This window comes from Aedes albopictus, chromosome 1 (genome assembly GCF_035046485.1).
Source record: "Aedes albopictus strain Foshan chromosome 1, AalbF5, whole genome shotgun sequence".
Classification (NCBI taxonomy): Eukaryota; Metazoa; Arthropoda; class Insecta; order Diptera; family Culicidae; genus Aedes; species Aedes albopictus.
The window spans coordinates 335,634,552-335,697,654 of NC_085136.1; the positions used below are offsets into that span (position 1 = coordinate 335,634,552).

At 43.1% G+C, this 63,103-nt stretch overlaps 5 protein-coding genes and 1 long non-coding RNA gene across 7 annotated transcripts; 3 read left to right on the forward strand and 3 right to left on the reverse strand.

Moving 5' to 3' along the window:
- Positions 1-14,701: 14,701 nt before the first annotated feature.
- On the reverse strand, positions 14,702-15,323 carry LOC134287904 (uncharacterized). The gene is made up of 2 exons (XM_062851088.1): positions 15,124-15,323; positions 14,702-15,054 (listed from the first exon to the last, which is right to left on the reverse strand). Exons 1-2 carry the CDS (start codon positions 15,225-15,227, stop codon positions 14,847-14,849), a joined length of 312 nt encoding a protein of 103 aa, XP_062707072.1. The 5' UTR covers positions 15,228-15,323; the 3' UTR covers positions 14,702-14,846.
- A 14,445-nt stretch (positions 15,324-29,768) lies between these two features.
- Positions 29,769-31,257, reverse strand: LOC109412791 (large ribosomal subunit protein mL37). The gene is made up of 2 exons (XM_019686402.3): positions 30,604-31,257; positions 29,769-30,544 (listed from the first exon to the last, which is right to left on the reverse strand). Exons 1-2 carry the CDS (start codon positions 31,134-31,136, stop codon positions 29,815-29,817), a joined length of 1,263 nt encoding a protein of 420 aa, XP_019541947.3. The 5' UTR covers positions 31,137-31,257; the 3' UTR covers positions 29,769-29,814.
- Positions 31,258-31,401: 144 nt separating this feature from the next.
- On the forward strand, positions 31,402-57,975 carry LOC134287908 (uncharacterized). The gene is made up of 3 exons (XM_062851105.1): positions 31,402-31,543; positions 31,606-31,701; positions 57,740-57,975. Exons 1-3 carry the CDS (start codon positions 31,490-31,492, stop codon positions 57,893-57,895), a joined length of 306 nt encoding a protein of 101 aa, XP_062707089.1. The 5' UTR covers positions 31,402-31,489; the 3' UTR covers positions 57,896-57,975.
- Positions 32,545-33,738, forward strand: LOC134285825 (uncharacterized). The gene is made up of 2 exons (XR_009996778.1): positions 32,545-32,871; positions 32,942-33,738. It is a non-coding gene; the product is annotated as an uncharacterized LOC134285825 (long non-coding RNA).
- On the reverse strand, positions 33,974-39,478 carry LOC115255635 (uncharacterized). 2 transcript variants are annotated; one of them, XM_029853729.2, is made up of 3 exons: positions 36,751-39,478; positions 36,425-36,692; positions 33,974-35,293 (listed from the first exon to the last, which is right to left on the reverse strand). In XM_029853729.2, the coding sequence occupies exons 1-3, from the start codon at positions 37,574-37,576 to the stop codon at positions 34,078-34,080; spliced, it is 2,310 nt and encodes a 769-aa protein (XP_029709589.2). In that variant the 5' UTR covers positions 37,577-39,478; the 3' UTR covers positions 33,974-34,077. The 2 variants fall into 2 exon arrangements, with proteins under 2 accessions (XP_029709589.2, XP_062703416.1); XM_062847432.1 differs by lacking the exon at positions 33,974-35,293 and having other exon boundaries at positions 35,663-36,692.
- Positions 57,976-58,126: 151 nt separating the features above from the next.
- On the forward strand, positions 58,127-60,024 carry LOC115264231 (uncharacterized). Its single transcript, XM_062851112.1, has 2 exons — positions 58,127-58,419; positions 58,584-60,024. The coding sequence occupies exons 1-2, from the start codon at positions 58,255-58,257 to the stop codon at positions 59,856-59,858; spliced, it is 1,440 nt and encodes a 479-aa protein (XP_062707096.1). The 5' UTR covers positions 58,127-58,254; the 3' UTR covers positions 59,859-60,024.
- The last annotated feature ends 3,079 nt before the right edge of the window (positions 60,025-63,103 follow it).

The following is a 63,103-nucleotide window of genomic DNA, read 5'->3' on the forward strand; positions in this document are numbered from 1 at the left end:
AATACTTTACTTTTGCAAAAGAAAATAAAAAATGAATAACTCTTTTAAAGAAAAACTAGAAAGGACGAGCAAATTCCTTTTAATTCTACTACTGTGCTTATCTTCGGACAGATAGGCCTATTTCGTCTGTGACTTACAGACTTCTTCAGTGTCAAGTGCTCGACTGAAGAAAACCTCGCATTCGTTGTGGTATTTATACTAGGAGTGTATGTGTAGGTACGTGTGTGGGTAAAAGTGTAGGTATAAAAATGTAGGTACAAAATTGTAGGTACATATTTGTAAAAAAGGGGGTGTATCTGCCTGTTAGAAAACAGGGTGTCAATAAGATACCTAAAGCTAGGAAAATTCCTACCGATTTGGTAGGTAGTCAATTGGTGTTTGTTGTGTTATTTTTTCCTGCCGATTTGGTAGGTAGTCAATTTGTGTTTTGTGTATTGTGTAATGTTTTGTGTGTGTTAGGTAAAAATTTAAACAGCCACGTGTACCCATTGCCCTGATCCTTGTTAAGTAGTTTTTTATTGTTTTGTTTGTAAATTTCTAAACTTTCTGCAACATCAAGTTTCCATGGGTTTGTAATGTGTCGTTTGTAATGGAAACTTGATGTTGCAGAAAGTTTAGAAATTTACAAACAAAACAATAAAAAACTACTTAACAAGGATCAGGGCAATGGGTACACGTGGCTGTTTAAATTTTTACCTAACACACACAAAACATTACACAATACACAAAACACAAATTGACTACCTACCAAATCGGCAGGAAAAAATAACACAACAAACACCAATTGACTACCTACCAAATCGGTAGGAATTTTCCTAGCTTTAGGTATCTTATTGACACCCTGTTTTCTAACAGGCAGATACACCCCCTTTTTTACAAATATGTACCTACAATTTTGTACCTACATTTTTATACCTACACTTTTACCCACACACGTACCTACACATACACTCCTAGTATAAATACCACAACGAATGCGAGGTTTTCTTCAGTCGAGCACTTGACACTGAAGAAGTCTGTAAGTCACAGACGAAATAGGCCTATCTGTCCGAAGATAAGCACAGTAGTAGAATTAAAAGGAATTTGCTCGTCCTTTCTAGTTTTTCTTTAAAAGAGTTATTCATTTTTTATTTTCTTTTGCAAAAGTAAAGTATTAGTGAAGTGTTTTTAAATTAAACTAGAGTCTGAAGTAACAAGTTCTACTAAAAGCTCTAAAGTAATAGTAAAGTGAATTTCCTCATGATAAAACTGATACAAATCATCACGTGTACTCAAGTCACCTAATTGAAGCTCATTGCAGCCCGCTTTAATGTTTATTGCTAAATCAGTGAACCAATTTATCAAACAATGCCCAATGCTATGGTACAGTACATGTTTAAACTATTCAGTATGCATACTATGTAGAAATTGAGGGACACCTTTTTTGTGCCTCAACAGCAGAAAAGATGAGTATTGGGTCATAACCTTTGGAGATATACTGTGAGTCTGTGCGACTTCCAATATGATATCGCAAGGCACGTTGTCAAAGCACCCTCATTACAACGTAAACAAGTTTGTGTAAAAGAGCCACAGTACACTTTCCAGGATGGTAGACATGTTGGTTCACATGAAAAGGCATGTTAGCCAGATGAACATCACGGATGTGATGATGACGGACAATGCATTTTTAAGCATTTCAGAAAACATCGAAACACTATAACGATAAGTGTTGAGTCCTGTCTCGCGTCGCGTTCTTCGTGTATTGTCGAGGTTTTATATCCATGAAACCGTAAAAGTTTTAATTCTTCAAGGGGTAACACAGAGCCTAGATGAATTGGATATTGTAAAAGCATTGCCTGGTTTATTTATTCCGCCCTTCGATCTACTTCAAATAGTACGCATCTTCATATGATCACTCTGATTTGTAACAATCATCAAAATTCCTTCGTGATATGCATAAAACCAAGGTGACGTATCACCACATTATCCTGCAAATCCATTATAAGGAACGTAAATCGCCAGTAACCGGCAGGAATTACCGATGGAACCCAGCTGCTGTCCGGAGCCCAATCCTTGACCCAGTAATGACCCCGCGGAAATGGACAGAGCCTATCCTGTCCTACCTGAGGCAAGTTACTGTAGCCCTTGAAGAGGTACTGATATTCCTTGTACGGTCCGTTCAAAATATCGCACATCTTGGCCTTCGGGATTTTCATCGGATACTCGTTGAACTGGTTGTTGCCCAGCCGGCTGTGCGCCACGGTCAAACTGGCTGTGTAGTTATCGCCAATGTCGTCGAAAATGTCTCCCTCGCCGTTCAGGACCGAAGTGGTACGGTTGTACTTACGGACACGAAATCCGGTAGCGTCGGCCAGGGCAAAACCTTTCTGCTGTTCGAACCGATCCAGCTGAACCCTTATTGTCATGGCAATCGTTGATGCTGTGAGAACGAGAAGGCCGCTGGCAACTGCCAGCATGTACGACATCCCGGTTGAAAATAGGTTTAGGAGACTGTGTCCATGTGGGTTTTAAATCGTGTGTGGTGTAGCAATATTCGCCTATGAACTGATAGGAATCATCACGTGCAAGCGACCTAATTGAAGCTTGTTGTTATCCAAATGAAATTTCATTAGGAAACCAGCTAACCTATTTGTTCAACAATGTACATTGGTTAGTGTTACCTATTCCATTGTCAGAGTTTACTACACATTGAGAATAAATAACAATATTCGATCTGTACTGATCTGTAAAAAGGCAAAAATTAAAGTACGACGTTCTTCGCGTCCCTTAACTTCGGTACTGAAACCTAATTCAATTCGACGACCTTCGAGGCACTCCTTTCGAATCCTAAAAAACGTAACCTAGCTACCAAGCTGAGGACCGTCGGCTCAACGTCTTCTGTTTTGTGCATTTGGAAAATCTAGACCATCCGGACGATCCCGAGCAGAAGGTCATACCTTACAAATACCATGCGAAGAACAACATGTGCTCTAATACCTAAAAGTGTTATTACTGCGGTATTCAACGAAATGTTATGAGAAAACACAATAAAAATTGGAGGTATTTGAACAGAGTTTGGTATTGTTGTAGTATTTGTTGGTTTAGCAGTAAAAATAACCGAAGAACAAGATTGGCTATTACATCATGAAGTCATCGAACAAATGAAACATTTGGTAACAAGAAATCTTATTAGTTTGTTATACAATAACTTTCGGATAACAAATACAGCACTTGAAATTTTAGGTATGCATTCATTATTGAAATAACAAGTCTTGTTATTTCCTAGGTGTTATTTATACAATAGGATCGCAGCAAGCAGAGCCATCCGCTGCTTTCGTGTTTTCTGTCACGCGTTTTTTCGTCTCCGCGTGTGTTTCAATCGGCTGGTGCTACGCCATCCAGCGAGTGTTCGTGACGCGTCTAAAGAGTAGTGCGCGAGCGTGAAAACTTTTGCTTTTGCCATAAGATTTAAATTTCGAGAATTTCCAAACGTTATTTTTGAAATAGCAGATCTGCTTTCAATTGGTTAAAATGTGCGCTAGAATTGGACAATTTTTCGAGGGGAATAATTCTGCTTGAATGGCACGGTAAAGGCTGGGTATGCTGCGCAATTCAGATCCCATTGTTACCCACTAGCCTCTGCCCAGCAACTCCTATCCCTACCTCCTCGCGGTACCGGCCGGAAACTATGAGCAACCTTAGGGAAGATCGGGTAACCAACCCCGGTGGGAACTTTGGTCGTAGGCTGACAGGGAAGGGGGGGGGGGGTTTGCTTCGGTAAACCTGAGCGTGTGTTCTCCAGGAGGAGCGGCTCACAACTGCGTCTGATCCCCATGTTAGGGGCGGCTGATCTACGTCCGAGTGCCAGGGAAGGACTCTAAGCTCAACTGTGCACTATGGCCCTTCGGAAAGTAGGGGGTTGGTGTCAGGCCCTACGAGCCAGCCGTAAAAAACCATTGTAACGGAAAGTCAGCAACAGAATAATACGAACCGAGACCAACGGCAACGACCCCAGCGAACAAGAAGGACTTGCGATTGGAAACTCGGTACGTGGAACTGCCGATCTCTCAACTTCATTGGGAGCACCCGCATACTCTCCGATCTACTGAAGGACCGCGGGTTCGGCATCGTAGCGCTGCAGGAGGTGTGTTGGACAGGATCCATGGTGCGAGCGTTTAGAGGTAATCATACCATCTACCAGAGCTGCGGCAACACACGCGAGCTGGGAACAGCTTTCATCGTGATGGGTGATATGCAGAGGCGCGTGATCGGTTGGTGGCCGATCGACGGAAGAATGTGCAGGTTGAGGATTAAGGGCCGATTCTTCAACTTCAGCATAATAAACGTGCACAACCGACACTCCGGAAGCACTGATGATGACAAGGACGCATTTTACGCGCAGCTCGAACGTCAAGATCATCATAGGAGATTTGAACGCTCAGGTAGGCCAGGAGGAGGAATTCAGACCGACGATTGGTAAGTTTAGCGCCCACCAGCAAACGAACGAAAACGGCCTACGACTCATTGATTTCGCCGCCTCCAAAAATATGGCCATACGTAGCACCTTTTTCCAACACAGCCTCCCTTATCGTTACACCTGGAGATCACCACAGCAGACGGAATCTCAAATCGACCACGTTCTGATTGACGGACGGCACTTCTCCGACATTATCGGCGTCAGGACCTATCGTGGCGCCAATATCGACTCCGACCACTATCTGGTGATGGTCAACCTGCGCCCAAAACTCTCCGTCATCAACAATGTACGGTACCGGCGACCGCTACGGTACAACCTAGAGCGACTGAAGCAACCGGATGTCGCCTCAGCATACGCGCAGAATCTCGAAGCCGCGTTGCCAGACGAGGGCGAGCTCGATGAGGCCCCTCTAGAGGACTGCTGGAGTATAGTGAAAGCAGCCATCAACGACGCAGCCGACAGTACCATCGGGTACGTGGAACGGAATCGACGGAACGAGTGGTTCGACGAAGAATGCAGAACGGTTTTGGAGGAGAAGAACGCAGCGATGGCGGTAATGCTGCAGCAAAGGACTCGACAGAACGAGGAAGGTTATAAACAGAAGCGGAAACAGCAGACCCGCCTCTTTCGGGAGAAAAAGCGCCGCCTGGAAGAAGCAGAGTGTGAAGAAATGGAACTGCTGTGCCGTTCCCAAGAAACACGGAAGTTCTATCAGAAGCTCAACGCATCCCGCAACGGCTTCGTGCCGCGAGCCGAAATATGCAGGGATAAAGACGGAGGCCTCTTAACGGACGGACGTGAGGTGATCGAAAGGTGGAAGCAGCACTTCGATCAGCACCTGAACGGCGTGGAGAACGTAGGCACGGGAGCCCACGGCAACGAAGGAAACGACGACGCCAGCGCAGCGGAGGACGGAAATGAACCAACTCCACCGCTGAGGGAAGTTAAGGATGCCATTCACCAGCTCAAAACCAACAAAGCAGCTGGTAAGGATGGTATCGCAGCTGAATTCATCAAGATGGGCCCAGAAAAGTTGGCCATCTGTCTGCATCGGCTGATAGTCAGGATCTGGGAAACCGAACAGCTACCGGAGGAGTGGAAGGAAGGGGTAATCTGCCCCATTCATAAGAAAGGCGACCATTTGGAATGTGAGAACTTCAGAACGATCACCATTTTGAATGCTGCCTACAAAGTGCTATTCCAGATCATCTTCCGTCGTCTGTCACCTAAAACGAATGAGTTCGCGGAAAGTTATCAAGCCGGCTTCATCGACGGCCGGTCGACAACGGACCAGATCTTTACCGTACGGCAAATCCTCCAGAAATGCCGTGAATACCAGGTCCCAACGCATCACCTGTTCATCAACTTCAAAGTGGCATACGACAGTATCGACCACGCAGAGCTATGGAGAATCATGGACGAAAACGGCTGTCCTGGGATCCTGACCAGATTACTCAAAGCAATGATGGACGGTGTGCAAAACTGCGTAAGTAATTGCAGTAAACTACCCAGCTCATTCGAATATCTCCGGGGACTGTGACAAGGTGACGGACTCTCATGCCGACTTTTCAACATCGCTCTGGAAGGTGTAATGCGACGAGCTGGGCTCAACAGCCGGGGCACGATTTTCACAAAATCCAGTCAATGTGTGTGCTTCGCCGTCCGCATGAACATTATTGCCAGAACATTTGGAACGATGGCAGAGTATGTTGCAAGGATATCGGACCACTACCTTGCAAACTGAATATGTCTTATCTTGAATCTAAGTAATGTAGAGCAAATCAATGTATGTATGTATGTACCTAACTCGAACTTTTGCCCCACCTTACTCTGTAACGCACTTAACTACATTGTATGCCAAACAGGTCAGCTGGTTTCAATAAAACTTCAATTGGACGGCAACAAATTTTAATTGTGTCATTTACACGTGATGATTTATATCAGCTCACATGGATATATTGTTGTGCCACACACGATTTAAAACGCATGTGGAGACCGTCTCTTGGACCTATTGCCTACCGGAAAGCCGTCCATCATGCTAGTACCGTAAACCGGGGTCAAATTGATCTCCGGGTCGAAATTGATCAGACGATTTTTCGTTAGATAAAACATACTTCAAATAGTTTCCAAGCAAACATCGTTTAGTATCGGTTCCCAACTGCACGATAGTTGAAAGAAAATTACTTAAAATATGCTAAAGCTAACCGAAAAACGTGTGATCAATTTCGACCCGAAGATCAATTTGACCCCGGTTTACGGTACTCGCTAACCTTCTCGTCCTCATAACGTCAACGATTGCCATATCGATTCAGGTCCATCTGGATCGGTTCGAACAACAGAAGGGATTCAATCTGGTCAACAATACCGGATTTCGGGTCCGTAAGTACAACCGCACCACTTCGGTCCTGGACGGCGCCGGTGACTTCCTCTACGATTTGGGAGATGAGTACTTGTTCACTCTGACGGTGGCGTATAGTCGGCTGGGAAACAATCAATTCAACCAGTATCCGATGAAAGTTTCCAAGGCCAAGATGTGCGATGTTCTGAATGGAGCGTATAAGGAACATCAACACCTCATCAAGAATTACAGCAACCTGCCTCAAATAGGAAATAATAGGTTTTGTCCGTTACCTAGGGGTCGCTACTGGGTGAAGAACTGGGCTCCGGACAGCAGCTGGGTTCCATCGGTAATTCCCGCCGGTTACTGGCGATTTACATTTGATGTGATGGATTTGCAGGACAATGTGGTGATACGTCACGCCGTTTATGGACATATCGTAAAGGGATTTTAATAACAAATAAATAATATGTTTTGAAGAGAGCTACAATTTGAAATGAATCTACGCAAATCTATGGTCTAAGCAAAAAACAGGAATCATATGTGTAGTATTCAACTAAACTTGACTTAGTGTCACCATCTTAATTTTCCTTCAGTTTCATGTAAAATTTTGAATAACAAATACTTTACTTGATGTTTGGAACAAAATTAAGAGTTACGAAATCGTGTCGAATGCCTTTGAAAATGTAGCAAAACCAAAATTACTGTTTTTTTTGTCTAACACGACACTGATGTCGTCAAAAACACTTATCATAGCTCTTTTCGTATTGTGTTTATGATAAGAACTGCGTTCAACATGCTGGCATTTAATTTTAAGCAAAGTTTAAAGGCATTAAGCGGACCCCACAGGAGCATCAATACTTCTTCAATATCAGTATTTTCTATTGGAATTTCCGTCAAACTTTTAGTTTTCCAATGTATTGTTGAAAAATCTTTCGATTGAGCTGACGGTTTGGTGAAAATTCCGACAAACAGTAAATACTGATATTGATGAAGTCCTGATGCTCGTGTAGGGTCCGCTTTAGACAGGAGGGCGTAGTAGGCGTTGCCCCGAGAAGACGTATTTAGTACTGCTTGTCACTTATCTTTCGCGTTCGTCTACATTTTTTCTCGCAATTTCGCAAATGATTCGGCCGGCTATAGCCTAAGGGGGCGCTCAAAGTGCTTGAAGTTTGTATGGAAAAACGTGACCAAATGTATGCAGAAATTTTATGTTTTCGATTTTTGCCGCTAGGTGGCGCTGTAAGCGCATAATCATAAAACCCTTCGATATTAATGCAGATGACTATATTCTGAACAACTTTGTCAAAGACCGCAAAGTGATCCGACGCCTTGAGAAAAGTTGTACCCTAGGCAAAGTGAGGTGAAGTATTGAGATTTTATTATTGATATTAATGGCGCAGTATCATAACGTCCGAGGCCATAATGTCCCAGGGCTTTATGGCGCATTTTTTCGAAGAATAACGCGTTTGAATCAAAATTTCAAGAAAACGATAAGAGCTAGAAGTTTGGTGTCAAAGAACGAATTGTAGAGTTGAACAGGGGCCACAACTTTGCCAAAGAAAGAATTTGAATTTATTACGCATGATTCAAAGATAATTGACAAAAACAAATCAAAGCAAACTATTTTTAGCTATTTTGCTCTAGAAAACTTAGTTAACTAAACTAATCGATTCTAGGATGCCATTTGATAGAAAATTCAATAATCTTTCGAATAAGGGTTAACAAATTGCGATAAGTTTGACCATTTTCAAGTTATAGCCAGTTAAGGCAATGAGAGTCAAAAACATGGGAAGTTAAATAACTACGTAACGGTTGAGATTTGACCATATGCGTAGAACAATTTTTTTCACCATTTATGGTTCTCTATCACCCTTCAAAAAGTTTGCACTCACGAACCTAACACTCTGTATATGATGATATTGTAGAGAAAATTAAAAAAAAAGTATTATCAGATGTGGAATTTAGCGACCTGTGTACTTTTCTGTGGTTTGAAAATTTGGATTGTCTTCAGCTCCAGGTGCCGTCCTGTAAATTTTAGTGACCAAAATGAGAAAATTTTTAATTAACTTTTCGGAAAACTAGTCTGTTAGAGATCATGTAACGTTGAAACATAGATTGGATAACTTCAAATGGACGAAATTGAGGTGTGAAATTGAAAAACACTTTCGCATTTTTTCCTGCCGCATACTGTAACCACAATCAACGCTACAGCCAACCGTCTCTATGTCGCTAGCAAAAATATTTGCGACAAACGCACTGACACTCCCTCCACGTTCTTTGTTTGAAAATCTTCCTGAGCAGTCCAACGTCCGTAACCAGTCGTTCAGATGCAGAGTTATGTCACTCACTGCAGTAAAACGTAGTCTAGTCTACACATACACAGCCATTCATTGAATGAATCCTGGGAAATGATAGAATCGACTTCTTCCATCTGTTTTCTTGTCATTATTAATGATTGCAGTGCATCCGAGATGCATTACAAGCATTAAAGCGGCCAGGCCTACTGTGCAGCGTTTTAAAATACAATGAGTGAGGACATCTCGTTTGATGGACTACGTTTGTCTTTTGAAGTTAAGGTTAGAGCGACTGCCATGCGAGGTGTCATTAACCCTCCTGAAATTACACAACTCTGCCGAAAACCCCCTGAAACCCCCCTCGAATTTCCTGTAAAGCACATGAAACCCTCCTTACTCCAAAAACGCCGATGTAACTGTAACGTCTGGGGTCTCCAGTTAGCCTAGTGGTAAGGCCTAGTGGATCGCCTATCCGGAGACGGCGGGTTCGATTTCCGTTTCAGTCGGGAAATTTTCTCGACTCTCAGGGCATAGTGTATCATTGTGCTTGCCTCACAATACACAAATTCATGCAATGGTAGGCAAAGAGAGCCCTTCAATTAATAACTGTGGAAGTGCCCAAAGAACACTAAGTTGAAGCGAGGCAGGCCAAGTCCCAGTGGGGACTTAGAGCCATAAAGAAGAAGAAGAAGAAGAACTGTAACGTCTCCGAAATCCTGAAAACCCCTCGGATCTCCAGTACCGCACCTGATACCCTGCAAAAAATCACCGAAACGCCTCCGGAACATCCTACAAGTCCTCTGAAACTTCATGGAATGCCTCCAAAAACCCCTTCGGACCACCTGTAGCGCACCTGAGACCTTTCTAAAACCGTAAAATCGCCTCTGAAACTTCCAGAAATGCCATAGAAAACCCCCTGACATCCTCTCGGACTCCCTGTAAAACACCTGAGACCCTTCTAACGTCCGAAAACGTCCCTGTAACGCCTCTAAAATTTCCTGATATACAACTGTGAATCCCCTCGGAACCCTGTAAGGCACCTGATACCTTCCTAAACAACCGAAAACGTCCCTGTAACACCTCTGAAATCCTATTAAATTTCCTGAAATGCAGCCGAACAGCCCCCGACACCCCCTTGGAGCGTCTGTCACGCACCTGAGACCTTTCTAAAACCACCGAAAACACCCCTTGTAATGCCTCCGGAGCACCCTGAAAATCTTCTGAAACTTCCTGAAATGTCTCACCAGTTAAGCACCTGAGATCCTCGAAAACACCCCCCTCCCCCAAAGCCCCTGTAATGCCACTGAATTTGAGTAAAACGCGGGATGATCTCCGGAAAAATCCTGCCTGGAAACCCTGGAAGGAATAACGGGTAAACCTCTGGAAGCAGTTCTGGAAAGAAATTCTGCAGGGTTCCCATGGAAACTTTATAAAATCAGTCGGAATTTAGGAAATCTGGAAGATTTCCAATGAGAAATTGCGGAAAATATTGTTAAAATTTTGAATAAAATGCCAGCACTTCCGAAATGTATTCAAGAAGGCATAGTAAAAAATACCGTGAGAAATCCACGATGGCAATACCATAATCCATAATGGCGACCACGGAATGGTAGTTTCAGAAGAATAGAAGAGTAGATGGTAAAGTAGAGGGTAGGATAGATGGTGGGGTAGAGGTAGGGTAGAGGGTTAGGATGCAGGGTAGGGTAGCGGGTAGGCCCTCTAGAATAGACGGTAGGGCAAAGGGTAGGGTGGTGTCAGGCCATTCGGCCGAAGGTCATTAGGCCGAAGGTCATTAGGCCGAATGGTCATTAGGCCGAATGGTCATTAGGCCGAATGGTCATTAGGCCGAATGGTCATCAGGCCGAATGATCATTGGGTCTTCTTCTTGCCGTTACGTCCCCACTGAGACAAAGCCTGCTTCTCAGCTTAGTGTTATATGAACACTTCCACAGTTATTAACTGAGAGCTTCCTCGGCAAATGACCATTTTGCATGTGTATATCGTGTGACAGGCACGAAGACACTTTATTGATGCTGAATCTACTGATATTTTACCCATGAATTTTTCCTTCTTTTAAACATAGACTGTTCTTTCTAGTATCATTGCTAAAATAGTTTTTGGCGCAGAAACTGCTGATATTCAATTCATAAATTTTTCCTTCTTTAAAACATAGGCTATTCTTTCTAGTTTCATTGTTAGAGTAGTTTTCGGCAAAACATTTTTGGAAAAAGTAAAAACAACAGATCTCTTTACAGGCTCATAACGGCTGATTTTCACTTCGTCCTGATGACCATTCGGCCTTATGACCATTCGGCCTAGAGACCATTCGGCCTAATGACCATTCGGCCTAATGACCTTCGGCCTAATGACCCAGCATCGGTAGGGTAGTGGATTAAAGTAGATGGTAGAGAAAAGAGAGTCAGGGTAGAGGATGTGGTAGAAGAGGGTAGAGTAGGGGGTTAGCACGGGGGTGAATCTTCTTCACGAAAAGCGCTTCTCGTTTGATAGCTGAACACTAGCAAACCTGGTGGTGGAAGTCAAGCTTTAGCCAAGGCTTTAGCCTACAGCGAGCATAGGGAGGCGGCGTGGCACGCTTTGATGATTTCTTTTTTCTCTCCATGGAAAATCATTCCAATCTAGTTCTCCAAGTGACAATTTCCCGACTTTCACCTCGAAACTTCAAATTTGTTCGATGATACACATTTGTTTGTTCAGGTTTGTCACTGCGATCAGTTTTTAGATCTATTGTGACATTACCCGTAGAGTAGAGGGTTAAGGTAGATGAATAGTAGATGATAGAGGTTCAGGATTGACGGTAGGGTAGAAAGTGATGGTGGAAGGTAGGGTAGAAAGTGATGGTGGAAGGTAGGGCAAAGTGTAGGGTAGAAGATTAGCATACAGAGTAGGGTAAAAGGTTAGGATTAGGGTTAGGGTTAGGACGGTAGGATAGAGGGTTAGGGTAGAAGGTAAGGGTAGAGAGTAGGGTGAAGGATTAGGGCAGAGGTCAGGGTAGACGAAAGTGTAGAGGGTAGAGTATACGATAGAGTAGCAGGTTAGGGTTGAGGGAAGGGTAGAGGGTAGGGTGGAGAATTAAGGTAGAAACTAGGGTGTATGGTTGCAGTAGGGGATAGAATTAGGGGTAACGGTAGAGGCAGGCTAGATGGTAGAGTAGAGGGTTAGGGTAGACGGAAGAAAGGAGGATAAGGTAAGGTATAGGGTACAGTAGAGCGTAGGGTAGAGGATTCGAGTAGAAGATATGGCAGAGAGTAGGGTTAGGAAAGACGGCAGGCAAAACGGTAAGGTAAAGAGTAGAGGGTTAGGTAGATAGTAGGATGAAAAATGAGATAGAGTAAAGTGGGGCAAAAGTTCGAGTGGGGCAAGAGTTTCTTTTGAAGTTTTTGAGCTCAATTCAAATTATTTCTTTTGGGTGTCAAGGTTGTACGAACCCTTTTTAAAAAAGAGTCTTTCACTCCAAAAATATGAAAATTGATCAATATTTCGGAAAGTTATGACAAAATGTTGGGTTTTGATCAAAAAATTGTAACATGCGATGATCCTTCCAACGCATGGGATGGAATTGTAATGAAATCGAATTCGATATTTTATTTTGGGGCGTAACTAGGAATATTTTGAAGATGCTTTAGCATGTATAACTTTTTGCAAAAAAGATTGGTAAATCATATTTTACACATAGTGGGGCAAAAGTTTGAGTCGTGTGGCAAATTTAAGTATAAACCTTAAATTCTACAAAATGTACATATTATCTCTAAGAGTGATGGAATTAGTGAGAAAATTCGATTAAAGTTGAAAAACAATGTTGTTTTATCTGAATTTGGCGGAAAACTACTAATTTTTAGTGTAGTAAATTTAACCCTGATTTGGATAAAATCCAGATCGAATTTTAAAATGTATTCCAGTTCCAACTTAAAATATTAAGTGGTTTCATATGTTCCTATTACCAAAGTGTCAAAATAGTGTGCTACGGTTAGCGAAATTCCACAAACACTAGATTCGAACTTTTGCCCCAGTGGTGGGGCAAGAGTTCGAATAAAACACACACATACAAAAAGTGTTGTAACTCAAAATTGAAAAGACATTTGACGAAACTTTGTTCAGCAAAAAATTTTAGCTGATGGATGGTAGAATCACCACACGGTATTTATTTATTTTTATCTTTTTCGATTTTATGAAATAGGTTGAATTTTCAACTAGGGTCGAACTTTTGCCCCACCTTACTCTAACATGAATGAATTCTTTTTGAAAATCATCCAAGGATTCCTCCAGATGTTTCTTCCGGAATTGTTTGTGAGATCTCTTTGGTTTTTTGCAGAGATTGCTTCAGAAAGTCCTAAAACGATTGTTTTAGGTATTCTATTTGATATTTCTGCCCTGATTCCTTAATGGATTCCTCACAAACAGAAACATGAAAGAATATAGATTTCTGTCAAGCATTCTCCAGGCAATTATTCACCTGGATATTTTAGGCATTCGGGCCGAAATTTCTGATGGGATTCTTTCAATAGCTCTTCCCGGGTTTTTTTTAGGGTTTTCATCAACAATTCCTTCCGGGATGTGTTCTATGATTCTTTTGGAAATTGCTGCTCAGCTTCAATGACCAGCCAGCATTTCTGCCATGACTCAAGAATTCTCTACAGGATTCTTTCAGGGCTTGCTTTGGAAAATCTTGAAAGGATTCTCTCCGGATTTCTAGCTGGCGTTCCTTCAAGGATTGTTATGAGGATTACCTCTTCCCCGTCCGTTACCAAAGCACAGAGATTTGGGGTTAACGATTCACTTATAGACAATATTGACGTAATCCTCGAACGGTCAAAAGCTGCCCTGGCCACACCCTTGCAACAGCTGAGAGATGGGAAAGGAAGATTGGCTGGACACCTGAGAACCCAAGTAACAGTTTTTAGACTTGAAGAGGTTCTTACAACCATCATGAAATCAAAATAGAAGGTATTTAGTTTTATGACGGTTCTGAAATCCTCTATAAGACTATTTGAGCATCCGAATGTTACTTGGAAAAAGTATGTGGAGATCTTTACGTTCTCTCAGGCCTATGTGTCACGGCGATTTGGGTGCTGTTTGTGGAAGGGTAAAGTCTAAAGGATATGTTTGGTCAACGTTTAGAAACAAACTCATCAAATTATACGAATTCCAGTACTCTCGGGACGAAATCGTTGACATACATTTGCGTGTCCCGAGCATTCAGCAGGAATCAGCAAAAATTACTCCGATGGGTATAAGATAAACTCTCACAACAATCGTGAATTATCCTACTCACCACTACGTGATCGGCTAAATCGTCAGGTAAAAGAAATATGTTGAACACCGAAGATCAATTTGCAAGCACTTTCCGAGGTAAAATTGCGAGAAGACGTTTCTCAATTACGCCGGTAATATTCAAAACAACGCGGAGCAAAGAAAATGCGTGACAGTTTGGAAAACGTAGCCGCTAGCACTCACAGCCTGCTACGATCCAACGTGAAACGTCATGGAATCATTATGTAGATAACTTGGTCTGAAGTTAAACAATATATAGTTGGAGAAATAAACAAAACACTGTTTCGGAACTAGAATAACAATCAATAATAAGCTGCTGTCGAATCGTACAGGAAATTTGCGTCGCGTCACGTGACACCTATCATTGTGTAAGATGCATTTTGATTCTCTGTGCTTTGTTTTTCCCACTGTGCACTACATTTCAACGCCTGCCGAGATCCAATTGGGAACAAAGCCGGAGCTATTTTTAAACCCAACTGCTCTCATTGCACTGCTGGCTGTCTGACGATAAACAGAAAGATACATACTTGGACACATCCAAAATCCGTGCTCGCAAATCCGGCTTCGGAACGGTCGGAACCAATCCCTGGGCCACACTGGCCGGCCGCCACGGAGGACGTTCCTTTGGCTCTTCCTTGGCGGGTTTCTTCGCCGTCTTGGTTATGACATTGGGCCTGCAAGTCAACGGAAGTCACTTATCTGCTCAAGCTTAACGACGACGACTGACGACCGACTAGACTAACCTTATCTGGGGGGCACTCGAGGAGTTGACCACGGAAGCGGCAATGGACTCGTCGCTGACGCTCAGCGTCTCGCTGGTCGTTTCCGACGACGGAGATTTGCTCATCCCGACTTCGACCGAACTAAACGGAACCACTTCGATTACTAATTAAAGTTTAATCGATTTTTGGTTTGCTACTCCGCAAGGGCAGGCCGCGGACAAGGAAGCGCGACCGAGAACACTGTATGGGAATGTTGAATCGAAGAAGGCCACGCACCAAACAGACAAACAATGCGAGACGACATCGCGCAGTAAGCCGCCGTTGCCTTGGTGAGTGGGTACATTACCATGTGAGGGAGACTAGATGGGAACCTTGAGACGACAGGTGACGAGGATTATCGCAGTAAGGTTTTCCGTTGCAATGCAACGGAAAATCGATTTCGCTTTTTTCCACTTGTTGTTTCTTTCTAAATCACGTGTGCGAGGAAATGACAGCAATCCACGTGACTGCTGTGTTCTAGTATGATAGATACAAACGTTTTCGGATTTCCGACTTCAATCGCAGTATGTCAATAGAAACTACTCTGTTGTTCACTTCGGGTCTATGTCTACTTTGATCACATTGCGAAACTCTTAAAAATAGCAACTAAAAGTAGCACCAGAATACTTCCAGCTGTCTGTCGACCAGCACCGCTTCTCATCGTATTGCAATGATCTGAGTTGCATTCCACGCAGGACACCATGCGATACTTCGAAGTCAGCTCGGCTTGCCGGTTGAGCAGGTAGCACTCGCCAGCGACCATGCATCCACGGAAGATTCGATCCGTTAGGTTGCCAACTACAAATAAACGTTAAAATTTGAAATTTAACTTCCAAGACGAATTCCTAAGTTTCACCTCGAAGCCGCTTATAACCGCAGGTTAGCGACACCAAGCTAGAATCGGACACATCCGCGCAAGCCCTTTTCGGCAGGGTGTTGATACTGTCGCAATCGGCATCCATCAGATCGGAATCGCAACTGTAACACTCCAAACTTCGGACCCCACAGAATGTGGACACCAGTAATACAAGGAACGACACAAACATCTTCATTGTTCCGACGAACTGTTCTGAAGCAACTCTCGGAAAGGACTGAATCAAACGTTGGCTTATGGCCGTCGACTGTTTATAGTCGACCGTTAAACTCTGGGTAAACAGCAATGCGGTAGCTTCCTAGGTATCAATGTTGACCAGCCACAATCATCGATAGGTGTAGATAACTGTGATTAGTTCAAGTTGATCATCAATATACTTGAGAATTGAAATGATTTTCTGATAAGACGCGGACGCATCAGCTTCAACACAGACTCGCTTCCTTATTCTACCGTACACGTTTGATACCTACCTTGATACCTTGTTGGCTACAAAGTAACTTTACTCCAATGCCGAGCGTGTAGTAGAGCACCATCTTCGTCGGTCTTGGGCGATGTTCCTCCAGTTTCCCCAAACGTGTAGGGATCGTAGATCTTCTTCAACCGCGTGCAGCCAGCGAGTTCGCGGCCGCCCACGAAGTCGCCTACCTCTACCGGGTTCTCTGCTGAATATTGTTTTCGCTATTCTTTCTTCCGACATTCGCACTACGTGTCCAGCCCACTGAAGTCTGCCGTATTTTATACGTTTGACAATATTCGCATCTTCGTACACTTGGTACAACTCGTGATTCATGCGTCTGCGCCACACTCCATTTTCTTGTTTCCCACCGATAATTGTCCGCAGCACTTTGCGCTCAAAAACTCCAAAAGCTTTTCGGTCTACCTCCTTTAACGTCCACGCTTCGTGACCGTAGAGGGCAACCGGAAGAATCAGCGTCTTATACAGAGCGAATTTTGTTTGCGTTTGCAAGTTACGGGACCTAAGCTGGCTACGCAATCCGTAAAAGGCCCTATTCGCAGCTGCAATACGCCTTTTCACTTCACGGGAAACGTCATTGTCACATGTCACAAGTGTTCCAAGATAAACAAATTCTTCAACAACTTCAAACACTTCTCCATCAATCACTACCTCAGCACTAACACCACTAGGCCTGCTTCTGTCTCTACCCGCTATCATGTACTTCGTCTTGGTAGAGTTAATCGTCAAGCCTATCCTCGCTGTCTCTCTCTTCAGAGGAGCATAAGCTTCCTCCACTGCCCTACGATCGATGCCGATGAGATCAATATCGTCCGCAAAGCCGAGGAGTATGTGCGACCGTGTGATGATAGAGCCATTCCTCTGCACGCCTGACCTCCTAATCGCTCCTTCGAGTGCAATGTTGAACAATAAATTTGAAAGAGCATCCCCCTGCTTCAATCCATCCAAGGTCACAAACGACGTAGACACTTCGTCCGCGATCCGAATACTTGATTTTGATCCATCCAGCGTTGCGCATATCAGCCTAATTAGTTTCGCCGGAAAACCATGTTCTGACATTATCTGCCAAAGCTCATTTCTTTTCACTGAATCGTACGCTGCTTTAAAATCAATGAACAGATGGTGAGTCTGCAAGTTATATTCCCGAAATATATCTAGGATCATCCGCAGGGTAAACATTTGATCCGTCGTTGATCGGCCCTCACGAAAACCAGCCTGGTATTCGCCAACGAAGGACTCCTCAAGAGGTCGCAGTCTGTTGAACAGGACACGTGACAGAATCTTATACGCCGAATTTAAAAGGGTAATCCCTCTGTAATTGACACACTCCAGTCTGTGCCCTTTCTTGTAGATTGGGCATATAAGGCCATCCAACCAACTAGTGGGCAATTCTTCATCCTCCCAAATCTTTATAATAATCTGATGGATTGATTGATGTAGCTGCTCGCTTCCGTGCTTAAGAAGTTCGACCGGGATCTCGTCCTTCCCAGCAGCCTTGCTGTTTTTCAGCTCCTTAAGGGCCTTTTTAACCTCATCCAGTGTTGGTGGTTCCACTGCTTGACTGTCATCCATTATGTTAATCCTGTTCCTGGGTGCTCCTTCGCTGCTACCATTCAACAAATCTTCGAAGTGCTCCTTCCATCTGGCTGCCACCATTGTTTTGTCTGTCAGCAAATTTCCTTCCCGGTCATTGCACATGGCGGGCACTGGCGCAGTCTTGTGCCGCGCGCCATTGACAGTTGCATAAAATCTCCGCATATCGTTCCTGTCCGTACTTTCCTGCGCTTCAGCAAAAACACTCTCTTCGTGTTGCCGTTTTTTCCTGCGGTGGATTCGTTTCTCTTCTGCTCTTGCAACCCTGTACCGCTCTCTGTTCTGCCGGGTACCGGCCACTAGCATTCGACTTCTGGCGGCATTCTTTTCGTTCGTCGCTCGTTGGCAGTCCTCGTCAAACCAACCATTACGTTGGCGTCGCTGAGCGGTACCAATCACCTCTTGCGCTGTTGCTGTCACTGCTTCGTGGATACTTCCCCACAAGCACGTTTGACATAATCCAAATACGCTACAGAATCAGGTACAAATATACAATGTTCTATGATGTTGTTATGTTGTTTATAACAATTTTCATAGTTGTTTTAGACGCTAAAATGGTTTGGAAAAGCTTATTGTTACAAAATGGCGCTATCTGTTAATGGTATTTGTAGTGTCGGGGTGTCGGACTATGTAATAATTACACGTCTATCTATCTGAACTGTAACCAAAATAAGAGAATGATTTGTTCAATGACTACTATGATTATAATTATTCAAATGCGTTCGTGAGTAGTATTTACGCATCGGTACGCATAACCAACTACGACTCTACAATATAGTGATATGTGGGTAGATCCCAGAAGACCCCAACTCGAAAGAAACGTGTTTGTTGAAAAATGTTGAATCGACCGGACCTTTTCCTAAAAAAGGCACTGTAAAACGCATAGGTAAGCGTAAGGAGATTCTCTAGTTTATTAGAAAAAGCTTGTGATGCCATGAGACTTTCAATATGACTTTTTAATGTTGCACGTTATTGGAAGCATACTCAAAAAATTTCCTTGTTCTTCATTATAGTTTTTGTTTTTCTCGTACACCAGAGTGTACTGAAAGGCTATAAGGAATTAAGATGATGTCTGTAAGTATGTGTGTGAGCTAGTGTGTGAGTATGTGTGTGTTTTTTTTTCTCATGCATACTAGAAGTTTTAAAATCTTACATAATTTGGTGGGTTGTGTCCTTTCTCCTTGAAGGCTGAACTAATAAGGATTCAATAATACATTTCAGCCTACTTGATTGGTACCAAACTACAACATCTCCTTTTTACATATAAAATTGCCGAAATGTTTTAGTTTAATCCATGATGGACGGTAATTTTTTTTATGCCAACATGATTGTCCGTGATGGACTCGATCTGCCGTGCCCTTACCGGACCAACCAATCGGTTGTCGGTGAGGGACTATATCTTGAATTCACCGGATGTGAACCAGCAGTTTCGTGTTCCGTTGGAGAATCTTGTCGCTGTAGATGCACTTGTACGGATGGTTTCCTAGTTGGTCAGCTGCTGGGATGAAACTTGCGAGACGAGCTTCTAAAGATTTTATCACGCTGGTAGCATTTGAGATTTCCTTTGGTGTGAACTTTGTCTTCGTAGACGAGGTGGTCCTCCAGGTGGTCTTACTATTTGAAATTTGATTTCTCCCTTTTTTTAATCATCATCTTCTTCAGTGATTCCAGTAATTTTCTTCAAGATCCGGTCCTCGTCAGCCATTTGTGGTGGGTTGTGTCCTTTCTCCTTGGCAGCTTTTTTTTTTTTTTTTTTTTCATAGTGATTACGGCGGTAGCACACTGTGCTTATGTTCTAACACCGCACCCTTTCCCTACGTTTGCTTCTATGAGCCTCTATTTTTGTTTCAACACACAGAAGTACGTAGGCATATCGTGGCCCAAGTCGACACTGTTTTGGCCTGCGTTGAACAAAAATAGTTTTAATAAAAGTTTCCCCTTTTTTCTTTTTGCCAATTGTTTTTTTTTTTGTAGTATGGTCCATGTATTTAGTTAGGTTCTTGTCAATTTGTCAGTTATTCGAAGTAGATCTCCAATATGTAGTCAATAAGTCAATTAAGTCATTCTGATCTGTTCTATCATAGCAGCTTTAGTCTTTGCTTTATTGAAGTGTAGTTTTATTGGAAATATGCTGAATATCGTTATTAAAAAGAGACGTCTGGAACTGTGTCCTGCTAGTTGTTCCGTCATGCACATACGTCATGTCTTAATAATGCCTAGGAAATTAACGAAAACATGTGTGTTCGGTCAGATGTCCATTGCGTAGAAAGTCAAGGAAAATAGGTTTCTTTATTGTCAGTTGTTATGTAAGCCTCGTTTGAAGCACTTCCCGTGAGAACCCTGTCATCTGTACACCAACTAATCCGTATTTTCGTACACAGCTAAATACTATACTGCCAACCAGTGTTGCGAATACTCACTAGCAAAAAATTATACTCACCTGCTTCTATCTCAGTCCAGAAGCATGCTATCAAAAAATAATGTTTGAAGGGGTTTTAGATTGTAGTTTAATCTAAAAGTTTGCCGAATAAAGTAAAGGTCGCAGACGCATATCAAAACCGTGAGAGAGCTGTGAGTACAAGGTGAGTATAAATTTCACGAATTTTACTCACCTTGTACTCACAGCTCTCTCGCAACTTTGGTATGCGTCTGCGACCTTTACTTTATTCGGCAAACTTTTAGATTAAACAACAATCTAAAAGCCCTTCTAACATCATTTTCTGATAGCATGCTTCTGGACTGAGATAGAAGCAAATGAGTATCACTCTTGCAAGTGAGTATTCGCAACACTGCTGCCAACCGGCGAAAAGCCTATGGGTAAATATTAAAAAAAAAAAATGAATAATAATGCTGTCTAGCGCGTTGTTTTCTATCGGTCACTATTTTAGTCTAGTTCCCAACTGCAAGCTTTTTTCGAATCTTATCGTCAATTGTCTTCTAGATTCCCCACGGAATTGATGAGTAGTGAGTTCAATGCAGAGATCCCCCCCCCCTCACACTCCCAAATTGTGGTAGGCCCCCGCTAAACCTGCAAACCAGACCCACCCCCAGCCAAAAGCTCTAGCAGATGTGGACAAACCGGTGCTCAACGTGCTCTCCCATCGTGGCAACATCAAATATGTGAACTGTACAATAGTAGTTTTAATGAAATGAATACTAAGAATTTAGGCCGACACTCGAAGTGACGAACTTTACAGTGCTAGTTGAGTAAATACACGAAAGATGGGTAACAACAAATGTGCACAAACAGATTCATAACAATATTTTTTTTGCTAGGTTTCTAGCTGCACTCTGAATAGAGTTGAAACCTCTACACTAGACCTGAAGATAGGAAAGAGTACGTAATCTTTCAGAAGCAGTTTACCAGCCGTACGCGGAAAATGATATCCATTAAGACACTGTTGCAAACTGACTCAGAAAGTTACGGTATCGGTAGAAGGTTGGAAAGTTTTCAATTGGTCAGTCAGTCAGGATTTGCCTATGTAGTGTTGTGGTCACACGGTTTGTGTTTGTCGTCTTGTTCGATTTTGTGGTATGGTTCAATATGTTTTTCTTCTCGTTAAGTCAGTTGTCGTATGTTTGTTTTTTTTTTCATCGAATCAATCAAACCCTGTATGTTAAAATATAGTCGATCCTGTGTCAAATTGTTTTCTTGATTTCGCTAATCGTTTTCTACTTCTCTGTGTTCATCTCTTGTGTCCTTAAATTGTCATCGGTCCAAAACCCACAGAAACATGCAGCTGAACTTCTGATATTTTTCTGTTGGTGTCAAAATGCCATCTAAGAGATAAACAAAAATACGTCAAGTTGGTCAGTTGATTGCAATAAAATTTTAAAATAATAAAGATTGCTTGTCAACTATTATGTATTCGTCCTCCTACAAATACTATGAAAAATGTTCAAATTCGTTCAATTGTCCTATCGGTCCTACCAAGATAAACCATGTCATATTCTCATGCGCGGCCTAGAAATGTCAACCTAGTCATACAAAAGTAACGTTGTTCAGTTAATAAAAAGCAATCAGTTTTTCGTCCAAACTGTCACGTCGAACGCATTGACGTCAACAATGCGTTTAAGTGTTCGTACGTTAGCTTCGAATCTATCAGCACAATTAAGTGCTGCAAATCTCCTTCCCACTATTAATTCTTCGGTCGATTTTAATTGCTTTATTTAAAGAAAATATGACCAACATTGTAAAAATTCGAAAAAGCAACTATGACATTAATGAATTACTAATCAAAATCAACCGAGAAACGTGGGAAATAGAGCCCAAACAACATTTTGAAGTCAGCTGGCTGTAAAAGGTTCCAAAACCTGTCACAAATCCTATAATGCTTTTATTAGGATTTGTAACGATCATCAAAACCTTCTCAAATCCAACCGACTTGGAACTATTGCTTGGGAATAGACTCTAATGAGCCCTGGCGGATCCTCCATGTTTATCGAGCATGTCTGATGCATATGATCAGCCATACTCCATCTGCAGCAGCCGGTTCGTGATGAACCGTTGGAGGCGCATTAAAGTGTTAAAAAGGTGATATGTTTCACTAAAGAACACTACATTACAATAATCAAAATGAAACTCCTTCACTTTAATACCGTCAACCCCTGCGAACTTGGCCAGGGAGTGTCCTTTCTCCTTGGCAGCTGAACTAATAATGATTCTTCAATACTGTTCGTGTGACTAACATCTGAGGGCCCATATAGCCGAGGCGGTAAACGCACGGGTATTCAGCATGACCATGCTGAGGGTGACGGGTTCGATTCCCGGTCGGTCCAGGATCTTTTCGTAAAGGAAATTTCCTTGACTTCCTTGGGCATAGAGTATCTTCGTGCCTGCCACACGATATACATATGCAAAATGGTCATTGGTAGAGGAAGCTCTCAGTTAATAACTGTGGAAGTGCTCATAGAACACTAAGCTGAGAAGCAGGCTTTGTCCCAGTGAGGACGTTACGCCAAAAAGAGAGAGAGAGAGTGACTAACATCTAGTTTGCCTCGCCCTTACAGCGTCAGTAGCGGTACTATAAGTGTCAAATAAATTTGGTTTACCAAAACAAAAGGTCCTCTACAAGGTGGGCACTTAAACATAATCAATTATTACAACTAAAGTTATTAAAATAATTAAATAGGAAAACTGAGTACAGCGCCATTGGCGTTCTAGTGTATTTCTATTGATGTGACAATAGAAATTCGCCCGTTCGATTCCGTCGACGATGAAAGTACAGTGCTGCCACTTTGGTTTATTCCAAATCTTTCAAGCAATTTAAATACGATTGAAATTTGGATGCATATTTCGCACCATAAAGCACCCTTTACAATTGGAATAGAAAAGCTAGCATCTTATAATGCTTTCAAACACAAAATTCTTTCATTTATAGTGAAATATACCAAAAATTCAATTTATGTTACACCAAATCAATGGTTTTAATCGGTGTTCGGGCTTGGGAGTAACTTAAGGTTGATTTACTGCCGAATGTTGACATATTTGAAGCGACGAGGCTCAAATAAAAATATACAATGATTTTAAATATTGTTATCAAATACTAAACCTACAAACTAACAACACGGTCATGTTAACAACTAAGCGATCTGATCGCAGCAAACGGATTTCAATTTCGACCAATCAGCGACTGGTCTGCGTTTGACAGCGAATTGGTCTCAAATTGGATGACTACGTGACGCATCCTATCCTAGCCACAATAGCATAGCAAAGCATAGCATGAATACTTGCACAAATCTTGGATGGAGTTGCAAAGTTGAATATATCTATTGACATTGCTGATTTCGCTACTATCTACAATGCCATAGACCCACGCAGCTCCACACACCTGGCCAAGTCCTTGCAAGCATTTTTATTTAAGTCCAATCATCAACTTAGAAAGAGCATTATGGCGTCTTTGACAAAGTTGTTCTAAATTGCATTTTGCACAACTTCGCCGAAGACATCAAACGTCTATCTGCATTTTTTGAAAAAATATTTTTTTCATCTCACTTATAGGTGGATTGATCATTCAACTCTTTATGTCAAAAGATGCGCCTTGTCTAATGTAGAAACTTCTCCGAAGAAACTATATCGCTAAGGTCATCGGTTGAAACGTTATTAAAAAAGCGCACAAAATCGGCAAAATAAAACACTGTGCAATGACTTCCGAAGGGCATTGTGGGTTGCGCTACGTGAGTGCCCGTCGAGCCCCTTATGCCCAATGTAACCGACGCTGAACAACAGCTACCTACCCGTAGCTGGGCCCGCAAATAGTAGGAATGACAACAAGAGAGGAACAATTGAACATTGAGGCACAATAGCTAGATAGATACATCCTATGCGAACGCGTGTTGTATGATTATTAGCAAATTGTAAATTTAGTATCAACATTTATATCTATTTGGAGTAAAAAGTGTTAAACTTGAATTATATTAGATAACACAATCGTAGGTAACAAGTGACATAGGATAAACTTAGTGAATTCGATAAATCCATATTTTTCCCATTCTATGTCGCAGCTAGATTGAGCCACTTCCTCTTATTCTTGCCTTCTTGTCCTTGTTGAACTCGAAGCTCAAACACCTACTATAGAGCTGTGAATGGCGAGATAGAATCATGTAGTTTGTAACTTTAAACTAATGAATACCCTTCAATCTAGTTCCTTACTGAACGATTAAGCCCTTCGTTCATGACACAATAAGATTTGTGTGCAATTAGATTGCTAGTTAATCTATGACAGGTAAGCCGTGTCATAAGTACAGTCGGATTGAAATGCCTAATGCTATATGCTCCTAGATTAGCAGACTAAACCGTTAGACCGAAGAGGCCCATACCCAAACCGACTGCGATATTGTTGTGTGGTAGCAAACACTACAGTAAGTTAGAATGTTAATGTTAAGTATAAGTAAAAGTTCTAATGTTTCGCCTTTTTAGGAATTTTGTAATTCTCTGCAATCGATCAATAAATTCACAAAATTCATTACGCACTACCACCCAACAGGCATTATTATAGACGATTGGCGTACCGCTTATGGTTCCACGATACGGCTACGGAAAAGTTCCGCGATCACGAAATCGAATTCACACTTTCTTCATTCTTATTTCATTATCACTATTAATTACATTAAATTACTATACCATTAGCGGATGGCGTAACACCAAGCCATTTCTTCCAAACCGATTTTAAAATTTCACGGAAACGAAAAAAAAACTGTCGGAATGAGTAGGAGCCATGCGTCCAGTCCGGGGCATTATCAATCGTAGTAGTCTTAGGTTTCTTATTGTAATAAAATTTTCACTTCCCCAACAATCGTCAAACAGAGTAGTTTGATTTACGGCTACATCTAAAAGATTGTGAGCCCAGCAAGAAAAATTGTTCTTTTCTTTTTTCAAGATTTTTTCAAAAGAAGAGTGAAGATGTTCACCGGAAATGGATCAGCGGATCGTCAAGCAGTTCCACAAGGTCAGCAGCATCAAGCCCCTTATCAAGCTCAGGAGCTTCAAGAAGTCGGATCGACGGCGGACAGTATCGCTTTCGTAGGACGGAAACCGATCCCCCCAAGGCAGAAAAACGGCGTAACCGAGGAAAGGTCAGCTGAACAGCCGAAGGGATCGGAATGCAAGCGATGCAGTAAGTAGGGCCCATATAGCCGAGGCGGTAAATGCACGGGTATTCAGCATGACCATGCTGAGGGTGACGGGTTCGATTCCCGGTCGGTCCAGGATCTTTTCGTAAAGGAAATTTCCTTGACTTCCTTGGGCATAGAGTATCTTCGTGCCTGCCACACGATATACGCATGCAAAATGGTCATTGGCAGAGGAAGCTCTCAGTTAATAACTGTGGAAGTGCTCATAGAACACTAAGCTGAGAAGCAGGCTTTGTCCCAGTGAGGACGTTACGCCAAGAAGAGGAGAGGAGGATGCAGTAAGTACGGGCACATGGCAAGGCAATCTCGAGCGAAGAAAGGATCGGCCTTCTGTACAATTCTGGCTACGGATGGAGGTGTGACCGGCGACAGCTGGATTTTTGATTCGGGCGCTTCGGATCATTTCACGAAGGATCGGAACCTACTGATCGATGATCGGGTGGCGAGCGGTGTGGTCATGGCGGCCGACAAAGGAGCGATTAACATCGTAGCTACCGGTTCCGCGCGTTTGAAGCCGAAGTGTTGGCCTGAAAATCCCATCACTGTCCACAACGTGAAGCTCATTCCTACGATGTCCCACAATTTGCTATCGGTAAGCCAGATTGTACGACGCGGCCACGAAGTGAAGTTCACCAATCAAGGCGTGACGGTAACAGACCCGGAAGGAGAGGTAATCGCGACCGGAAGCCACGACGTGAAGAACGGATTGTTCGTGACTTCGTGTTCCAGGGGCACAAAGACCGCAGAGCGCTATCACTTGCGTCCCCACCCGAAAATCTGGATGACTGGCATAGGCGGATGGGCCACCTCAACGTGCACAGTCTCAGCGCATTGAAGAATGGCCTGGTCTCCGGGGTGCACTTCAAGGAGTCGTCTATGGGAAACTGCGTGAATTGTGCCAAAGGAAAGCAGTTTCGTCTACCTTTTCCCAAGACGGGTCGGCGAGCGAACGAGGTTCTGGAACTAGGCCACACGGACGTCTGTGGCCCCATTGAGGAAGCGTCACTAGGTGGAAGCAGATACTACGTGTCATTCACCGACGACAAGACGAGGAGGGTATTCATCTACTTTCTCGAGCAGAAGTCCGAAACCGAGCTGTTGAACGCATTCAACCAGTTCCACAGCCTCGCGGAGAGGCAAACGGGGCGCAAGCTGAAAACAATTCGCAGCGACAACATCGGTTCCCACCAATCCAGTGGACCAATCCGGTCCCAGTGGCTCCCGGCAAGGTCTGCAAGCGAGCAGGCGTTCGCCTAGATGATCTGATGATCCCAGGACACCGGCGGAAGCGATGCGAGGTCCTGACGCGAATAGGTGGCAGACCGCCATGGATGAGGAATTTCGCGCGTTGATGGACAACGAGACGTGGGAGCTGGTCCAACTTCCTCCGAACAAGAAGGCTATCGGATGCAAATGGCTGTTCAAAACGAAGGTCGACGAGAAGGCAGCCGTCGTCAGGCACAAGGCGAGAATCGTAGCGCAGGGCTTTACCCATAAGTATGGCACCGATTACGACGAAGTCTTCGCGCCGGTGGCAAAGCAAGTCACTTTCCGGACGTTGCTGACGGTTGCCAGCCAGAGGAAATCCATTGTCAAGCACGTCGACGTCAAGACTGCGTATCTGAATGGCGAATTGGAGGAAACGATTTACATGCGGCAGCCGGAGGGGTACGCTGCTGGTAACGACCGCACCGTGTGTCGTTTAACCGTTATGTGTCGGACAATTTTTTTGCTTTTTTCTCCACCGTGCTTTTTAAATTGGCGCTGGGTACCCGGGTACCCTGTCGGCCACATAAGGGTTAAGGAGGAGCCTGTATGGATTGAAGCAGTCCGCTCGCGTTTGGAATAGGAAGGTGGATTCCGTTTTCAAGGCCATGGGGTTTGAGCAGTCCAAGCTGGATCCGTGCCTGTACATCCGCAGGAGGAACGGCAAGACTGCGTACATCCTCATTTACGTCGATGATATGCTGATCGTTACGCAGACCGAGGAGGAGTTCAAGTCAATCTTGAAGAGTCTTCAAGCTAATTTCACCGTGTCAAATCTCGGTGATATCCGTCACTTCCTGGGAATCGAGGTGGAGAAGGGCGAAGCCGGGTACAAGCTGAACCAAGCGGCGTACATCCGGAAGCTCGCGCGACGGTTCAACATGGAAAATGCGAAACCATCGAAGACTCCTCTGTCTGGACCCAGGCTACTTCCAGCATAAGGAGGAGATGGATCAGCTGCCAGACAACAAGGACTATCTGAGTCTGATCGGTGGTCTGCTGTACGTAGCGGTTCAGACGAGACCGGATATCGCTGTCAGTACGTCCATCCTGGCGCAGAAATCGAGCAGTCCAAATCAACAAGATTGGAATGAGGCGAAACGGGTTCTGCGCTACTTGTCCACCACAAGCGACCACAAGCTGCAACTAGGTTCCACTACGGACGGACTTGTACAAATGCATCAACGGATGCTGACTGGGCAGGAAACTACCGCGATCGGAAATCAAACTCCGGTCACCTGCTGTTATTTGGCGGCGGCGTCGTTGCGTGAGGATCGCGAAAGCAAAATTGCGTGGCACTGAGTTCCACCGAAGCGGAATTCGTTGCCCTATCCGAAGGATGCCAAGAGCTTTGCTGGACCAGAAGATTGCTTGAAGAAATTGGAGAAGCTCAGCGTCCAACAGTAGTGCTCGAAGACAACCAGAGCTGTATCAAGCTGGTGGAGAGCGACAAAATCGAGCGGCGCAGCAAACATATCGAAACCAAGTACTTCTTTTATCGTGATCTGCAAGAGAAAAAAATCATCAGTCTACGCTATTGTCCGACGGAATCGATGCTTGCAGATATGCTGACGAAACCTCTTCAGCGAGTTCGATTGGATAAGCTACGTTGGGAGATCGGGTTGCGTCCGGATCTGTCCGAGGAGGAGTGTCGGAATGAGTAGGAGCCATGCGTCCAGTCCAGCGCATTATCAATCATAGTAGTCTTAGGTTTCTTATGTTAATAAAATTTTCACTTCCCTAACAACCGTCAAACAGAGTAGTTTGATTTACGGCTACATCTAAAACATTTCAATACCACCATGCAATTCAAGTACAATAGTGACAGTGCTCACTTCATCTGAGATTTCTTCACTAAACATAAATTGAATACCTAACCGCATACTATGCTCATTTTCTTCTACGCGATGATAGCCCGGTGCGCGTTATTTCCGCACCAAAATCCAATTTTTTAAATTTCCGCGTAATATGTAATCTCTAAAAGAATCCCGAGAAGAATCCTTGAAAGAATTCCTGAATGAATAAGAATTTTCCATTCTTATTCCAAGGAAAATTGATGAAGATATCCCAGGTGTTATCAATGAAGAACTAGAACCGGAAGAAAGCCCAGAAAGAATGCTGGAATGAGGAATTCTTGATGGAATCTTTGAAACAGTCCAGACGGAATCCCGGTAGGAGTCAGCGAAGAAATTAAGTGTATACCGCGTGAATTCTTAGAAGTATCCCGGGAGAAATCAATGAATTCATGGAAAATACTAGAAGAGTGCTTGAAATCTCCGAAGGAAACCCGGGAGGAATTCTCAATGGAATTCCAGAAAGAATTCCTGGAATAATCTCAGGATAAATCCTCACATAAACCCTGGGGAGGATAAATTGTATTTTTTTTTTTTTTATTAATGTGTATTTTAACTTATAGCTAATTCTACACTTAATCAATTGTAATTGTAATTGTTTTATTTATTCATAACGATAACCTATTGGATGTACCATATATAAGATCAAGGAAATTACAGTTTGGATATTAAAACATTGTGACAATGTTTAATGTTAATACAAGAATCCCGAAAGGAAACCATTGGATTGCATTTGGAATTTATTTTGAATATTGAATGGAGACAAAATGTTCACTTACCAGTTGCCAGTCCCAGCCCGTTCTCATAATTTCCTCTTCGTTGATGGAAGGTTCGGATGAAATGAATTCTCTTCACACACCATTCACTATTCACTAATTCAGCATTATTATTTCAACTTCTTCTTTTCGTATGCCACATTCCCCACATTTCACTTTCACAACTTCCGAAACCCCCTGCTCTTCACCGCCACTACCACCACTCTAGCTACTTCCATAGAACACAGCCATATGCCGCAGCACTTCGCGATTGTAATCAACCAGCGCCGGTTTACCCACCCGATAGCCACACTCCGAATAGAGATCCATTCGCGGCTTCCGGAACCACAAGTTCCGACTTTGGCTGCTTGGACCACCTTCCTCCCCCTTCAGGTTCAGCGTGTTAAGCTGGAAGATTCCAAAGTGGAACCAATGGCTGTCGGTTTGCACCACCTGCACGTTGATGGGGGCCGGAAGGGCCTGAACGTCCTCCCCGTACAGCTGCCGGGCGCGGGCAGCCGCCACCGTGAAGGCTTTGATCATGGCCCGGGCTTCCTTCTGGTCGTCGGTTACGGGGGTTTCGAACATATTCGCCACGGAGTCGGGCGAGCAGTGGAGGAGGACCGTATGCGGATGGGAGAACCGGTACTGCCGACTGATGGGGTACTCGTTTTGCCACTCGTAGAAATGCGTGGTCGGGATGGTGACCGTTTCCTTGACGGGGTGGATGTCCGGCAGGGATTGATCCTGCGGACGGTAGACGGAGTTGTCCAGCGGTTTGATGGGGGCTGTGGAAGTGATGAAACTGTCCACTTTGAGCGAGAATTGAATCCGATCGAGGTCTTTGGTGACGGGGACGATGAACTGGGTGTTGGCGATTATCTTCCGGTTGGAGGACACTTCCGGGCCGAGGAAGCGCTCGCAGTGGGTCACCAGTTTGGAGAGAATCAGGCGACTGAAAAGAGGGAAAATGTTAATAATTCAGAACATTCAGCAAGAAGAATCTCTACTAACTTCCTCTTCTCGTTGGAAATCCCATACACCCGAGGGAACTTGAACGCTGGCCGTTCCGGATCCTTGACCAGCGCAGTCTTAACCTGCTCGGTGTCGAACACGAGCGCTGCCAGCACCGACTGCTGCATGGACCGATCCAGCGGGGTCGGAATCTTCATCTTGTCCAGCCGCTCCTCCACTCTCAAGGGCAGCTCATCATACACTACCGTATTGAGCAGAACCTGCGCCTGCCGGACACCTTCCAGCAGCACGTTCCGATCCCTATACAGGTAGCACTGTTCCCGCTTGTAAAGCGGATGATTCTCGTCCAACTGGACCTCCGGAGGCAATTGGCCCACCACTTGTACCCGCTGGCTCGGGTCGACCACCCGCCGCTCGCTGATCAGTTCGTTCGGATCCACCACCGGTATGCCGCGGGCGGCTAATTCCGCCTGGGCTCCCGTTTCCGCCGGAACGCGCTTGCCCTGGACGATCCAGTGCTTCTTGAAGTGGAACCCGATGTGCTGTCGGAGCAGAACCGCCGAGAAACGCATTCTGGTGGGATTTCCGTGTGAAAACTTCCGATTATTCCGTAAAATTCGCGGAGAACTTTTTTTCGTTGTTGTCGATTGAATAACGCGGACACGAGTTTTTGACAGCCAGCCGTCGACGTTCGGGCGTTCGACCCGTGTTCGGCACTTTTACTCGCGGTTCGTTTTGTCTTTTCGTTCGTATACAATGTTTGCCCAACGTGGATCAAGGTTTGTTCAGGGGTACAGGTAAGGTATATCCAAAAAAGGGAATATTCAAAATTTGGCGATGGCATCACTGCCGGAATGTTTATGTTTTGCTGAAGACGCGAAAATAAAAGTTTCGGAATCAAACAAGGATTTCCGGTTCAGCCAGGATGTGTCCTAGAATCTGTACCATTTGTAGGAATGGCGCCTCAAAACTCATAACGGTAAGTGGACATTACGTTAAACTCGTGACGTGAGTATACGTTCAACAGTCGTTCTCTTTCAGCATCATTTGTGCGAATGCTGCTCGGAACGGTTCCTGAAATGCGGCGGAACAGTAACCGGTTCTGTCGATGGAAGCTATCTAGAGCAGAAACCTCAGGTGAGTGACTTTCTGGCTTTTGAACTTCGAAAATAATTTCAGAACCTTTTCTGGAATGATTCCGGAAAACCATTTCGGGAGGGATTCTAGGGCCACTTCCGGAAGGATTTCAGAACTGTGCGTAGAAATTGGAATCGTCCAAAAGTATTCCGGAACCATTTTCGGAAGTATACAAAAACTATTTTTGCAAGCATTCCGGTAAGATTGTGGAACCATATCTAGGTGAACTCCGGAACCGTTCCTCGATAAATTTCACTTCCGGGAGCAAGCCCGTGTTGGAGAGTAGGCGCTTGATGAACAAGAAGGCCATGATATTTTGTACTTTGACATAGTACAATAAAATGATTCAGTAGTTAGATCCCAACCTTCGAACCGAACAGTTATCCGATCTACGGCAGATCCCAATAGGTTATGGGCCGTTTTTAACTAGAAGATTCTGGAAGATTTTTTCAAAAGAAGAAATGGACGGAAGCAAGTTTTTTTTTTATTGTGAAGCTACGGAGCGGAGGCTACGAAAGTTGGAGATTCAAGGTCGAGATGCTGCTTATTCGCGAAAATCTATGGAAGCACGTCACGGAGGCCGCCCCAAAACCCCTGACGGAAGCCTGGAAAGACGCGCCTCGAAGGCCGTCGAGAAATGCAAAAAAGGGGCGCGTCTCGAAGGCCGTCGAGGAAAAGAAAAAAAAGTGACGCGCCTCGAAGGAGCGTCGGAACGTCGGAAGTAGTGCGCTGAATAGAGCATCAGATTTGCTATACAGCGCACTACTTCCGACGTTATGTTAAGAAAGGCAGCGGAAGTCAATGAAGTTATTTCCGATACCAATTTGGTGCTAAATCCGAGGGGGTCGACTCTTCCCGATTTTCTCGATTTCCAGTCATATCTCACAAGAATTTACATTTCTATTCATAATTACAATATAATTGATCAAATTATTTCAAAATCGATGAAAATCTTTCATATCTGAAATATCCGATAAAATCGATTTTAATTTTAGCATATCCATATCGAATCAAATATAATCCGTGCACATCCCTATTCAAGAAATGTCAAATTATTTCCCGTTTTTTTTTTTATTCAGTGAAAACAAAAACATTGAGATATTTTTATTTCTATCTTTCTTCTTTCAATTTGCCAAAAAGTACCTGGTATTATACGTGATGTAATTTGAAGTAAGTTTTTGGTCTCACTGTTGATTTTGCTGAATTTTGTAATGTTTCTCTTTTTTAATTTTGCGATAAGATGTTCCCATCAGAGCACCAATAATAGCTACATCGTGTGTGAATTTACTTTTGCTACGCCTGCCAGTAATTGTTCTTCAAAACAACTTCTGCTCGAATTAGTGGGACGCAGAAACATTCCGGAATCCTACATCAATGAAACACGAGACGAAACGTTTTGTGCTGTGAATTTGCCTGCAGCTGGCTGGATCCGACGTTAAAATCTATCGGCGATACCACGACGCAGAAATCGACCAACATGATAAGGACAAGCATGATCCCTCAAATGTATTGGACCCGGATAGACTGTCATTTCTTCGGATATGTTGAATCGATATGGGAGGAAAAGTGCTGTGAAATCAGTATACAATAATCGACTGATTATCACGTTTCTGTCTTTCAATCAAACACCTCAACTGGAGGAATGTCGTGATGGCTTATGTGGCCGCATGCAGGTGATCAATCCGATTAATATTAGGCGCCGTCCACAAATTACGTAATGCTGAAGAAGGAGGGCTGAAATATGATCGAGAGTTACGAGCGTTCATACAAAAGATTTAGGATAATACAAATGCCGATATGTAAAAAATGGATGCTGTCTCACGAGATAACTTTCCTGAAATTGGTATTCAATAGGGGTACCATTGAGCACTTCAGTCAGAGGCGATTCTTAACTAGACTTGACACCGTACCAAATAGCGAGCTGCAAATTGCGTGCAGTGAAAAGTGACAGGGTCTATTCCGGATGGCGCTCGATAAGAAAAAATGTTATACAAATATAGGTAAATTATAAAATAAAACAACCCTCATCCTTCCTTACATGTCATTATTTTTGTATGAAATCCCCAATATTTTTGTAAGGTTACCTCTTTTGAACCTCAATCTACCCGCTTAAAGCATGACGTTCCTATTTTCCTATGTGATATTTCAATAAAATTGTTTTTATTACTACAATTCTAAGATTTTGTATATTTCCGACGAAACCCGAACTTAGTTGATAAATTTTATTAAATCTGTCCATTTTCAAGTACATTCTGATTCTGAATTTCGTGTTTTTTTTTCGCTGTGTTAAGTTTTTCAAATAGCGTAGTTTTTGACACATTGCAGTCTAGTTATGATTTTTTTAAGTTCAAAGATAGTTACCTCTTTTTGAATTAATCAAAATATGGGAACGGGCCCGTCCATATAAGCCTTGATATAGGCAGCTGAATCTTTTCCGTACAATAATAACCCTGCGCTTACTTCAGGTCTCGTTAGGTGGCTTTTATAATTTTCTATCTGTATACAGATTTTTTCACTATTATCCAATAGCTCCAATATGTAATCCCCGTCAATAAACGATAATTCAAAAAACGACCCCTTTGTTCCTAATCCTCTTGCGAAAGCTTCCTCAGGACACCTAATAGGAGCACTTGTTCGTGAATAACTTGTTCTTTTGCCACTCAAATATATAAAACCGTATACATTACATACGAGAAGTTTTGAAGTATAACTAATCAAAACCCACTCTCCTATTCTTATATCCTGGAGTGGTATGTTTTGAAATATCGCTACGAAATTCTCATTTTTGTGCAACTCTTTGAATCTTTGCAACCGGTCGGGCGAAACTCTTTCCGTTTCCGATTGAAGCATCCATATAAAAGTCGATTTTTTCACGTGAACAATCTTACCATTTTTGTTGCGAATTTTAAACGTGTTTCTTTTGTTGAAACCAGAAGCATCTTTAACATGCAGCTGCACATCAGTACCTGTCAAAAGTTCTTCACAATCATACACTAAGTCTTCATCACTATCTCTAATGACTTCACATGGTTCATCGGGTACAGGCACAAATTCAAAGTTTCCAGTTTGTGGATCTGGCTTTGTTTTAGGCTTTCGTATGTATATACACTCTTTGAAAGAATCAACGCTTAGTTTTACTCCAAGTGACTTGAGAAGACGTTTCGCTTCGATTTCTGCCTTCTGAACTACATTCGATATTTGTATGTTCGTTGGTAACTGCGAATGTTTGCTGCTCTTTTCTTGGTTCTTTAAACGAGGAAAAGTGAAGTTATCTTTTTGTTTGTACATGATATCAGTTTTAGCTTCGATCCGGTTAAGCCTTGACTCAAATGTCTTCATATCAAAATTTACAACAGTTGATTCGGTAGATGAAAATGATCGAGCAGAACGGAAGAAACTTTCACATGCTTGACTCTGCCACAACGTAATATCCAAATCATATCCTTTTTCCCGGCAAAGAATAATGGAATTTATCAAAGCGTGCGCATTGATCTCTAATCCCCAATAAGCGTTGGTAGTAATGCAATGCTGTATATGCTTGTGTTTAGACACACACGACCTGCGCCATGCACGCATGAAGAAAAGTCCACACCTGAAATTATTGATTAAGAATATTTCAATATTAATTCACATGTTTGCATCTCATTATCATGATTATGCTGATGTATGCTGCCTATGATCGCATATCAGTCCCATATTTGCTGGGACAGTTACGCGATTATAGGTAGTATAGTGTTCATATTTTATTGTACCTAATTGTCGTCATATTGTCCGTGTAGTTGGAACCCGGAATTTTCGACTAGCGAAGTTGGATTTTTCTCGAAATCCGTGCGTCGGACCTAACTTCGGAAGTGGTGCGCTGTATAGCAGACCAGGTTTACTATACAGCGCACCACTTCCGAAGTTAGGTCCGACGCATGGATTTGGAGGAAAATCCAACTTCGCTAGTGAAAAACTCCGATTTTCAACTAAATTGAGAATAGTTTCCACCAAGGTTTCAACAGTCGCATCCGTACAAGCAAGCGTGGAGAAACGAAAAAAAATTAATATGATTATACCACAGACAAATGGTATGGTATAAGCTACATAGGGTGACGAAGGGTATTATCGGCAGGTTTGTTCTCTTCGTCATGAGGAGTTATTGTGGGCCGAATTTCCTAAAATTTGGGCATATAACTCAGCTTGGTTGGGAAGGATTTGAGGCCAACTCTGAGACCTACAGGTTTCAAAAAACCCCCCATGACGAAGAGAACAAAACTGCCGAAAATACGTAAGTTCCCCTATAATGTACCATTACTGGTCTAAAAATAAGCTGTTTTGGTGTACAGTAGACGTTCGGTCGGTGCAAACGGTTTACCTGCAATGCTTTTTAACTGCAAGTCCGGTAAGTGCAACAAATTTGCAGTTATCGCACCGCTATCCGTCAAAACGGTGCGCCAAGTTAGCCCAAATGAACAATCGAATGAATTTTTCGTTCATTTAACGTCAATTGATGGGTTGTTGACGGCTATCTGACGTTGCAGTTATCGAATTTTGTTCGCTAACTGAAACTTAAACATGTTGCAGTTATCGAATGTCTACAGTAACTGTACGCAGTCGAAAGTTATAAAAAAATGGTGTGACCAAATTTTGACCGTACCACCCTTTACTTATTTTTGCGTTCTTTTAACGCATTTTTTAGGTAATCTGTTTTTTTTTCGTGTAAAGGTAAAGCTTAACTCACCAGACATTGAACACTCTATCCTCTGTTGTCATATCGTCATTCATAAAAGATTGCATGATATTGTTCATCAACTCCAAATAGATTGCAGTGGCAAGACTTTCGGGAATAGTTGTACGCAATAAATTTATGACTCTCGGTTGTGTAATCTTTTGAACAGGCTTGAACTTCATCTTGTCGGATGTGTCCAAATCCGATGGAGTAAGCCCATGCTGGTCTCTTGGTAATGCAAGCAGCTGCACCAGGTGTGCCCTTGATACCACATAGGAACCTTAAAAAAAGTGAAGTGTGTTATGTTAAAAATTCTTTTATTTTTCAAGTACAAGTACCAATTATCAGCTGTTTGTCTACTCTCATTATTCGCATTCTCAATTTATTTATGAGGTGTGTCGGGTCTTGAATGCATATGTTGTTCGTCGTATATTTGCATGTATACCACGCTCCGAAAGGGTTCGAATCTGTATTAGGTATATCCATTTTTTGCAGCATAGATTGCACCAATCGGGCGTCACCATCGGATGCCCGACAAGCCAGTGTAATTCCTACTTTTTCACATTCCTTTTCGGTGAATGCCCATCGTCGCAGCACATCTTCTGTTTTGAATTTGTTGTCTGAGCAGGTATACATTAGACAGAAAGGTCTCGAATCGGATGACAATGGCTGAGCCATTACAACATACAAGTTGCGCCCAATGCTGTATTTCTCAAGATACTCCATTACCTTCTTGGGACTGGTTGCAGTGAAGAAGTTCTCAATTGGCATACCATATTGGTTCAGTGGCGGCACTAGTCCATATACCGTGTTTTTGGTAATATCATAACCAATTCCACCAGTAATTCTGGTGGCGTCCTCGCTAAGGACAAACGCTTTCGGAAAGTTGTTAATTTGAAGAAACTTGGCGAAATCATCCATCCTTAAACGATCTGGTTCTACTCCGAATGTTAATTTGTGCAAATACCTTTGACATGTTCGGATATCGGGTGCTACGCTATTTGCTTGCTCAAACTCGTACATTGCCCGACCACCTTGTATATATTTGTAGGTAAAATAATCCATCTCAGCAGTCGTGTACCGCCGCCCTTTTGGTGGCTTAGATTCCAACCGATCGGAACATTTGGATAAGATGGATATAATCGTGTCGGATTTGTTGGCCATCTCGTTAACACTGCGGTCGGCCTCACCGCAGTGTTTTGCTAGTTTAACTGGTTATTAATCGAGTATGCCAACGGATCTGCGTACTGGGGTTGGGCCTCAATTTGAAGAAGAAAAGTGTGTCCTTTAGGAGATTCGATTTCATTGTACAGCTGTAGGTCTTCGTTCTCTTGATCCTCGTTCTTCAGCTCGTCATACTGCTGCACTCGCGCCGAACCGAGTATTGCCTGTTTGGGTTGATCAAGCTGAGTAACTTCGCTTGATTCCAGCCAGTCTTCTTGTAACGTTTGTTGGGGTGAGCTTGACCCGAAAGACTGATAGTTTGGCATCACATTCTCCGAGTTCTCTACAGGATATGGCCTTTTTAGCGTGTCTTTATGGGGACGCTCTTTCGGGCACGGAGCGGAGAAATGTTTTGCACGTACGTGTGTCGAAAAGTTCGATATCTTCCATGTTCCAGTTGCTTCGGGTCGGATTAGAACCCTCGCGGCACAAAATGGACATGGCACCGACGCTTTCAGTCCAGTGCTGTCTTTTGAGAGGATTATGTCCGTGCTGGATAGGTCCTTAAGCCAACACATATTCTCTGCACCGTACCTATAAAAACATACAAATATATACACAATTAGAGCTTAAAAATGATATTTCACGCATACTTTTTTTCGAAGAAATCGACGATTTTGTTTTTCAGAGTTGAGGCCTGAGATGACGCCGACGCACCCGAGGAAGTGGCTTGCTCGTTCGTCACTTGACCGCGCAGCATCGACCTGCTGAATTTTGATATCCCATGGTCCTTCACCGCGGCACCGATCATTTTTAAAATGCTGCGCTCACCGGCAGAAAACGAGAACGTTTTTAGTTCTCCATGATAATCCAGCAGTTTATTCCACTCTTTTTCCGTTTTGCCTGTCGTTTCCGGGAACCTCCTTATATCCGCTTCAATATCGCTGATGGCATTATCGTCCAGGAATGCCAATCCTCCATGTATATATTTTTCTTGCTCTAGCACTATTCTTATAATATCGGGTACAACACCTACTTTTTTCGATATTTCTTTCCAGAAATGATCCATTGTTGAACGCAAACACTTTAGAAGTTGTTTACAAACTGTTGGAGAGTGTCAAAGCAATCATAGATATAATTATAATAATAATTAGTTATAATAATTTAAATTTAATTTGATATTGGGTAGCAACCCATAAGCTAGTATGACACTCTTTGACCAATGCCAAATATTTGACCACTTTTGACAGAGCAAACACCTTCGTCAAAATTTAACTGTCAAAAGTGCACTGTTGAAAATGCTTTGACATACATGTGCACAACAGAAACATGTGCTCGATGAACAAATTGAGATTTGAATTATGAAAAGAAATCCACGTATTCCGGTGAGACTCGAACTCACGACTCCCAATTCGCTAGACGGGCGCTTCTATTTCTTCAAGCTATGGAGTCACTCGACTATCTCCGTCGCCAGTAGGCGTAGAACTGAACTCGATTCCATAGTCGCACATGGTTAGCTTCTTTTCACAATCCAAACCCCCTTCGGATGGGATTGGATGAACTAAAGGTGCTAGTACTCGCTTTGCCCAGACGCCAAATATTTGACCACTTTTGACAGATAAGTTTTGGCAAGTTGTTGGGCTCTCTTTGTCCCTATTCGTTTTTCGAATATTTTTGTTTGCCCGGTACATCTTGGTCAAAATTCAACAGTCAAAAGTGGTCGAACATTTGGCATTGGTCAAAGAGTGTCCTACTAGCTTAACACATACACTGTTGTGTACATGTATGTCAAAGCATTTTCAACAGTGTAATTTCCACATGGCTTGGTCATCCAAAGCAAAAATCAAGAAATTGACTTTTGCCAAAAGTGGTCAAATATTTGGCAATGGTCAAAGAGTGACATAGGGTTTTGTACCATTTGGGCAGGTGTACCTATTTTGGGCACTTGCTGCTATAAATAAGTCAATTTCAAACCCATTGATTTGATACTGTGTACCAAAAATTATGATGTTAGGTTTAATATTGACTTAATTATAGCGACAAGTGCCCAAAATAGGTACACCTGCCTAAATGGTACATGACCCTACTAGCTTTAGCAACGGGTAAACTAGGGTTATAAAAACCCAGCATTTTTAAAAAAATTCTCTAGTTCTAAAGTTTCCTTGAATAAAGAAGTACAGCATGGGATGTATCTAATAGAATGGGTCATCGTTTATATGGAAAAATGAAGAATTCAATGGTATCCCATCAGATCAAAGCTTTTTTGATCCCATTTCAGGACCCAAATAAGTGTGCAAAATTTGGGCACGATCGGTTATGTCTACGTTTTGCGCATCGCGTTTGAAGTTTGTATGGGATTTTACATGGGAAAACACACTTTTTTGTATTTCTCTCATGGGAAGCTCGAACTTTTCTAAAACTATGTAACCGATAAATTGAAAACATAGGCTAGGATGTCCTGAAAAACTTTGTCGAAAACCGCGAAGTGATCTAATGCTTACACGCTAAGGTCAGTTTACCTTTTTTCCAAAAAGTGCACATTCGCAAATATGCGTAAATGATACTCAAATATAGGTAAAAAAGACTCAAATATGGGTAATGTGTACCTAATTGTAACCCAAATATGGGTAAATATTACCCATAAATGCGAATGTGCACTTTTGCAAAATATAAGTTTTATTTACCCATGTTTGCGTAAAGTTTACGCAAATTTGAGTAAGATTTACCCATATTTTAGAAAAATAGGTAAACTGACCTTAGCGTGTATGAAAAAAAGTTATAGCGTTGGCATTGCTTGCCGAAACAGCATGATTTTGTTGCTATTGTTATTCCTTTACATGTTAAAACATAAACATATGCATGTGGTTCGTTGGTTATAACTATTTTTACAAGCATCGGATCGTTTTGCGGTCTTCAACAAAGTTTTTCAGAACATCCTAGGCTATCATTTTACAGTATCGGTTGAAAAGTTTCAGACAAACTTTTTCAACTTATGACAAAAAAGCCAAAAATATTTTTTTCCATACAAAATCCCATACAAATTTCAATTGCAATGCGCAAAGTGTAGACGCAACCGATCGTGCTCAAATTTTGCACAGATACTCAGGACCCGAAACGGAACCAAAAAAGCTTTGATCTGAGAAAACGGTTCCGATGACCCACGCTAGTATCTAACGATTTGGAGGAAGAGCTGCTGAATCAAGAGTCGATACGGCAAAATCTGGAGAAGCCCACATTCAAAACCTCTATCAGCAAATCCTGGACCAGCATCGACATATAGCGGAACAAAACGCTCGGATGATGCAGATGATGGAACGTTTCGGTATTCAAGAAAACGATTCCCATCGGCCCACGAACAGTTCGGTATTCACCATCGAATCCCTGGCCTTCAACATGAGGGAGTTCATGTACGACCCGAAGAATGACCTCGTTTTCGACCGTTGGTACCGCTAGGCCGCTAGTACATCTCCCTAAAAGACGGCGCGAAGTTGCGATTGTTGCTGCGGAGCCTCAGCGTGCTTTTCCACTGCCAAGCTACCCCCGTGACTACACATTCGAGACTCTGGAGCCGACCTACTGATACCTGATACACATTCGAGGAGACAGTATAGAAACTGAAGCGTTGAATTATGTATGAATAAATCTTCATTAGTTACTTGCACTCTAAGGGTCTGTGTCAATTAGCGAATTAAAATTAATTTTCACTTAAACTTGACAGTTCGATAATTATTTCCTTAGGAAAACTGTCAAGTTTAAGTGTTGAACTGTCAAATTTAAGTAAAAATTAATTTTAATTCGCCAATTGACACAGACCCTAACTTAACTAGACGTCTCTATCAGGTTATGAGCCCGGGAATGTTTCCATAGAAACGGTCGTTGTTATCGGCCGAAAGCGAAAATTTTTCTCGAAGCAGGAAGAAAGGAAGCGAAGCGATGCCACGGACCCGGCGTTCCGGCAATATTCTGGAGCCCACAGGAAACCAGGCTGCAGGACATGGTGGCATTTCGCTTCCGGCAGTGCCGAAGCTGAAAGGACGGGAGAATTATGTCACGTGGACCTTTGCGATGCGCATGGTGATGATCCGCGAAGGCACCTGGCGCGCGGTAGATCGTCCGGACGATTTTCAAGTGGATCCGGATTTGTCAGACAGGGCGCTGGCAACCATATGTCTCAGCATTGAGCCGTACAACTATAGCCTCGTCCAGCGGTCCAAAACAGCGAAGGAAGCCTGGAACAGCTTGAAAACGGCGTTTCAAGATTGCGGGCGGTACCGGAAGATAAGCTTTTTGCGGAAATTGGCCAGGCTGGAGTTGGAAGATTGCTCGTCCGTAGAGGAGTACGTCGACGAAATAATGTCAACGAGCCACACGCTAGAAGAGATTGGGTTCGTGCTGGACGACGAATGGCTGTCGTTAATCCTGCTCATGGTAGCCATAGACCAGGAGCATTATATTGATGAGCTTTTGAAGCGATTCCGGATGGAGGAGTCAAACCCAGTATCGACACCCCTGGACGTCAATCAGAAGCTGACCAAAGCGATGAAGCCGGAGTCTGTGGAAGAAATGGAAAGGATGAAAAGTATTCTGTTCAAAGAGCTGGTTGGTGGTTTGCAATTCGTTGCACAATGCTCTCGGCCTGATATCAGCTACGCGGTAAGTGTTGTCAGCAGCTTCAGTAACGATCCGGGATCAGCACACTGGACGGCAGCGAAGCGTTTTCTACGATATCTGAAGGGGACGAAAAACCACAAGCTAGTGTACCGGGCTGATTCGGAGCAGGATTTCCAAGGCTACAGTGATGCAGATTGAGCAAACGTTGTTGAAACTCGGCGTTCAGTTTCCGGCTACGTGTTTATGCAGTTTGGCGGTGCGGTTTCATGGAGTTCGAAAAGCCAATCCACGGTAGCACTGTCTACTACTGAAGCCAAATATATGGCACTTTCATCTGCTACCCAGGAAGCGGCTTGGTGGAGAGGATTCCGTCAAGAGCTTCATGGCACCGAAATGTCAGTACCGATCAACTGCGACAACAAGAGCGTCATCAGCCTGGCGGAGAAAGATGTGTGCTACTCTTCAAGAAGCAAGCACATAGACATAAGACACCATTATGTACGAGAACAATTAGCATCTAGGGCAATTTGTTTTAACCGTATCATCAATCCTTCAGGCAGCCGATATTTTTACAAAACCTGTACCAAATTCAAAGCTGTTTGAAGAGAGAAAAATGTTAGGAATTACCGCTTAAGTGGGGATGTTAGATCATAGTAAGCGTTGAATTATGTATGAATAAATCTTCATTAGTTACTTGCACTCTAATTTGACTAGACGTCTCTATCAGAGCTTTTCGGCATACGGATCTCGTTGTTCAGCAAGCGCTACCTGTGTTTCGAGTTGGTCAAGGACGACGCCGACTATTTCCTGACGTACGCTGGAACAGTCAACAGGTGCTGCGAAGATTTCGACCTTAACAACATCACGGCGGATCAATTCCAGCGCCTGATTTTCATCTAGGGATTACGATCTTCCAAGGACGCCGTCATCCGTACGAGACTTCTTTCCAAGCTCGAGGCAAATGTGGAAGGCGAATGCACTCTGGAATCACTCATCACCGAGTGCCGCTGGACCGCTCAACGGTCGACACTTCCTGGTAGTTGTGGACGCTTTCTCCAAGTTGTCAGAAATCCGCATCGTGGGGAATCCGACGAGATCAGCAGTCGCCGAGCTCCTTAATGAAATGTTCGCACGTTTCGGTATTCCAAACGTCTTCGTTTCCGACAACGGCACCCAATTTATCGGAGCAATTTGCGACTTTGTGCAGAAAGAACGGCGTTCAGCATTTCCGTATCTCGCCGTACCACCAAGCGTACTACCCGCAGTTATATGGCCAAATGGCAAGGTTTGTTGACACCTTGAAGAGGTCGTTACGCAAAATCAACGAGGGGAAGAACCAAGGAAGAACATTTCCGAAACGCTCCAGACTTTCCTTCAAGTATACAGGACTACTCCTAAACTGTAGGACACCTTCGCAGCAGGTGCTTGGTCGGAACATCAAGACAGTTCTGGATCTCCTACATCACGATCAACCGAAGCAAGACCGAAGCCCGTTGTCCACAATGATCGCCAGGACGAGCAGTTTATCGAAGTCATCGGACGTCAACCACAATGGGCTCTTGGACGAGTGAAGAGGCAGCCATTGAAGAAATTTCGACATCGCTAAGAATTCTGGTGGTTATGTTTGGCCTACAATCCACGAGACCACCAGTGCAACCCCGTTGCGAGTAACCTGGAACACCAAGTTCTGGGTGGCCGAACTTGAACTTGACAAAATTTTCTCTAATTCTTCTAATTTCCTTGAATAAAGAAGTACAAACCAAAAAAAAACTCACGATGTGCGCACTTGCTGTAACTCGGTTTAAACTGTCAATGACCGACGCAGCTGATTTGTTTAAAGCCAGCAAAAGAGCTGTCATATGCGGCGTCGCGACGTCGCAGCACTTTGAGCGATATTGGGCGATTTTCAGCCGATTTTTTTAATTTTTTCGATTTTTTGAGTTATATAAGATTTTTACCATTTTGATGAGAATAGTTAGCTTAAAACGAGTTAAAATGCGCTAAAATGTCTAAAACCATGGAAAATGGAGAAAATCCGATAAAATTGATTTTATTCCAATGAAATATTTTTAATCGTCAAAAAATATGCAACCCAAAGAAAATTACGTTTTATCGCATGGTAATTGAACCAAATAGATTTGTGTCGACCCCCTCGGCTAAATCCACAATAGTTTAGTTGTATTATGAGCTTGTAACTTAGTCATATGTTTGATCATTTATATTGCGCAATGGACTATTTTTTCTCTATCAACTAAATCAACTAAACAGTTGGATCGTAAAGCTGATGGATTTCCAAAGTTTCATGCACTTATAATGCGAGAAAATGCATTGATGTATGAAGAAATAAATATGTAAATCATATTAAATTGTTTATTGTGTATTCAGTTCAAAGTTGGATTATCCCGACTGTTTGTGAAACTGTTCAGAACAGTCGTCGAATATCGAGGGGATTCTCGATGTATTCTATAGAAATCGATCAATCAGCAAATTAGTTTCGAGCACATCATTATTTCAAACATTCAGGTCTTCAAGAACTTCAAACATAGGTAATTACCTTGGTTATTGGGTAAATTGCCTTTACTATACCTTATTTTAGAAAATACACAACATTTATCGCGGAAAAAATATCCTCATAAATTTATTCATTGATAAACATTGCATCTGAACACCCCCTGACTTCCGCGCCAAAAAGCTGGCGGCTTGGCTGCCGGCAACAGCTGATCAAAGAATCAGTTGGCGCCCGATCAGCTGTCCTTGTTTCACCAATTGAATGTTTTTAGATACGCGTTTGCGCGCGAAATCTTTCTCGCTCGTTTTTGCTGTCAAATCCGTCAGCGACCGTTCACCGACCGTTTGAAACGTCGACTGTTTCAAACGGTCGTGAACAGTTTGGAACTGGACGGTCAATATTAGGCTCGAAAAAAGGTATTGCAGTATGACGGTGCTTTAAAAAAAAAGACAAGACAATTCACACCATCTTCAGCCATTACTTACACTAGACAACGGACAACACAGAACACCCAGTGGCCCAGTGATGAATTTTTCGTTTGACGAAAAGTTTCCACCGACTGGAGCGGGAATCGAACTCACACTACGAGGCTTACGATACGCCTGTTGCCCGCACATCGTATTTGCACTGGGACGAAGCGATAATGAACGATGGCAGCACTGGAGAGAAAATGTTTACATATACACACACTTACTTTTGTCACACTGTTAACTTTACACGCGAATCAGTTCATTAAAATCAGTTCTTGTTTAATCCGAAATTATTCCGGTGTTTCGTCTTTTATTCACGTCGAATCTCTGTCCGAACCGTCCAATAGGTTACGGGCCCACGGTTTCCGGTGGAATATTTCGAAGTCGCGTGCGGAAAGTTAGTTTTCTCGGTCGTTTTTCGTATCGTCGTGTCGGATCCCGCAAGCCATGCAAGATGGCGGATGCAGCGAAGTTCAGTTTCCCGAAACTCACCAATACTAATTACAGTACTTGGAAGTTTCGCATGGAAATGTTACTGACACGCGAGGAGCTGTGGCATGTTGTAGACGAGCCCAAACCCGCGGCTCCCACCGCCCAGTGGAACAAAGAGGACCGAAAGGCAAAAGCCACGATTGGGCTTTGCATTGAAGAGTCACAGTTCGGAATCATTAAGAACTCTGTGAGTGCGTGTGACGTTTGGCTGGCGTTGCAAAGACATCATGAAAAAGCAACTGTGACATCCCGAGTATCGCTACTCAAGAGAATGTGCAGCAAGAATTTGGCAGAAGGCGGCGATCTCGAGGCGCATTTGGTCGAACTTGACGACCTGTTCGAGCGGTTGAATTCTGCGGGGCTGCAGCTGGATGAAGAGGTGAAGGTGGCGATGGTGTTACGAAGCTTGCCAGACACGTATGATGGACTAGTCACCGCCCTAGAAAGTCGACCCAACGCCGACATCACGATGGAACTAGTTAAGTCAAAGCTCCTTGACGAATACCAGCGGCGAATGGAGAAGGGTTCGAACGAGAGCAGGCTGTTGAAGACGTCGGCGGCGGCCAAGCCGGCTGAAAAGGTTTGTCTTTACTGTAAAAAGCCTGGCCACTTTCGTAAAAACTGCCGGAAGTACCTTCCCAAGCAACCAAAAGTTCGGATAAAATAGCATGTTTGGGCTTAATCAGCTATTCGAAGGTATATGAATAGCATTCTATTCAGCTCACTTTTTAAGTAATTAACCGAACTTCAGTTCACAAAAAGTACACTTGTGTCGCTGAAAGGAACGCTATTCAGCTTAAAAATAAACTTCGAAAAAATGAAAAAAAAAAATGTTTAGTGCTCATAAGTAATTTATTATTAAGAACCATTAGTTCATGTGGAATCCAAATTGACTAATACCTTGAAATAATGTTTGATGTTTTTTACTTACTGAGATTTGAACTCGAGATCTCCTCGTTGAAAGTCGGTGCCTAACCACTACTCCATGTATGTGTTGTTATGCACTGTGGGATTTTACTCAATGTGCTGATATCATATAGTAGAGCTCAATCAGGTTCGCGTGTGAACTTTCCCTGAACTTGGAATAGTTTTTGAAGTCGAAAGTTCGAAAGAAGTTCACGTGGAACTTCTTGTGAACTTATGCAGTTTGACATTTTCAGTTTGTTGTGGTTCGCAGTGCAAAGCAATAAATTAAGGCCAGTGTATCGACTTCAAGAAAAGTTTATAAGTTTTCAGCTTGGTTTTCAGTGAATACGATTGCGTCGATTACCGGTGCGCTGCAGTGACAAGTGAGACGGGTGTGAAAACATCCAGCAAAGCTGGAAAATTTTTGTGCGCAGCCGAAAAACCCCCGGCGGCATCCTAGGGGGAACAGTTTTCCGCTGCGGGGGCAGCCTTTGATCCACACAATACGGATCCTTTGCGTTGATTACAAGTAAGTACGTTCAAATATTATAGTGGAACAAAGTGTACTTGTGGAATTAACACAAGCTGTGGCTGCTGGGCTCGATTTCCGAGCGATTTAATTGAATGAGAACTTCTCCCCGGCCCCGCTGTCGCCGAAGTTCAAGTGAAGTTCACTTTTGGTACGGTTAATATTTATCCGAACTTTCAGTAGTTAGTTCTAAACAAGTTCGAAACAAGTTCGGAACGGATGATTTCAAGTTGTTGGAATATGTTCAAATGAACTATATTTGAATTTTAAAGGCACACAAAAGTTCAACATGAGTTCGGTTAATATTTGATTGAACTCTGTTTTAAAGTTCAACATAAGTTCTTTTTGAACCTGTTTTCGACTTTAATGTCGTTTTGAAGAGAAGTCAAAAGCTTGTACATGTACTTCCAAGTTCATAAACAATACAAGAGTAACTTTTTGGAGAATTAAGTTCAACGAAACCTGGAATTGAACCGAACTTGAACTTCTGAGTTCGTTCTTCAAGTGGAATCCGAACTTTTGGTTGCTTGGGTTGCCAGTCAGAAGGACCAGTTAGGAGAGCGAGCGGGACGTTTCAAGCAACAGGATAAACATTCGAATGGCGCCAAAGTCAAGCAAGTACGTGATTCGGAGGACCAGTTGATGTTTTGGGTGGAAGCGGATCAGCGTTCGGTGGAATGTCGTGCGGCAAACCGGAACAACAACATCTGGTATGTCGACAGCGGTGCGTCACAGCATATGACGTGCAATAAGGCGTTCTTCGAGGAGTTGCTGGAAGGTTCTCAAGTGGAAGTTACTTTGGCGAATGGGAAGAAAACAAGAGCCGGTGGCGTAGGCCGCGGCACCCTTAGCTGTGTTGATGCGGTAGGCGAAACACGACAGATCCAGGTAAGAGATGTTCTTTACGTACCGGAGCTTGAAGGCAGTCTGCTTTCCGTGTGTATGATTGTTGGCCACAATTTTTCGGTGACGTTCGATGCTACTGGATGTAAAATTCGCAGTAATCAGGGTGATATTATTGGAAGTTCGGGGACTGGGTTGACAGTGAGGACTCGGTATTAACGAAAACAACACAGATAGTTTTATTAAAAACGACTGCTTCGCAGGAGAGCTTGATTGGGAATGACTGATTTTTCTACAACGATCGTACACGTCAAGTTATCACCGCCTACTACTTCAACACCCCCTCTCGATCGTTGGGTCATGTAGCTGCAGCGGCAACGATTCAACGAAACGTCGGTTCACGGATGGTTGCTTTTGGATCCCTCCAGTATGATCGATGAAGCCAACTTGCGATGCGAACCTCGGAAAGTACATGCTGATCACAACAAACCTCGTCAATCCAGGAATTGCTTGTTGATCGTAAGTTTCTTAAGGATTCCTCTGCACCTGCATATTCTGCTTGTAGCATCTCTTTCGGTTCAGTTCCTCTCGAATCCGATACCGTTTCTCCATACCATTTCTGTACTGTCCGCCCGTGTCGACAACATCGTTTGCCGCATGGAATGATGATGCATCTGTAGAATCAGAGAAACCAGCAGCAGAGGGTATTCCGAATCTACTTGAACGATTTGCGAACTTACCTAGAGGCACGCGCTCCCGTTCGCTACGCCTCGTGTTTGACTCCAAGCAGTCGTCACGTTTTTTCTGCGAAGGGAGCGCCTTACGGGTTTCTTCTTTCTTCCACTTTTCCAATTGATCCATCTCATTGATTTCTTCAACGGACTGTTCACCAGAGTCTTCAATATCGCGTTCTCGAAGAATTTTCGGAATTTCTGCTTCCCCCTCTGGATCAGTTGGCCTTTTCCGTTCTTCAAAATTTCTTCTAATTTGAGGCCGATGCTGCCGCCGATTGTTTGCTTCTACCGCCAGAATTTTCAACTCCAACTCGTAAGAACTTCCTTTCAGATGCGCTTCACCAACTACTTCTTCGTTGAGCTTGAACTGCGCACGTCGTCCAGAGAATAACAGGTCAATGCCGGCTTGCGCTAACTTCCTCACTGATAGCAGGTTCACTCGCAATTCCGGAACGACGATCACATTCTTCATACGGAATTCAACGCCTCTTTTTGATGAACCGATGAACTCTCCAATGTACTCTCCTTTCAGCAATACACCGTCTTTGGCCACGTCTACTAAGATTGGATCCTTCAGCTTCCGCACATCTTTCAGATAACTCACATCGTTGACAAAATGATTGCTGCTTCCCGAGTCCACACAAAAACGTATTGATCCAGTATCCGACGAACTTTCAGCACGAGTTGCCATGAACGTAACTGCCTTCCTATTCGCCACTGAATAATTCTCACAGTCTTCAGATTCGTCCCTGCGGCAATCCTTCTTCATATGCCCTGACCGTCCGCAACGATGGCACTTACCAGCAAACTTCTTTGGCTCACGCTTCTTCCAACCTCCGAGAAATGCCGCACCAATATCTTCACTTGAATCATCTTGCCGATCCATCCGCTTCGCTTCTTCGGCCAGCAGTCGCTGTTTGACTACTTCCAACGATAGATCCTTTCCAGCAAGGTTTTCAAGGGCCGTTACCAACGCATCGTAGCTATCCGGTAATGTCAAAAACAACTGTGCCACCAAATCATTTTCATCCATTTTGGCACCCGCAGACTTCAGTTGACGAACGAGATCATCAAATGCTTGAAAGTGGCTTCGCATCGACGAACCTTCTCTCATCCGTAGTCTTGCCAACTGCTTCCTCAACAGGGTCTGACTGGACACGGAGCGTTTGGCAAATGTGTCTTCTAAGGCCTTCCACATCGCCCAGGCTGTTTCTTTCTCACGAACCACCTCGAGGCAGTCATCCGCAACAAAACTCACCAATAGCGACTTGGCCTTTCTGTCCGTTTGTTCCCACTTCAGATTATCTGCTGCGCTTCCTGCCGGAACATCTTCCTTCAATACCGACGAGACTTCTGCCGCATCCAGAAACAGCTTGACCCGAAAACGCCAGTTTTCATAATTTGGTCCGGTCAGCTGCGGAATCCCTTCCTTTCCAGTGGAGCCCATAACCTATTGGAAGTTCGGGGACTGGGTTGACAGTGAGGACTCGGTATTAACGAAAACAACACAGATAGTTTTATTAAAAACGACTGCTTCGCAGGAGAGCTTGATTGGGAATGACTGATTTTTCTACAACGATCGTACACGTCAAGTTATCACCGCCTACTACTTCAACAGATATTGTGGCTTCGGCTGATTTGCGAAATGGAATGTACGTGTTGCGGCATTGCCAGAAGTCGATGGTGTCTACTGCGCCACGGCACACCGAATTTTGTCCCCACACATGGCATCGAAGATTTGGTCACAGGGACTACGCCGTTGTGGACCAGATCAATAAGAAAGAACTTGCGACGCACATGAAGGTTGTAGATTGCGGCATGCAGACAACCTGTGAATGCTGCCTGGAAAGCAAATTATCCAAAACCCCCTTCCCGAAGAAGACAGAAAGCCGTGCTGAACAGATTCTTGATCTCGTTCACACAGATGTGTGCGGTCCGTTTAAGCATGTCACTCCTAGTGGCAATAAGTTCTTTCTGACTCTTATTGACGACTTTAGTCGATATACAACTGTGTATCTTCTGGCTAACAAGTCTGATGTGCCTGCACGCATCAAAGACTTCGTGAACATGTGCAAGACTCAATATGGGAAAACGCCTAGGGTTATTCGTTCTGATAACGGAGGCGAATATGTAAATCGTGAGCTACAGCAGTTTTTCGCAAAGGAGGGTATAAAAGCAGAGTTCACAAGCCCATATTGCCCTCAGCAAAACGGGGTAGCTGAACGAAAAAACCGCTACCTACAAGAAATGGTTTTGTGCATGTTGGTCGACAGCAAGCTACCTAAGGAGTGGTGGGGAGAGGCGGTGATGACAGCAACGTTCCTTCAAAACCGGCTGCCATCTCGCACGGTTGGATGTACGCCCTACGAAAAATGGCATAACAGGAAACCGGCGATGAGAGATCTCAAAGTATTCGGATGTGAGCTTACGTGTACGTGCCCAACCAGAGGAGAGGAAAACTGGAATGTCGGAGCAAGAAAATGATCTTCGTCGGTTACAGCATGCAGAGCAAGGCATACCGTTTCGTCGACAGAGAAACTCACCGAGTCACCGTGAGTAGGGACGCCCGCTTTCTGGAGCTGGGACCTGAGGGACAGGAGGAGCAGGAGTTTCCGGCTGGAGCGAGACCTGGAGAGTGCGAAGTGTATGAAAATGAAATCGAAGTCGATGGAAAAGTGAATAACGAGAAAAACGAAGTGGTGATTGATGAAATAGACGAAGAAAATGAAGAGGACAATGAGTGGTTTGACTCTGAACTGAATGGACAAGAAGAAGATGAAGAAATAAGTGCAGTGAATGATAACGTGAGGCGATCACAGAGAAGAAATCAAGGTGTTCTACCGGCTCGGTTGAATGAATACGTAGTTGGTCTAGCTGCGTATCTCTGTGGGGCGCCTGTTACTTTCAAAGAAGCGATGTCGTGTAGCGAGAAGCATCAGTGGCGTGAAGCAATGAAAGAAGAAGTGCAATCCTTGACTGACAACAATACATGGAGTCTCGTAAAGCTACCACCTGGCCGTCAAGCGATAGGTAGTCGATGGGTATATAAGAAGAAGGAAGACGTGGCGGGGAATGTAGTACGCTTCAAGGCTCGTTTAGTGGCACAGGGGTGTGCACAACGCTACGGTCGTGACTTTGAAGATGTCTTCGCACCGGTTGCTATGCAGGCAACGTTTCGTGTGCTTCTGACAGTTGCTGGTCAGCGGAAGATGAGTGTACACCATATCGACGTCAAGTGTGCATACCTACATGGCACGCTTGACGAAGAAATATTTATGCATCAACCGCCTGGCTTCGTCGTTTCCGGAAAGGAAGGATTGGTATGCAAACTCAACCGTAGTATTTACGGTTTAAAACAGGCGGCTAGAGTTTGGAACCGTACTATCAAAGAAGTTCTTATCAAGATGGGTTTCAACCAGTCCAGTTCCGATGCTTGCCTGTATATGAAAGACCTTGGACGTGGCGAATGGATATATCTTTTGATTTATGTAGACGACATCATCGTGGCTTGTCGTTTGCAGGAGGAGATCGACAAAGTGCAACGGGAACTTGGACAACACTTCAGGATCACGGCGTTGGGACCAGTTAGCCATTTCCTTGGCATAGCGGTGACCAGAGGTGATGACGGTATTTATACAATCAACCAAGGTACTTTCATTCAGAAAATCGCGGAAGAATACTGTCTCGACGGTGCCAAGAAGTCTAGTATCCCTATGGACGTTGGATATTACAAACACTCTACGAATTCTGAATACTTGCCTGATAATACGAAGTATCACAGTCTTGTAGGATCTCTCTTGTACATCTCTACCAACACGCGTCCAGATATAGCGGCTAGTATTTCTATTTTGAGTAGAAAAATCAAGAACCCTACGGATGTCGACTGGACTGAGCTGAAGCGGACGGTGAAGTACCTCTACGGAACAGCGAATTTTGGATTGAAACTTGGTTCTACAATCACGGAAGGTCAACTGAAGCTGTAAGCCTTTTGTGACGCAGATTGGGCCGGAGACACAGTCGACCGGAAGTCCAACAGTGGATTTGTGTTTCGGCTTGGACAGTCTTCCGTTAGTTGGGGTAGCCGGAAACAACCCTGCGTATCAGTCTCTACGATGGAGGCAGAATACGTAGCATTGGCAAAAGTGTCACAGGAAGCAACTTGGCTACGTAGGCTGCTTACTGAGCTAGGAGAGGTGCAATCCGCCCCGACAGTGGTCTGGGAGGACAATAGAAGCTGCATAGACTTTGTGGCATTGGAGAAGCAAAACCGCAGATCGAAACACATAGACACTAAATTTCATTACGTGAAGGATTTGGTAGCTGGAGGTGCAATCACTTTGCGGTATTGTGCGACTGATAACATGTTAGCGGACGTCATGACCAAACCTCTTGGTCCGGCAAAGATGAGGAAGTTTGCTGACATGCTAGGTCTGGTGGCTATCAAGGCTGGCCATCGGTCATAATCGAGGAGGAGTGTTGCCCGCACATCGTATTTGCACTGGGACGAAGCGATAATGAACGATGGCAGCACTGGAGAGAAAATGTTTACATATACACACACTTACTTTTGTCACACTGTTAACTTTACACGCGAATCAGTTCATTAAAATCAGTTCTTGTTTAATCCGAAATTATTCCGGTGTTTCGTCTTTTATTCACGTCGAATCTCTGTCCGAACCGTCCAATAACGCCTAGACGACTGCCGCCGCTAACCGCACGGCCACGAAGCCCACAATGGATGACTTTATATTGTTCGCAAACCTCAAAGCTTTAAGCCCACTTTTGGGTTTCTACGCCGAAGATCCGACGCAAGATCCGTTGACAAAGAAATAACTATGACAGCAGTCGCCGGACAGTCGGTCATTCTGATATTTGATGGCGGTTACCCGTTAGTTGTGTGAGTGCATTGATGTCATGCAAATAGAGCATTTGTCTTGTGCTATAAGTTAATTTTGACAGATTTCTTGATGTGTTAGTGAGGAATTTAACGATGTGCTGTATCGCGGTAACCTTCGTTGAAACGCTCATGTAGTTCAACGAAGCAAAGAAAATTTTCAGTGAAAAAGGCAGTCGCTGCGCTGGGCGATTCTCATCGAGAACCATCAGCTAAATTCCCACAGATACCAGAACAATAGCCGGAAAGAATCAAAAAACTATTTCCGGAGAAGGATTCCGTGATAATTTCCGAAAGGAATGTAATGAAGTTCGTGGGATTTCAGGATCATTCCCGGAAAGGATCCAGAAGCCTTGGGAACAATTTCGGGAAAGATTCCGGAGCCATTCCCGGAAAGAATCAAGAAACCATTTCCGGAGACCTCCGGATCATTTACAGAAGGATTCCGAAATTATTTCCTGAAAAAATAATTGGATTGCATTGGATTTCGAAACCATTCGCGGAAAGCTTGCAGAACCACTTGCGAGGCCACTTCAGGAAGCAATCCGTATCTATTTCTCAACAAATTTTCTGAAGCATACCAGAATCCTTCCCGGAATAAGGCAACTTCCAGAAGAAATCCTGAGCTTTTTTTTAAGATTTTGGAATCACTTCCGGAAGCATTGTGAAACCATTCCCGGAAATCTAAACTGTTTCCGTAATGATGTTGGGATAATTTTCGGAAATATTCTGGAACCATTTTTTGCAAGGATTCCGAAACCATTCCCGGATAATACCGGAACCATATTCTGAAGAATTTCCGGAAGAATTTCGAGGCTATTTCTGGCAGGATTCTGAAATCATTTCCGGAAGAGATGAGCAACTATTTCTGTAAACATTATAAAATCGTTTGTGGGAGAATTGCGTAAATGTTCCGGAACCGTTTCCGGAAGGGTTTCGAAACCATTTCTGAACAACTTTCGAGATAATTTCTTGGGGAATTCCGCAGTCATTTTCTGGAGAATTTTCTTCCGGAAGCATTTCGATACTATTTCTGGCAGGATTCCGAAATAATCATTTCTGGAAGAATTTCGGAATTATTCTTGCATAAATTCCAGGACCTTTTCGTAGAGAATTTACAGCCATTTCCGGTAAAAATCCGCTACCATTTTCGGAAGGAATCTAGAATCATTTTCCGATGGATTCTGAAACATGACAGTCATTTCAGTAAGGGGTTTGAGAAAGGGCTTCACTCCCAACTCCGGAACTATTTCCTTAAAGGATTCCGGAGCCGGTTCTGGAAAAACATAAGAATAATTTCCGGAAGGAGTCAAGTTGGAACCATTTGTTTAAAGAATTCTGGAGCCATTTCCGGTAGGATTCTGGAATCAGTTGCTGGAGGATTTTTTGAATCATTTGATTCTTTTTCGGGGAAATTCCGAAGGGGAAAACAGAAGGACTTTAAACCAAACAATTCTCTTTAAAATAGGCTCCTAAAGCCCTATCTGGATTCTTGTTTTAAACTACAATATATGGTACAAGAGTACATTTTTTGACGTTTTTATTAACCGTAGTTGAAAATATATAATTTTTATTTTTTTGGCTTTTGTCTCGTCCCTAGCTTATAACACATACTTTGAGTGATTTTTTTCACCGTGTATGTCAGATAGGAACATTTTTGAATTCCCAGTGCGAAAAATGTCGAGCTCCGTCACACAAGGTTGAGCTCAAGTGTCAAAGTAGAAATATTTACCATTTTACTTGTTTCGAATTTTCTCATTATTCCTTTGTTTTTCAAGTTCGAGTAAAGTACAATTCCGATTAGAAAACCATGCTTGATCGTATCATTCAATATAAATGAGATTTCGTCTTTAATTTTAGAACCTTATTCTCCATTTTTTGTAAAGATTTCGAAAAAATAATTCCTTTTTCCTTTGTTCACAATTGAACCACCGAATACTTTTTCTGCCTGAAGTCCTCCCGATTACTTCTTAAAAGTATTTAACGGACACCGCCGAAAATGATTTATCCTACAACATTCCGTTGCTGCGTGGAAGCGGGCCGTAGAGTGGTTATAGGCCCAGTTGCGTTAGGCCCCATGAATATTAAGCAAATTATTTCAAGATTGAAAAGTTCGTTGAAGAAGACGGAAGGATGTCGATGAGTGCAGCGAAAGTTGGGATTCTTCAATTTGCCGGAGAGGGATACGACGTATGATGATTCCGAGTAGAAACGCTGATGTTTGTGCACGACGTGAAGGAGATGCTCACGTAAGATGTTCCCATGGATGAAGTGCAGCTGACAGTTCGTCGCGGAAAGGACGAAAAAGCAAAGGCTCTTCTGGTGACGTATGAACATTGCTGATTCACATCTGGAGTATGTGCGTGACAAGACAAGAATACTGGCGAAAGAGTTGTGGAATTCCCTGGCTAATACGTTTGCGAAGAAGGGGTTTTGCAACCCAAACTTACATCCGAGGCAACACTGAAGATGGTGGAAAAACACCGTTAATGGGCCGCACTTCCGCCGCTTTGATGAGTTGATCTACCAGTCAAAAGAAGCTGGAGCTACTGCTTCGGAGTTGAATGACGTAATTCAGCTATTCGTTTTACTATATCGTCGTCCTATGTTGTCGTGACTACCGCTATGTAGAACCTTGAAGACGATCAGCTGAAACAGAAGACACGTCTTTCTCTAAAGGTTACGGGTCCTGCACGAGTCGGAATGGAAGAAGGCCATCAGTGACGAACTGAGATCTCTAGAGAATAAATCAAACCTGGATGATGCTAAAATTCCCAGATTCGTGAACTAGTCGGCTGCTTGATGTTTCTGATGCTGGGGTCAAAACCGGACCTGTGATACATTGTGGGTTACTGAGACGTATAGCACAGAGAAACAGACGTCACACTCTCATCGCTTCCCATCGATCATCTTTTTAACGGTTGATTCAAATATTCAATAGTAGGTCGATTGACTACTCGTGGCTCTTGTTCTTGCTTGACGTTTGCTCACTACCGCCATCTAGTGGTGGCCCGGCCAAATACAGTACATTTAGCATTGGGCGATTACGTTTTCGTGACGATGTTTTTTTTATGAAAATTGTTAAGTCACAGACAAACAGACGTCTTACTCTACTCACTTCCTATCGTTTCGCTTTTTAACGGATTATTCAAAAAATCCGTAGTTCGCAAATCGCTCACTCATGGCACTCGCATCGTTTTTGCTCCTGTTTGACGTTTGCTCACTACCGCCATCTACTCAGTGGATTAGCGTACCACAGCATAATTTGCATTGGGCGATTATGTTTACGTGGCGATGATTTTTGTCGCATTTTGTTCCAAGTGATACGTCTGTTTGTCTGTGGTTAAGTGTTAAGTGGCTGTTTCTCTGATCCTATATGTGGGCAATTTGCTCATTGCTTTGAGGAAGCTAGAAACGATTGTGAAAGCTCTCGGTTTGACGTTCAAGACGACGGACTGTAGAGAAATCGGCCTTAAACTAGCCTTACGACTGGTCGAAGAGTATCATGAATTTTTCTTGAAAAATGAGCAGCGACAAGCTACTAGTACGCTTCAAAATGACAGATTACAACCCTTACATGACACCTATAGGTGAATATATAGAAAATATGAATATATAGAAAAAAAGTCTGGCTGTTTCCTGCGGAAGTCTACATGAAAGATTCTGCTAAAAGCTTGTGAAGCATTCTGCCCGAACATTGCATAGTATTGTGCCTGATTCCTGTGGAAGTGCGCCAGGATCCAACTCAAATCATTTGAAAGATTCTGTTCGAATCTCGGCTCGAATCATGTGGAAGATTCTACTCAATCCTGTGATGGAATGCACGAGTCCTGTGTAAGATTATACTTGTATCGTGACTTGTATGCTGCAGAGGACTCTGTCTAAGTCTTGTGAAAAAAATAATCTATATAAATCCTGTGGAGAATTCAGCCCGGGTGCAGTGGTAGGTTTTGCCTGTATTCTATTGAGAATTCTCCTTGAATTATGTGGAGGATTCTGCCTGAACCCGATTATGAAGAAATTTTGACGAAATCCTACCGAATAATTCTGACAGGGATCCAAAATTCTCAAAATTTTAAAAGGAATCCTGCCGGAGGATTCTGAAGACATTCCAACAAAGTAATACTAAGTTTTAAAGGGAAAATCCTGTATTTATAGCATTTTTTCTTTGGCAGCTTTTAGACGAAACGAAAAACACTCTTGGTTTACATAAATGCGCCCTCTGCAATGATCGACAAACTTATCAGGAGAGTCTCTACTGGAAGCATGTGCATGTGAGTTTCAAACCAGCCTTTTATGAGCGCGTCACAATCAAGCTCAGTTTCTGGTAGGGATCGAGTGATCTGATAAAAATCGAAAAATCAAATCAAGAATTAAATTACATCAGCCACATATCAGTCAGGATCCCTATCGAAAATCGAACTTTATTATGGTTGCCATTAGTGATCGTATGGGAAGTAGATTTCAAACCATAAAAACCGCTTCTTTCCAGGAAGAACACGACGGATTTTTCCTTCGATGTTCGGATTGTGGACAAAATTTTCGTTCCCAAAAGCTCAAGGTGGACCACGAGAAGAATCATTGCAAAGTGCGTACGCAAGCCGTTTCTTCGAAATGTGCCGATTTATCGGTAATAAAAGTGGAACCGACCGATAATGACGAAGCTCCAACGGAGTCTGCTGCAACGGCCATGTCCTATCAACAAGCTCTCGTTGGATCCAATTTTGAGCAGCATCCTTCCGCAACAACAAGATGCAGCAGGTGTCAGCAAGAGTGCTACAACGTGGCGTTTTTGGAGGAACATATTGCGCAAATTCATTCTGAGGATAGCGCGAAAGTAGCTTCTCGTCAAAAGGTTAGTATTCCCTGCACACTTAAACTCTGAATTTGGTCTCGGTAAGGTCCAGACAGGCTGAGAAATTCCCTTTGAACTGTTTGTTTTTAAACAAGACTTCCAAAGCTATTTATTCTGAATTATTCTGAACAAAGTTTTTTTTATCGCTGGATCTTTAATTTCAGCTTACGACCGAGGAGGGCATGACACCCGAAGTCATCAGCCATGATCCTCCTATTGTCCCATTTGAACAAGTTATGTTGCTACAACCTCAAACTGTAAAAATCAAAGAAGAAACACCAGCAAATCAGGTCTCGATAGATCGGTGGTCTGATAACACACTTGTGGAAATCAACCAGTATCGTTCAAATGAAGTTTCGACTTCAGAAGGATCAATAAAAACCGAGGCAATGGATGTAGAGCAAGACGGTATTCCCGCTGAAGAAACGTCGACTAGCACCAACGTGGGCTCCAGAACTGATCCTGAAATTCAAATCACCATCCCGGCTGAAGGTGTTAAACAGTACATGGAGCAGCTTGAATATGGCTTCCGAATCCGAACAAGAAAGCAAAAAACCTTCGGTAATTACGAGTCGTATTACTGCAATCGTGTCCGACCCAAATGCAAACAGCAATGTGAAAGGAGAGTGGTGGTCATTATAAACGATCTCGAAGCAGCCGTCAGCATTCGGGGTAATCATACATGTCATCTGCTTTCGGCAGATTCTCTGTCACGTCACGCGTTGGTGTTGCATAAAAATCCACCTCCGCCTCAGAGTAGCGTGACAGCACCTCACAAATCTATTGTTCCTGGAGTTGCTTCTCTTGGACACATGCCATTTAGAGAACAGGAGAAGTTTGACCCCTCGGATTCAACATCATTAACTAATGCGTTGATGGATTTCAATCAAACTGACGAAACAGAAACTGCTGAACATCGTCCAAACAACGCATTCGCAGATTATGATGGGGACGACACTTTTTCCGCGTCAAACGTAACTGTTCCATCGGAAAGTAGTGGTCCAAGTACGATCGCGTCGGATGGCTACCAATTTCACAGAACCATACCGGTGGAGCAGCTCGACTCCTACTTGGAATCGCACGAGTTCGGGTACACGTTCCGACTGAAGAGGAAGAACTCCAAAGGACAAAATAAGTATTACATTTGTCGGAGCATCAAATATCGTGTTCGGCCGCAGTGTGAACGGAAACTGCGGGTTTACACGGCGCATGATGACGCTCAAGAGGCGACCATTTCCATCCGAGGCAATCACACTTGCTTGACTGCTCCGATCTCTCATTTGAGCCGGCAAACGTTGCAAAGACTTTACTCATCGGAGAAAGCTTCGGCATCCCAAGGGAGCGGGGCGATACGAATACCGGAGGAATCACCAGCACCATCCAGCGAAATCGTTGAAAACTGTAGCTCTGTAGTCAAGCAGGAGGTGTTGCCTTCGTAAATTTTCTACTGAAGATCTTCAAATATTAAAAAATCCGGCCTTTTAATTTATTTTTAGTCAATCACAGTGATTGTATAAAAACTCAACAGAATAGATTTTTTTTAATAAAAGTTAGTTTTCTATTATATTTTCTATTATATTAAATTTGAACCACGATTTGAACAAACAGTCGTCATCATTCAGAATGAAATTCCCAAACCCCTAAAGTGATCAGTACATGGCTCCTGGTGTTTTCGCTCGATTTATCGCAGTTGGCTGTTAAAGTTCAAGTTGTCCTTAATTTCAGCAGCATCGCACTATGGGACTGCTCCATACAAACAGTTGGTCAAAATATGTTTGCGTCAATTTTATAATGTCTTGCCTCTATTCCAAGGGTTTATGCCTTAAATATATCAAAAACAAGCCATGAATACTTCTAAGGTCTCCAAACTCCTTGGAATTCAGTACTACTATATCTATAAAAGTTGTATCGATATACAGGTACAGTAATTGGGATCTATTGATGTTATTTATTGCTGAGACATATGTTTTGAAGATTCCCATAACAGTTTTACCATTTTGAGCTCCACGAATATTTTAGGTTCTCCCAAAACTTAATGAAATGTAGGTACGGAATCTACAAACGCAACTAGTGTTCTACGAATGGTTACTCTATACGCCTCAGACCAATGACCCTTCTAACAAGTATGTACACTGTGGAGCGGACCTGGTGTGATGGTTAGAATGCTTGACTATCACGCCGAGGACCTGGGATCGAATCCCACTCCCGACAAACTCGCAAAATGTGAGTTCTTCCTTCGGAAGGGAAGTAAAGCGTGGGTCCCGAGATGAACTAGCCTAGGGCTAAAAATCTCGTTAATACAGATATAATAATAATAATAAGTATGTACACTACCCGTCATAAGTACGGACTCACAAAAAGTATTGCAACAATATTGCATCACCCTGACTCACCTCGATATCTCCAAAACCTGAGGACTTACAAAGATGCTGTTTTCAGGAAAGTTATTCAGAAGATCAAAAGCAACAACTTTTCTGAAGGCGGCATTTTCGTAGGTGTTCTGGTTTTAGAGATATCGAGGTGAGTCAGGGTGATGCAATATTGTTGCAAAATTTTTTGTGAGTCCGTACTTATGACGAGTAGTGTAAATGGAGTATTCAATACTCAGCATTGAACTGTATAGATGGTGCATATCTTCTAAGAACTCCATGGAATATATAAGCCTTTATATCTACAAGAAGGCTTGTTCGTACTGAGAGCATGAACATTCTGCTCTTAGGATATACACCATCAAAACCGTAATAAATTCGCAATATTTCGATTTCAACTATGTAATAGAAGAATGTTGTAATATCCCAAATGTCATTCCGAGCTGTCAAAAAGCTTATCTCATTAATTGAGGGGTTTTAGAAATTCAAATACGTTTTTTTTTCAACGTAACAGTTTCAACAGCATTAATTCTCGATTAATTTACAACGGCATTGCATACTCTATGTATTAAGATTGCTGATCCAATTTACAAAATATATTCCAATTCGTAAAATCACGCTTTCCTAATTGATCCATGGCCAGATTTAGATTCTACTATGATTGATTGATAGTGTGATTTTATTTTGAAATAGCTGACAACTTGATTGGAATTGCAGAATAGCAGCTAGTAGCAGCCAAATTTGATTTCAATGTCTCCCAGGGATCCTTAAGAAAGACATAGAAGTAGTCCCGAAGCGAAACATTTTTTTTTGTATGCAACGGTTTGTATGGGGAAAATTTCATTTGTGGTATCATTTGATAGTTTTACAATCAATTGGAAACTTTTAGAAACTACTTGAAAAGTTCAACATTTATCATTTAAGCCGAAGTTATGCGAAGATGAACAATTCATTCATTTTACCAAAAAAATGTCGATGGTCTCATTCTGCTGCCAATATCTCGATAAGTATATGGATTAGCAAACTAGGGTTTACTGGTCCAAGTGGTCTACTTTCAACTACCGAACCTAAATCTCAAACTTAATAAAATAAATTTTCGATTTCTGGCCACCTGAATCCCCTTAGTGCCACCTGAATCCCCTTAGTGACTCGCCATATTACAGCCAAACAGGGTATCGTTTATATTTCGATTCCGCTTGTAGATCTTCAGGCCTTTACTGGTGGAAGTTCTTGGATGACCTAGAACATCTTTGAACATTAGTTCTCTACACCGTCAAGCTCTATGGATTAGTCGGACGTTGCACGTGGTTGCACCGGACCAATAATGAAGCAACAACCTGATACCACAAGTCGATCATGACGCCTCCACTCGCGGAGAACCTAGAACATCTAGAACATATTTAAATGTGAGTTCTCCATAGAACTATGCTTTATGGACCTGTAGGGTGTTGCACAGTATCATTGATGTAACCAAAACCTGTTGATTACGCTTGTAGATCTTGAGGTCTATATTCACGAGTTTATGAAGGTCCTACAACATTTTTGGACATATGTATCTACTCTACTGAATCATGTTTCATAGATCTATAGAATGTTGAGCATCAACAGAACGATAACAAAATTCTATGGATAATGTATGAAGATCTGCTGTAACTTTCCTAGAGCACCCTTGAGTTCGCTCTTGGGCATTATGCCCGACCCAAACAAGGTCTTATATCCTTTTGAACATATTGGGGGCCCATATAGCCGAGGCGGTAAACGCACGGGTATTCAGCATGACCATGCTGAGGGTGACGGGTTCGATTCCCGGTCGGTCCAGGATCTGTTCGTAAAGGAAATTTCCTTGACTTCCTTGGGCATAGAGTATCTTCGTGCCTGCCACACGATATACGCATGCAAAATGGTCATTGGCAGAGGAAGCTCTCAGTTAATAACTGTGGAAGTGCTCATAGAACAGCTGAGAAGCAGGCTTTGTCCCAATGAGGACGTTACGCCAAGAAGAAGAAGAAGAAGATCCTTTTGAACACTCCGTGACTCCTTAATCACAGAGAAACTCTTAAGAATTTGAAACTTCAGGAGTTAACCAGCTTAATGCTTATTGGACTTCCTTCTTGGTTGAGAGTAAATTACACTAGTTAACAGCATTTTTGAACTCGGTAAGCTGATGATCGTTTTTGGTGTAGAATCATGCCCTGAGTTCGAAAACGCAAAAGAAAAAAATTACAGTAGAGCGGAAATTTTTTCGACTTTCCATACAAGGTTGATGGTTTGAAAACGATTTTTGTTCTATTTTTAAGCAAAGTCGCTCACTTCAA

Coding starts and splice junctions, on each gene's coding strand:
- LOC109412791 (XM_019686402.3), bottom strand. CDS start 31,136: ATGCGTTTCTCGGCGGTTCTGCTCCGACAGCACATCGGGTTCCACTTC. Junction 30,545..30,603: donor ATTTCCAACGAGAAGAGGAA/GTTAGTAGAGAT, acceptor CCCTCTTTTCAG/TCGCCTGATTCTCTCCAAAC.
- LOC115264231 (XM_062851112.1), top strand. CDS start 58,255: ATGTCCTATCAACAAGCTCTCGTTGGATCCAATTTTGAGCAGCATCCT. Junction 58,420..58,583: donor AAGTAGCTTCTCGTCAAAAG/GTTAGTATTCCC, acceptor CTTTAATTTCAG/CTTACGACCGAGGAGGGCAT.
- LOC134287904 (XM_062851088.1), bottom strand. CDS start 15,227: ATGAGCAAATCTCCGTCGTCGGAAACGACCAGCGAGACGCTGAGCGTC. Junction 15,055..15,123: donor TCGAGTGCCCCCCAGATAAG/GTTAGTCTAGTC, acceptor GTTGACTTGCAG/GCCCAATGTCATAACCAAGA.
- LOC134287908 (XM_062851105.1), top strand. CDS start 31,490: ATGTGTCCTAGAATCTGTACCATTTGTAGGAATGGCGCCTCAAAACTC. Junction 31,544..31,605: donor GCGCCTCAAAACTCATAACG/GTAAGTGGACAT, acceptor GTTCTCTTTCAG/CATCATTTGTGCGAATGCTG. Junction 31,702..57,739: donor ATCTAGAGCAGAAACCTCAG/GTGAGTGACTTT, acceptor TTTCTTTGGCAG/CTTTTAGACGAAACGAAAAA.
- LOC115255635 (XM_029853729.2), bottom strand. CDS start 37,576: ATGGCCAACAAATCCGACACGATTATATCCATCTTATCCAAATGTTCC. Junction 36,693..36,750: donor AGACAAACAGCTGATAATTG/GTACTTGTACTT, acceptor ACTTTTTTTAAG/GTTCCTATGTGGTATCAAGG. Junction 35,294..36,424: donor GATAGAGTGTTCAATGTCTG/GTGAGTTAAGCT, acceptor CAATAATTTCAG/GTGTGGACTTTTCTTCATGC.